Source organism: Triticum urartu, chromosome 2 (genome assembly GCF_003073215.2).
Source record: "Triticum urartu cultivar G1812 chromosome 2, Tu2.1, whole genome shotgun sequence".
NCBI lineage: Eukaryota > Viridiplantae > Streptophyta > Magnoliopsida > Poales > Poaceae > Triticum > Triticum urartu.
In genome coordinates this window covers 732,891,712-732,944,604 of record NC_053023.1, presented here as the reverse complement: position 1 = coordinate 732,944,604, position 52,893 = coordinate 732,891,712, and the positions used below count along the sequence as shown (strand labels likewise).

At 45.8% G+C, this 52,893-nt stretch overlaps 5 protein-coding genes across 13 annotated transcripts; 2 read left to right on the top strand and 3 right to left on the bottom strand.

The window, feature by feature from the left end:
* Nucleotides 1-2,115: 2,115 nt before the first annotated feature.
* Nucleotides 2,116-5,259, bottom strand: LOC125540281 (pentatricopeptide repeat-containing protein At4g01990, mitochondrial-like). Its single transcript, XM_048703882.1, has 2 exons — nt 4,745-5,259; nt 2,116-3,695 (listed from the first exon to the last, which is right to left on the bottom strand). Exons 1-2 carry the CDS (start codon nt 5,156-5,158, stop codon nt 2,454-2,456), a joined length of 1,656 nt encoding a protein of 551 aa, XP_048559839.1. The 5' UTR covers nt 5,159-5,259; the 3' UTR covers nt 2,116-2,453.
* A 3,371-nt stretch (nt 5,260-8,630) lies between these two features.
* On the top strand, nt 8,631-11,424 carry LOC125540280. 4 transcript variants are annotated; one of them, XM_048703879.1, is made up of 3 exons: nt 8,632-9,840; nt 10,295-10,477; nt 10,707-11,424. In XM_048703879.1, exons 1-3 carry the CDS (start codon nt 8,755-8,757, stop codon nt 11,013-11,015), a joined length of 1,578 nt encoding a protein of 525 aa, XP_048559836.1. In that variant the 5' UTR covers nt 8,632-8,754; the 3' UTR covers nt 11,016-11,424. The 4 variants fall into 4 exon arrangements, with proteins under 4 accessions (XP_048559838.1, XP_048559837.1, XP_048559836.1 ...); XM_048703878.1 differs by having other exon boundaries at nt 8,633-9,922; XM_048703881.1 differs by lacking the exon at nt 10,295-10,477 and having other exon boundaries at nt 8,631-9,840.
* Nucleotides 11,425-19,720: 8,296 nt separating this feature from the next.
* Nucleotides 19,721-22,700, top strand: LOC125540276. 2 transcript variants are annotated; one of them, XM_048703871.1, is made up of 3 exons: nt 19,721-20,600; nt 20,671-21,041; nt 22,008-22,700. In XM_048703871.1, the coding sequence occupies exons 1-3, from the start codon at nt 19,724-19,726 to the stop codon at nt 22,224-22,226; spliced, it is 1,467 nt and encodes a 488-aa protein (XP_048559828.1). In that variant the 5' UTR covers nt 19,721-19,723; the 3' UTR covers nt 22,227-22,700. The 2 variants fall into 2 exon arrangements, with proteins under 2 accessions (XP_048559828.1, XP_048559827.1); XM_048703870.1 differs by having other exon boundaries at nt 19,721-21,041.
* A 2,139-nt stretch (nt 22,701-24,839) lies between these two features.
* Nucleotides 24,840-28,134, bottom strand: LOC125540279 (transcription factor MYB106-like). Of its 2 annotated transcripts, XM_048703876.1 has the most exons (5): nt 27,648-27,755; nt 27,120-27,127; nt 26,494-26,692; nt 26,272-26,401; nt 24,840-25,867 (listed from the first exon to the last, which is right to left on the bottom strand). In XM_048703876.1, exons 3-5 carry the CDS (start codon nt 26,624-26,626, stop codon nt 25,072-25,074), a joined length of 1,059 nt encoding a protein of 352 aa, XP_048559833.1. In that variant the 5' UTR covers nt 26,627-26,692; nt 27,120-27,127; nt 27,648-27,755; the 3' UTR covers nt 24,840-25,071. The 2 variants fall into 2 exon arrangements, with proteins under 2 accessions (XP_048559833.1, XP_048559834.1); XM_048703877.1 differs by lacking the exons at nt 27,120-27,127; nt 27,648-27,755 and adding an exon at nt 28,000-28,134 and having other exon boundaries at nt 26,494-26,686.
* LOC125540277 lies at nt 27,626-30,917 on the bottom strand. 4 transcript variants are annotated; one of them, XM_048703874.1, is made up of 3 exons: nt 29,713-30,917; nt 28,882-28,921; nt 27,626-28,307 (listed from the first exon to the last, which is right to left on the bottom strand). In XM_048703874.1, exon 1 carries the CDS (start codon nt 30,893-30,895, stop codon nt 29,714-29,716), a length of 1,182 nt encoding a protein of 393 aa, XP_048559831.1. In that variant the 5' UTR covers nt 30,896-30,917; the 3' UTR covers nt 27,626-28,307; nt 28,882-28,921; nt 29,713. The 4 variants fall into 4 exon arrangements, with proteins under 4 accessions (XP_048559831.1, XP_048559832.1, XP_048559829.1 ...); XM_048703875.1 differs by having other exon boundaries at nt 27,626-28,245; XM_048703872.1 differs by having other exon boundaries at nt 27,626-29,088.
* Between the last annotated feature and the right edge of the window lie 21,976 nt (nt 30,918-52,893).

Below are 52,893 nucleotides of genomic sequence, written 5' to 3'. Positions count from 1 at the left end.
ACTAGCGTCGTCGCCAGTGCCCATAGAATTCTTCTTCGCCTTTCTCCTTCGCTTTCGCTCCGGCTAGTAGTTTAAATTAGTATTTTTTTTAATCCTCGCAGGTGCGATGCTCAGGCGAATGGCCACACTTCTTCTTTGAGTTTTTGTCCTTCAGTCTCCAATCCTCCTCAAATTCGTCCATCTTGGATGTAGTTGACGAAGCTCCGGTGTAGATTCATGCCGTCTCCGTGGGCGGCGAGGATAGGGGCGTCCATTTTGCCTATTTCTATTTGCCATTTGAAGGTAATTAGACAAGTGAAAGAACTGATCTTACAATCTACTCCCTCCGTCCCATAATGTAAGACGTTTTTTTAACATGAGTATAATGTCAAAAAGCGTCTTACATTTTGGGACGGAGAGAGTATCTACGAATGGAATTTCAGTGCCATCATGGAGTTGCGATAGTCACACAACCATATTCTCACCTGATGGTCACTCCACATATAACCTAGCTGCAGACTAATAGTTGCACACCGTAAAAGAGAGTATTCTGCTCCTCCTTAGTAGTGTGCAAGTGCAACATCCAGTGAAAAATGTCAGGCGATCGAAAATCAGCAGTAGCTTGTGTCCATTTAATGGTGTATCCTTGTGCAATGCAGGCACACCCCATGCTGACATCCGGGGAGCGGGGGACACTGCGCCGGTGCCTCGACTTCGAGAAGCTGGACCTCGAGGCATGCAAGGGCCCGTCCGAGCAGCGGTTGCCCGAGCTCCAAACCCCTTATTCGTCGTGAACAAGGATGGCAATGCTGAGGCAGGTCGTGGTGGGGCGAGCAGAAGGAGGCGTTGGGGCTTTACCTGCGGAGGGTGCAGGGCCAGGTAGCTGATGGGGAGACGAAGGACCAGAGTAGGCGTCCAGGATGTGGCAGGCTGGCTACGAACTAGATGGAGACATGGAGTGACTTTATCCTTTTTGTGAAGCTTGCTTGTTTGATTTGTTTTTTTTTTTTTGCGGGATAACGTGGGTTTTATTCCTCAGAAACAGAATTACAGTCTGCTAGTACATCATGAGTAACGATGTCTGGCACACGGCGCAACCAACAAGCGGTGCTACCACCAGATCTTCCTATACTAGCTAAACTATGAGCAACTCTATTTTGATGACGCTCAATTTTCAACGGAATAAACCCACGCGAGTCCAGAGTTATCTTGATCTCCAACATGAGATGACCGTATGCAGAACGGTCCAACGAGTCATCAGTCAATGCAGCAACAACGGTCGCGTTATCGGATTGGATCACAATTGGCAATTCTGACCGCTGTATACTCATTGACAATCCTTCAAGAATAGCGCTAATCTCTGCTTCAAGGGCATCTTTGCAGTTGAACAGGTACTGATAAGCCGAGAAGATAACCTCCCCCTCGGAATCCCTAAGCACCATGCCGGACCCAGCTAGTCCTGTCTCCTTGCCGTGATGGTACGAGCAAGAGTGGCATCTGGGACTGCAAAACTTTCACCATTGTTACTTGGCAACAAGTACCGCACTGTCGATTTTGTTGTGGTCTCGACCTCGCTAGCTGCATTGCGTAGCTGCGAGTCATGACGCCGCGAACGCGACACAATGGTTTGTATAACATCACAATCTGGCGCGTTTATCTGAGTTGTCAGGCTGTAATGGATGGGCTTCTTTCTTTCTGATGAATTATTTGCTCTCTTCAGTTCATACATTGTGCAACTCTCAACCTCAACGTACAGAGGAGAGGGCTGGTCTTGATGTTGGGGAGTAACCGACAACAGTAACATGAACTTCGTCTTCATAAATTGCAAAAGCTCCCAGCCCCTTGCCGCTCCCGCTCCGGCGGCAATCTTGAGCATAATGAGAACATAAGAACTGAATCGGGTTAACTGAAGAACCCAAGTTGGTGTGTTTCTTTCAGATTTCATTGTTAAAGACCTCTCTGCACCCCAATGGAAGTTCAAGTAAAGGAGGGCAATATTATTCCGTTGGTTTTTAGACATGTTTTCACTATGAACATGAACATTGCTAGTACAATCTTGTTATCTGGTTGTTGTTTGTGATTATCACCTGATATTCACAAAGACACAAGCATGGAAACTGATGGCACGCAGAGAAAGAGAATAAGGAACGATCCTGTAGTAGCATCCTTGCTCCAGTACTCATCAAAAGTCTGAAACAGCCAATACATACAGAAGAAAGGCAAAAAAGGAAAAAGGAAAAATGTAGGAGAAAGATCCCCTCAGGCTACAAGTTGTACTAATACAAAAATTATTTGCTTTCTGCTTCTTCTTGCACAAGCACCAAACGCCGATGAGCCAGAACAAGGGCATCAGAAGCACCAAACGTAGGAGAAAGATCCCCTCGGACTATATAATACCTGCTTTCTGCTATTCGTTCACGGAAGGAATCATAAGAAACCAACGGTGTAAACTAGGGGCAGAAACAGGTACCATTTCATCGCCCCTTGTCGCCCAACCTCTTGAGCAGTTTCCCAATGTCATAGCAAATCTCAATCTTGTCGTCTTTGATCTGCTGCCGGACGGAGCGGCTCGTCTCACCGGCCGCCAGATAGGTCCGCAGGAGGGACTCGTATGCTTTGCCGTCGATGCACCCGAGCGCCCTCAGGCAGTTGCAGAACCTCTCGGCGCCTTGCACGTCCTTCTGCTCTTCGAAGTACTTGGAGAACTTCGGGATCTTATCAGGATCCAGCTTCCCTGCTTTCTTGGGGAGCTTCGTCACATTCTCGACCCAGTTCAGCGCTGATTTCATGTCCCCTGTCCCCATGTAGTGATCGAGAAACAGCTCGCATGTTTTAGAGTCAAAACATGCACCCATTTCCTTGGCCTTTTCCCACAGCTGCTCTGCTTCCTTGGCCATGCCATTCTTCAGGTGGGCTCGAGTCATCACGTTAGTCAGCTTCACGTCATAGCACTCATGATTAGACTCCCATTCCTCAAAGACCTGCTTCATGTAATCAGCATCATTGAGCTTAAGAAGAGCCTGCAGCATGCTGAAGTAGCTCGTGTTAGTCACTTTGGGGAAAGTGCCCTTAACCACGCCCCACACCCTCTTGACCTCGCTCAAATTGCCTACGGAAGCATATAGACTCATAAGGAAATCAAAAGGCTGTCTGCCATCACGATCTTGAACAAGGCCCTCAAGTTTCTTCAGAGCAGACTCTGCTTTTTCAACCAAACCAGCACTCTGGTAGATGGAAGCCAGTGTGCTGTATGCAGACCACCCTAGAACCCCACCCTTTTCTTCCATTTCTTTTAGAACTTGTTCAACGTCATCTATCTTGTTCAATGCCGCACAGCTGGTCATCAGAATGCAGCACGTCAGGTTATCCGGCTTAACATTCTTCTCCTTCATCTCCTCAAACAGGCTACAGACCTTCTTATGCTGGCCTAACTTCATGTATAGGGACATGAGATTGTTGATGGGCAGAGTGCTGGATGCAATGCCTAGCTCATCCATCTTGCGATAAAGGTCTGTTGCTTTCTCTTCCTTTTTCGATGAGCAATAACAGTTCAGAAGTGCCCCAAAGGTTCGATGGTTTTTGGCTGGATCAGGAAGGCCTTCAAAATATTTTTCAGCTGCCTCGATGCCACGCACTTTGTAGATGAGATCCAAACGTATTGCATGGTTAGTGTAAGACATGTTCATGCCCTTTGTATGAATCATCCAATCCATCAACTGCCATAAGAAAAGACAAATCCTTGCATAAGTACAGCAGACATGATTAAACACCAATTGCAGAAGTACAAACAGAAGGTATGAAACAAAGATGAGTTGAGAACTCCAGCCATACTACAAGTAAAATTTTTCTGGCATTGAAGACAACTGTGCACATAGTTGTGATAACATACTATTACAGATATTGAAATATGGAACATTAAACATATCAAATCTCCTCCCTACTCTGCTTGAAAACATATTATTTTATACGCACATCAGAAAACTCTGAAACAGAACAAGCATTCTAATTAGGGTCAGCACTCAGCAGACTGGTTTGCCGCTTCTGTGGTGTGATGTGCTGCAGAAATGCTCATAGAATCTAGTTCAGAGGATCTTTAAAAGCTCTATCAAAATATTTCTGTTACCGCTAGCTAAGAAAGAGGCTATCAATGTTGCCCAACCATTTGCTGATATAGCCTGCGAAATTATTTGTGGATTGTACGTATGTAGGCTGTGTTTGGTTGGTGCTCACATTAGCACTGCCAAACCTCTGGCAGCCCATTCATATTTCAATTCTTGCTTGGCTCGTTGTGAAAAATTGGATTTCTATGAGTGCCCACCCATTCCCCTCACAATTTCCTAAAAATAATTGACCAAGTGAGGGCACAGGATTCCTTGGCCGAAAATCTGCACTGGGGCATCAACGAAACATGCCCATAATACAGAGCTCTGCTTTTGAAAGTCAATTTCAGAGGGAACAGTTTAGTTCCATCATGAATCCGGAAAGTCCTTGCACCAAGGGCGCCGAATGAACCGTGCAAAGCTAAGATTTCACAACGATTACTTCTATTCCATTCGCGCAATCTAATAATGGACGGCCAACACCTAAATTAGTTGGAGGAGGCAAAGCCGAATCACTTCATCTACTCATTCAGATCCAAATTAATTGAGCACATTGCAGAATAACGCTGCAAAAAACCATCTTTCCGGTACCAATCCCGTCCTAAGCAGAGCACCGACATTAACCAACAAGCAGAGAACGCGACAGGGGATATAGTCATTCGTACCTCGAGGGCCTGGGAATGGCGCTTGTACCTGCGGAGCTCCTTGACGTAGCGCTCGAGATCCACGGAGCGCGTCTCCCGGCCCTCCCGCAGCCACTTGTTCATCACCGCCGACACGCTCCCCTCCCCGGCGTTCCCCAGGGCCGACAGCCGCCGGTACAGCGGGCGCGAGTCCTTGGTCCCCGCCGCCGCCGCCTTCTTCGCGCCCTCCGCATCCGGCGCCGCCTCTGCTGCGGGATGCGCCGCCTTCTCCGCGTCCTGGGGGGCGACGGCGCGCGCCGCCCGCTTCCCGACGGGGCGCGCCGCTTTCTTCGGGTTCTTCGCGGCGGGGGCCGGCAACTCCCGTGCCACCTCGGCGGCGGTGGAGAGGAGGCGGCGGAGGAAGCGGGCGCCGGCGGAGGGGGCGAGCGCCGCCATGGGTTTAGGGTTTTGGTTTGGGGGTTTCGACTCTGGGTCTGGGAGGGGAGGAGTGGAGCCGGCGACGATGAAACACCGGGCGCCGGTTTGTTAACTGGTCATGCCCGTGCGGTCGCTAACCAAAATGATGTAACTGTATATTGAACTAACCCAAAAGTATAGACCAGTAAGAGCAGTTGGACTTGTCAAATCCGGCCCCCCGTACGTCCGGCGACACATCCGGACACATCCGCAGACGCATCCGGACGGGCAGTCATATTTCACTCCCGGTATCCACATGTCTTAAATTCATACTCTTAAATCCATTCACACCGATCATACAAGCCAATGTCACACGTAAATGACTAAGTTTGGTACCAAACATAAATAGTGTTGCATAAAAATTATTTGAAGTGTACAACTCAAACATCAACTTTTTTGTTTCCATTATGGGTCCAAATATGCTCCACGAGATTATCGAGTAACCGCACGTGCACATGATGATCTCGAAGATTCTGATACATATGTAGAAAGCTCATAAGCTGAGCTGCATCTTGACCTTCTGAGGTTTGAACTTGTTCTCCAAATGCTTCAAAATCATTGGCTTGGGCAACACCATCACCCTCATCCTCCACAATCATATTGTGCAAAATAACACAACATGTCATGAGCTGCCACAGATTCTCTGCAGACCCACGAACAATTCTCCAACGAGCTTGAAGCACTCCGGATGCCCTCTCTGCATCCTTCCTACCTGCTTCCTGCATTGTTGTAAAGTGGCTCTGTTTCCCGCCCTATGGTTCGTATATGGTCTTCACAAACCCCACCCACTAAGGATAGGTACCATCGCAAGATAGTATCCCATGTTGTGGTCTCGCCCGCTGACGAGCAAATGGATCTGGTAGGTCCGGGGGTGGATTTGGTGCAATTTGCGATGGGGTCGGGCTGTCGGCTCTGATGTGGTGGAGGCGCCGGGCGCTTCCATATCCGCCACATATTTGGCCTGGATATGAGGGGTGCCGGTCAGCCTGGTCATTTGGGGCCCGTTTAAGGCGCCAATCTGGGTCGCATTTTTGTGACGGGACAGTGAACGAGCCGTCCGCCCGGGCGTTTGAGACCCGTTTAAGGTGCCCGTCTGGATCGCATTTTTGTGATGGGACAGTGAACGAGCCGCCCGTCCAGGCGTTTGAGGCGGGGTTGGGGCACCCGACTATAGATGCTCTAATGCACTTAGTAAAAAAATCCACAACATGACATGGTTCAAGCGACAGTGTCGGTTCTCTATCGTTAGGGCTTCCTCTTCTCTTGCCGCAACTGTGCCAGCGTTGAGATCTCCAATTCCCTCCTCCCTAGAGCTGTTTGGATTCCACTTGGGCTGACCCAGAGGCACTCTTTGCAGCGCTTTTCCCGTCCTTGGTGGGTTTCCTCGGAGATATGAGAGTCAGTATTTCTCCAAAGCCCATAAACAGTTATCTCTTCTCGGAAGAGGAAGCCATGGCGCTGGAATCTTTGACTTCTACGGTGAAGGAACAATTCGATCTTGAGCCAATGATGGAGTTGGGATTGACGGAGGACGATCACTGGATTATGACATGAAAAAGGAGGATCAAAACCCGACTGAGGCTACTCGTTGGATGGCCATCGCTCGGGTCAACACGGACATGGAGTATAGTAAATTTTGGTTCTATAAGAATATGTGATCTGCCCGAGATCTTGCTCAAGAGGTTAAATCAAATCTTTCGACGAAAATTTGTACACGATGCCATTCTCATGTCTCGGTAACCGGGAGAAAGTTATGGACAACGGCTCGTGGATGTATATATTTTTTTGTCATTCTTGCACCCTACGATGAGTTCACGAAGCTGAGCTCAATTCAACTATTCAATATAGCCATTTGGATTCAGATCTATGATCTCCTAGATGGTTTCATGGGGCTGCTAAAAAATGCTTGCAAGTAAAGTGGGAGAATTCATATACGTTGAACCAGCACCACAAGATTTCTCTGAGAGTTTCTTTCAGGCTTGGGTTAAATTGAATCTAGGGAAACCGCTTAAAAACACACCATCCATTGTGAAAGACAACAAACACCATCTTCTCCGTTGAAGTATGAATGGTTGCCGGAATGGTGTGCAGTTTGCGGTATGTTAGGTCATGTTTACAAAAGAGTGTGGCAACCATATCCACCATCCAAATGCGCTAGTTTTCAAGGATATCAAAACTTCAGGGAGTATATGACCACCATGAGGAAGGGTTTGTGGAACAGGCAGAGGGAGATCTGGCCAAAGTAGCGGTAATCATGATCACATGAACAATGATTATTTTGGAGATGAAGAGGAGTTCTAAGGCCAGGACGATGACTCGTAGGAGGAATTGGAGAGAAGGCTAGATCATATTAGGCAATGGAAAGCTGTGACTGCTAGGAAGAATAGTCAGATCATTATACAACCCAAAGGAGCCAAAACAAGGGTAACAAAGATATGCTTGATGTTGAAGGGAGTTGTTGGCTCTAACTCTCCCGACTCTAATGCTCCTAAAGGCATCTCCCTAATTTATCTAGAGGGATCTTCAGTAATAGGATCAATGAGCCAAAATTCTAGTACTACACCAAAGAGAGACTCAAAAGCAATGAATACCCTATGCTTAAATTGCCGGGGTTGCGAGCGGCCGGAGATAGTTAATGAATAAACTACTTGGTTAACTTGTATCACTTGGGCTTAGTTTTTCTCTCGAACACTAAGTTGTCTACCACGAGAGCTCAAGATTTGCAGTTCAGGTTTGGGTTTTCTATCGATTTTGCTGTTAAGAGTGTTGGACATAGCGGCGGTCTGGTTCTCTTCTGGAACACCAACTTGGTGGTTGGCCTAAACTTGTTTAGCAACTCTCACATTGATGTAGTGATCCAGAATGAAAAGGTAGAAGAGAAGGAGTGGAGGTTCACCAATTTCTATGAAGAGTCGACAAGATATAAAAGGAAAAATAGATGGGAATTGCTGAAGTATTCGAGGAGAGAGTATGATTATCTTTGGCTCTGTGCCGGGGATTTAAATGAGATTCTTGAGGCGACATGAGAGGAAGACAGAGAGAGTCGACGCCACTACATTTGGAATATAGGAGAAGCGATCCGGAGATTCATTCCTGCTCATTCACTCCATTTCCATTTCATTCATCGCAAACACCATCATAGGGAGAGGAATTCCAAGTTATAAGATAAGGGTCCGATTTTTCTTTTATCAAGGACTGATCCTCTGTCAAATCACCACAAAAAATTGCATACACCTAGAAAACTTGTGCATCTTTGGTGCCAAAAAAATTCAATTTCTTTTGATTTGTTTGCTATTTTCTGAAATTTCAATCTTGTGCATCGAAACGCCGTCCTCTATATGCATATTATTTTTTTAGAAAATAAACTTTTTTTGAGAAACTTTATAAAATAAACTTATTCACTTAAGTTTCGGCCCGCGACGAACTAGGAGTATTCTGCAGCCCATGTGTACCGTGTGTGGGCTTACTTCCCCAGCAGCACACACACACCCTCCTGCGAACTCACTCCCACAGAGCAGCACACACACACACAGCCGCCGCCGCCGCCGCTGCCGCTGCCGGACGGCGGCCGGAAGATGGCCTCGCTGGCGATCCCCGACGAGCTACTAGTGGACATCTTCCTCCGCCTCCCCACCCCAGAAGACCTCATCCGCGCCTCCGCCGCCTGCGTCTCCTTCCGCCGCCTCGTCGCCGACCGCTCCTTCCTCCGGCGCTTCCGCAAGATCCCCCCCCCGCCCCTCCTCGGCTTCCTCGACTCAGGTCGGCACCTCTTCCACCCCGCCGTGCCGCCTCACCCCTCCGCGCCGGCGGCCAGCGCCGTCGCCCTCGCCGCCGACTTCTCCTTCGCCTTCCTCCCCTCCCCCGCCCGGGGCTGGTCCGTGCGGGAAGTCCGCGACGGCCGCGTCCTCCTCGACAGACCCCGCCGCCACGACTCCGTCGATGGGTTCGGAGCCCTCTTCAAGGAGATGGTGGTGTGCGACCCCTTGCACCGGCAGTATCTCCTGCTCCCCCCAATCCCCGATGACCTAGCCGCTTCGGTCGTGGACCAACTCCTGGTAGAAGGGCATTGCTTGGCCGAGACCTTCCTCGTCCCTCCCGGCAACGGCGACGAGGAGGAGGAGGGGACATCATTCCGGGTGATCTGGATGGGGCTGTTTGAAGCTAAGCTAGTGGCCGCTGTCTTCTCTTCCGGCACAGGGAAATGGCGAGCCTTTTCAAGCGAGTTGTTGCTGGGCTTCCTGTTATGGTCGTGGATGGATCTCTTCATGTCGCGCCATTATGCACATGGTTGCTTCTACTGGGTTTCAGGTTCAATTGAAAAATTGCTAGTGCTTGACATTCAGAGGATGGAGTTCTCCATGGCTGACCACCCACTCTGTGCCAGACATTTGGGCGATGATGTGGCCATCGTGGAGGCAGGCCAAGGCATGATTCGGATGTTTGTGCCTAAACCCGACACATCTCGCCTTAAATATAACGTTTGGCGAAACAATGCTGGGATTTCTACCCAGTGGCAGATGGAGGAGAGGACGTTCTCGCTGGATTCTGGGTCCTTGCTCACAGGTGCGGTGGGGAGGCACTTGCTCCTATATCAGTGTGGAAGCTCGTCGGTCCAGACAGGTGGTTTCACCCTCGACGTCGACACATCCCAGGTTGAGAGGGTGTGTGCTTCATTTCCTGCACCGTCACACGTATATTGCAACTTTTCACCATCGTTGTTATCGTCACCGACAGTGTCAAGTGGTAAGCTTTCCGTTGAGTGACAGATACCTCCTTCCCTTCATAGTTATCTCCACACAATTGCCCGGGTTGCTGCATGATTGAGCTTAACTGTACTAGTATCCTTAACAAAAAAATTGTTTACAGAACTTCGCTGCATTCTAGATAGTGTTCTCTATTCAAAGTTACCTGCGATTTTCTTAAATATTAATCCCATAGCTAAGATTGTCAATCAACATCCAACCATTCTCATCTCAAAGGTCACTTCATATATAGCCTAACTAGCAGTTGCACACCATAAAAGAGGGTATGTTGAGCCTTGCTAGTGTGCAGCTTTGTGTGAAAATTCTCAGACAACAGAAAATTAGCAATAGATTGAGCCCCTTGTGCATGCAGGCGCACGCCATGCTGACATCCAGGGAGCTGGGGAATCTGTGCCAGTGCCTGAAGTACAGGAAGCTGGCCCTGGGGGCACGCAAGGAACTGTCCTCCCAGTGGTCGTTCAAGCTTCAAACCACTTGTTCGTCGTCGTCAACGATGCCGAGGCGCGTCGTGCTGTGGCGAGGGAAAGGAGGACAGGTCTCACTTCATAAGTTGCCTTCAGTTTTCTTAAATGTCAATCACATTACTAAGCCTTCCAACCATTCTCATATGAAGGTTTTCATATATAACCCAGCGAGAGACTAATAGTTGCGTACCGTAAAAGAGAGCAAGTTCAGCCTCAGTAGTAGTGTGCAACATCAAGTGAAATTGTCAGACAACAACTGAGCTTGTGTCCATGTAATGGTGTATCCTTGTGCATATGCAGGCACACACCATGCTGCTGATGTCCAGGGAGCGGGGAGCGCTGTGCCGGTGCCCCAAGTGGAAGAAGCTGACCCTGGAGGCGTGCAAGGACCTGCCCTTGCAGTGGCCGCTCGAGCTCCAAACCCCTTGCTCGTCGTCGACAGTGATGCTGACGAGGGTCGTGGCGGGCAGAGGAGGCGGCGCGCTGGGGCTGGACCTGTGGGGGGTGCAGGGGCTGGTAGCCGAGCTAGAGAGGGCGCGCGAGGAGACAAGGAGCCAGAGTAGCAGTACCATTGCATCCACGACGACCAAGGGCGTCAGGGTTGGATGAGTGACTCGTTCCTTTTTGTAAGTTTGTTGTGTGTTGGTCGCTGGTTATGAGGTTGATGAGCAAGGTTGGATTGCAAAGCTTTCACCGTTAGCTGCCCTGTTGGTCGGCATGTCATCGTCGATTTTGTTGCGGTCTCGACTCATTAGCTGCATTGCGTGGCTGTGGGCCGTGAGGCAACGCTCGTCCATGGTGTATAAGATTGGTATTCAGCCCCCACTGTTGTGAGTAGACATTCATCTGAGTTAACATCCAGTTTTTGTCTGATGGTAAAATCAAGGTCATTTGCCTGTGGCATCAGTTTTAGTAGACTTTGGAATGAGTTGAGTAGTTGTAGTGGACTTTGGAATGAGTTGAGTAGTTGTAGTGGACTTTGGAATGAGTTGAGTAGAAATTCCCAGTGGGAAACAAATCCAGCTTTGGAATTGGTATGCAGTACTACTTGGCAAGTACGTACTGTATTATTTTGTTGTGATTTGGAGCTCACAGAAGTTTGTGTGGGTATTCATGTCATGCGGATGAAGTTGATGTTACTGCCCGTTTACTCCCTCCGTCCCACAATATACGATGCTTTTGCAAGCTATACTTGTGAACATCTTATATCAAGTTGTTATCAGCACAGCTGTAGATTTTTGAGGGGCAAATATGGTTTGTGTCAGCATGTGGAAAAGACAGGTGAGACCAAACAAAATGTGTAAAAAAACTGACAAGTGTGGGGCGACGAATTTTTATGACTCTTTCTAGCCTGCCTTTTCTAGTTTGACTTATACAACTAGCAGCATAGTACTCCCTCCGTCTCAAAATAAATGTATCAACTTTGTACACTTTTTACTATACAAAGTTGAGACACTTATTTTGGGACGGTGGGAGTATTTGATTATAACATCTGTTACCTTAAAAGGACAATATTTACTCTACTCTGGTGTGCACTGGCTGCAAGCAAACAGCATCAATAGCAGCACTGTTCACCCGAGAAGGATGCAAATGATATTCATTCATCTCTTTTTCTTTTTTGATTGATGATTGAAAAGCAATGATCTATCTGACACGTGTTCATCTGTCACGTTTTAACTCATGATTCGGTACTGAAACTACAAATTTAGTACGCACTGTACTGTACTGCTACGTTTACTGAATAGATAGATGATTTCTTGCATTTTTCTTGGCATTAAAAAAGACGCCACCAGCATTTTCGTCAAGTCAATTAACTGCTTCATTCCTTGCACATTTGCGTAAAAAAATCACTCAGCTACCGACCTTATGTGTCGAAGACCACAATTGGCATGGATGCCGAGGCGAGTCATGACCGATAACAAGAGAAGGAGGCATCAATTGAGTCTAGACCTACGAAGAATGCATGGTTAGATGACATAGCTAAAGAGGATGTGCAAGGTGATGAGGGGCTAGAGTACCAGAGGTGTCCAGACCACTGCAACCAAGGGCAACAAGTCCTTGGACAATGTGATCTTCCCTAGGATGTGCTACCACGTACAATGTGATCTTCAAATGATACATTCGTATCTAGACAAATTTAAGATAAGAATTTTGGGACGGAGGGAGTAATAGCTAGCTAAGAGAGTGACATTTTTGGGGCTGAGACCGCTAAGTAGGGTGCCTCCTCTCTTTTTCTCCATCTTTCTTGATCCTTTTGTAAAGTTGATTACATTCGGTTGACTTTTCATTCGGTTTGTGCATGTGCTGTGTTGATTGTTTGCATTATTGCCACTTGCAGTGAGTGAGCTATATATATGAGCAAGATTGTCCGGATGTGAAGTTTTTCACCAGCGTCTTTGCTACCATTGTGTAGACATAGATTACGCTTGGTGTTTGATGGATTCTCGTAATCTTGTTGTTCCAGTCGTTTTTCCTTATTTTATAGTACTACTTTAGTGTCTTGTTGATCTGCTTTGCCTATTTTTACACCTATTTTTATTACATCAGATCATAAAAAGAAGGACATCACATCATAGTTAAGCAACCGAAAACTAAGTCTTAATCGATGATATGGTACTGTGCTTCTTTTAGGGAAGTGCAGTTTTTTTATCTATCCACATTGGTTAAATAAAATGATCAGTGAAGTACTATAATGCACCTACTTATTCACTTTTCTTATAATAGCTTTTTTTATAACAACTTATTCACTCTCTTTTTTGACAGAGAGAAACTAAACTTATTCACTTTTTTAGACAACTTTGTTTTAGACAAACTCCGAAGCTTTAATCAAACCGTCACAATGTTTACACGGACGAAAGTAAGACCATCCGGCTGCCCAAGCCACACATGCCGGACAGCCGATAGGGATAAAGCATGCTTCGCGAGTTTGTGAGTCTCGACATTCAAACTCCTAGATTCATGACTAAGAATACATGAAATAAAAGTACTCTTATGATCTACTACTTCATGAATGATTGCGCCATAAGAAGTCAGATTCTTGCTACAGATATCATCGATTACCACTTTGCAATCCGACCCCACCTTGATCCTCCGCTCATATAGATCATCTGATAGGGCCAGACCTTCTCTTATTGCCAAACACTCGAGGACAGTTGGGTCTCCATTGTTGGGACAGACTATTGCTGAAGCCCCCAGGAACACGCCCTCGGCATCTCTAGCTATTGCGCGCCCCCACTGCACCATATCTTCCTCCTCTCCCTACGGCTGCATCAACGTTTAGTTTTGCCATACCTGCAGGTGGTGCGATCCAAAGTAGTTGTTGAGTCCATCGTGGGTTAACTTGTTGTACTGACTTCTTCTCGATGGATTTCAGTTCGGATAAATAAGACTGGACAAAGCCATGAATGGAGAAAGGACACTAATAAATTTGCTCGTGAATTGCCTTTCGACGAACTCCCCACAGCGCCCAAAGGGTAACGCAGAGCCGCTGTAGGTATAGAGTGTTGTGCCAATCTCCAAAGAAAGTTTTTCAGCTTTGATGGGACCTTGACCCCCCATAGTTTTGTCCATCCCATGCTGTCCAAATCAGAGTGAGGCGAACCCTCCTCTCCATCTAACCACGCCTCCCTGCTGAGTTTGACTCGCTGGATCATCTTATATGCTGACCTGACAGTAAAGATTCCCCTTCTATCTTCACTCCATGCCCAAAAGTCCTCCACTTGCCTAGTACAGAGAGGAATAGCCAAGATCGCTTCTGCATCTATACGGATGAAAACTGATCGCACTAGTTGCTCGTTCCAAGATGAGGTTCTGCTATTAATCAGCTCAGACACCTTACTTGGAGGCGCGCGCATGAGTGATGTCGGTGGCCGCTTCATATTTTCCCTAGGAATCCAATTCTCAGACCAAATATTAGTTGTTTCTCCATTGGTTATTCTCTTAACAAGACCATGTACCATTATATCTCTGCCATCAAGAATAGACCTCCAAATCTGGGAAGGATGAGGGCCCAAAGTGGCTTTAAATAATGTTTGTTCCGGGAAGTAAATGGACTTTAAAATCCTAACGCTCAAGGATGATGGATTTTGAAGGATCCGCCACGACTGCCTTGCCAGCAATGCTAGGTTAAAGAGTTCCAGGTTGCGGAAGCCAAGCCCACCCAAGTGTTTGGGCTTCGTCATAACATCCCATGCTACCCAACACGATTTTACGTTTGCCTTGCTTGCTGCCCCACCAAAACTGCCTGATCAGAGAAGTCACACTCTCACAAAGCCCTCGAGGGAGTCGGAAACATGACATGGAGAACACCAGTATTGCCTGCACTACAGATTTGATCAATACCTCCTTTCCTGCAGCAGATAAAAGCTTCTCCATCCATCCCCTAGCCTTCTCCCATACACGATCTCATAGGTACTTAAAAGTCCCATTCTTCAAGTGACCCACCTCAGTTGGCATGCCAAGATATCTATCACTGAGAGATTCGTTTTGAACGTTCAAAATATTCTTGACATTATCTCTAGTGGCCCGTGGGCAACCACGACTAAATAATATAGAAGACTTGTCACAGTTTATGTGCTGACCTGATGCCAAGCAATAGCTCTCCAGTAGGTTTGAAACTGCATTAGCCCCTTCAATGTTCGCCTTAAAAAGCAGCAGGTTGTCATCATCAAAGAGTAGGTGGTTGACGGCCGGGGCCGTTGGAGCCACCTTGATACCCCCAACTGAGATGCCGAAGAACTGGATTTCATGAGGCACGAAAAGGCCCTCTGCTGCAATTAAGAAGATATGAGGGGATATCGGATCTCCCTGCCGGATGCCTTTGCTAGGTGTGAATTGATCAAGCCTCTCACCATTAATGAGCACCGAGAACGAAACTGACTGCGCCATGTTCATCAAAATTTGTACCCACGATGGTGTGAAACCCAACTTCAACAACATGGCCTGAAGATAGTCCCACTCAAGGCGATCATATGCCTTCACCATATCGAGCTTAAGTGCACTGTAACTGTTCACCTTTGCTCTGCTGCGTTTCATAAAAGGAAGCATTCATATACGCTAATTATGTTGTCAGTTATCAATCTCCGGGGACAAAAGCAGACTGCTCCTCTGAGATGATGTCAGATAGAATCTGCTTCAGCCTGTTTGCCACAACTTTGGATGGAATCTTGTATAGCACATTACATAAACTTATGGGTCTAAATTGGGACAATAAAGACGAGTTCATTACCTTATTAGGGATCATCACCAAAACCGTGTCGTTAATGCACTCTACACTGTCCTCTCATCTGACAATCCTTAGTACTGCCTTAGTCACCTCGGGGCCACAAAGATCCCAATGGCGCTGGTAGAAGTGAGCCGGAAAGCCATCCAAACCGGGAGACTTGGTAGGAAACATTTGAAAAAGTGCACTCTTTACCTCCTCGGCTGTGTAAGGAGCCACTGACACCTCGTTCATCTCGGCGGAGACCTTGGTTGGTACTATTTCAAGGACTGCCTCCATATTGCTGACCCCCTCGCTAGTGTATAGAGTTTTATAAGAATCGTGTACTAGTCCCTTCAACTGCTCGGGATCATTAGTCATTACCCCTAGGAAATTTTGTAATGCCTTCATCAAAATTTTCTTTCGGCGGATGCCAGCTCTCAGGTGGAAGAATTTAGTATTCTTGTCCCTCGAGGTTAGCCAATCAATCCTGGACCTCTACCTCCATAGTAGCTCCTCTCGATGATACCTCTCCACAAGCTTTTCATTAATCTTTAGTTCAACATGTGATGGTGCTATCCGGCTCGGATCAGACCTTAGCTTCTCCAATTCTTTGTTCAATCTTTTTTAATTCTTTTCGGACATTTCCAAAGGTGTTTGTGTACCACCTTCCAAGATCATGTGAGATCGCCTGCAGTTTTGTTCCGAGCTGGTTCGCCCTGCTGCATAGTTCTCCCCCTGTCCACGGTGTAGTGATGTTGTCTCGCCATGTCTCATGGCCTTCCCACATCACTTCGTACCGAAAATTTCCAGGGTTCTGGCATCTCGGGTGTTCTCTGTTCAGACTCAATAGTATTGGACAATGATCTGATGTGGCCGCTGTCAAATGGGTTAGGTCCACTAGGGGAAATCTTGCTCGCCAATCTGCATTTGCGAGGGCTCGATCAAGATGCACCCTGTTATACGTTCCCCCTGTTACTTTCTTCTCGAAGGTCCAAACCCTGCCAATATATCCGACGTCAAGTAACATACAAACATCGATGGCGTCACAGAAAGCCTGAGGCTAAGCGTTACTCCTCTCTCCTACGCCCTCCTGCTCTTCGGGGCGCAGAACCTCATTGAAATCCCCTAAACACGGGTAAATATCCGGTACTCCCACCCCTAGGGTGCTCCCGGTGCTCCAAACCCGGCAGCACATTTTTAAATGTTCGAAAAATTCTGAAAAAAATCCAGCACATTGACACAACATCAAAGTATGTTGTCAAAAAAAATTAAATCAAAATTTGAAACATTGCTCGAGATACAAAAATGTGCTACTGAGTTTTGGAGCACCGGGAGCATCGTAGGGGTGGGAGTACCAGATATCACCCCCCTAAACACATCCACACGGAAGGTTGCTAGTGGTACTGATGTTCTTCTGGGTGTCCCAAGTTTGATGTCTGAGATCGGTCTGGGCCTCTCTATATACAACAGTGCACCTCCACGGGTCCTAACCCTCTTCCAATACTGAGCAATCGATATGATATTCCAAGTAACCAAGAAAATCAACTTTTGTTTCATTATTCTAGAATACACCAATGTCACCACTTCCGCCTCTAATATCAATTGCAAAACCATTATCATAACCAAAAGTACTTGCTAATGCATCTACCCTTGAGCCTTTTATCTGAGTTTCAACGATGCATAAAAGGGTAGGGGCAAATTATTGGGGAACGTAGTAATTTCAAAAAATTTCCTACGCACACGCAAGATCATGGTGATGCATAGCAACGAGAGGGGAGAGTGTTGTCTACGTACCCTCGTAGACCGAAGCGGAAGCATTGACGCAACATAGAGGAAGTAGTCGTACGTCTTCCCGATCCGACCGATCCAAGCACCGTTACTCCGGCACCTCCGAGTTCTTGGCACACGTTCAGCTCGATGACGATCCCCGGACTCCGATCCAGCAAAGCGTCGGGGAGGAGTTACATCAGCACGACGGCGTGGTGACGATCTTGATGTTCTACCGTCGCAGGGCTTCGCCTAAGCACTGCAACAATATGACCGAGGTGGAATATGGTGGAGGGGGCACCGCACACGGCTAAGGAACGATCATGAAGATCAACTTGTGTGTTCTAGGGTGCCCCCTGCCTCCGTATATAAAGGAGCCAAGGGGAAGGGGGCCGCCGGCCAGGAGGAGGGCGTAGGAGGAGTCCTACTCCTACCGGGAGTAGGACTCCCCCCCCCCAATCCTAGATTCCCCGAGGGGGAAAGAGAGAGAGGGGGGCCGACCATCTCTCCTAGTCCTAATAGGACTAGGGGAGGGGGGAGGCGCGCGGCCACCTTGGGCTGCCCCTTTCTCCTTTCCACTAAAGCCCATTAAGGCCCATATGGCTCCCGGGGGGTTCCAGTAACCTCCCGGTACTCCGGTAAAATCCCGATTTCACCCGGAACACTTCCGGTGTCCAAATATAGGCTTCCAATATATCAATCTTTATGTCTCGACCATTTCGAGACTCCTCGTCATGTCCGTGATCACATCCGGGACTCCGAACTAACTTCGGTACATCAAAATGCATAAACTCATAATAACTGTCATCGTAACGTTAAGCGTGCGGACCCTACGGTTCGAGAATAATGTAGACATGACTGAGACACATCTCCAGTCAATAACCAATAGCGGGACCTGGATGCCCATATTGGCTCCTACATATTCAACGAAGATCTTTATCGGTCAGACCGCATAACAACATACGTTGTTCCCTTTGTCATCGGTATGTTACTTGCCCGAGATTCGATCGTCGGTATCCAATACCTAGTTCAATCTCGTTACCGGCAAGTCTCTTTACTCGTTCTGTAATACATCATCTCGCAACTAACTCATTAGTTGTAATGCTTGCAAGGCTTATGTGATGTGCATTACCGAGAGGGCCCAGAGATACCTCTCCGACAATCGGAGTGATAAATCCTAATCTCGAAATACGCCAACCCAACATGTACCTTTGGAGACACCTGTAATGCTCCTTTATAATCACCCATTTACGTTGTGACGTTTGGTAGCACCCAAAGTGTTCCTCCGGCAAACGGGAGTTGCATAATCTCATAGTCATAGGAACATGTATAAGTCATGAAGAAAGCAATAGCAACATACTAAACGATCGGGTGCTAAGCTAATGGAATGGGTCATGTCAATCAGATCATTCAACTAATGATGTGACCTCGTTAATCAAATAACAACACTTTGTTCATGGTTAGGAAACATAACCATCTTTGATTAACGAGCTAGTCAAGTAGAGGCATACTAGTGACACTCTGTTTGTCTATGTATTCACACATGTATTATGTTTCCGGTTAATACAATTCTAGCATGAATAATAAACATTTATCATGATATAAGGAAATAAATAATAACTTTATTATTGCCTCTAGGGCATATTTCCTTCACAAATTTATTCGCGAACTCACGAATTTCTCGAACTGCCGCGGCAGTTCCAATAGAGTGCACTCAATGGGCTTGGCGGCGCCCCTCTAGGGAGCCCGCCAGATGTGTTTTTGCCACTATAACATTGCCTTCCTTTCTAACTAAACTGGTCCTTGATCTCTTGGGATGTGGTACATCAGGTGATGGAAGCGCAAGCATGCCTTCCTCTGTGTCTCCGCTGAATACAAGCAGAATTGCAACTAAAGAAACACTCCCAACAACAGTTGTGTGCTTGCTGTTAATACCATCCGTCGCAGAGGTTCCAACCCCATCTGAAATTTGCTTCCCTGGATCAACCTTGCGGGGCACCCCCGTTGAGATCGATTCATCCACTGCCATCCTTGAAACCCTAGCCCGAGAAGAAACTTCGGGCTGTGAGAGGACCCTAACCCAACGACCCCTCCGGCGGACCACCAAGGCTGGGGAACAGTGCAAGGACCGTCCCTTGGTCAACCCGAGTGGATTCCACGGCGAGGCACAACAGGAAGGAAGCAAACACTCAACGACGGCCGTCGCCGTTGAGAGGAGGTAAACCCTAGGAAAGATTGAAAGAATCGACCGGGACACTTTTTTTTAGACAACTAAACTTAACTCTTTTTTTTACGAGTACTAAACTTAACTTATTCACTTGAGTTCTCGGCCCGTATTCTGCAGCCCATGTGTACCGTGGGCTTACTTCCCCAACAGCACACGCTGCATCGTGCGAACTCCCACAGACCCACACACACGCCGCCGCCGCCGCCGGACGGCGGCCGGAAGATGGCCTCGCTGGCGATCCCCGACGAGCTACTAGTGGACATCCTCCTCCGCCTCCCCACCCCAGAAGACCTCATCCGCGCCTCCGCCGCCTGCGTCTCCTTCCGCCGCCTCATCACCGACCGCTCCTTCCTCCGGCGCTTCCGCAAGATCCACCCCCCGCCCCTCCTCGGCTTCCTCGACCCAGTTGTTCGCCGCTTCCACCCCGCCGTTCGGCCTCACCCCTCCGCGCCGGCGGCCGGCGCCGTCGCGCTCGCCGCCGACTTCTCCTTCGCCTTCCTCCCCGCCCCCGGCCCCCCCTTCGCCTTCATCCCCGCCCCCGCCCGGGACTGGACCGTGCGGGAAGTCCGCGACGGCCGCGTCCTCCTCGACAGACCCCGCCGCCACGACTCCGGTGATGGGCTCGGACCCCTCTTCAATGAGATGGTGGTGTGCGACCCCCTGCACCGGCAGTATCTCCTGCTCCCCCCAATCCCCGATGACATGGCCGCTTCGGTTGCGGACCACCTCATGATATATGGGCAGAGCTTCGCCGAGACCTTCCTCGTCCCTCCCGGCGTCGACGAGGAGGAAGCTGCTACGGCTACGGAGGAGACGTCATTCAGGGTGATCTGGGTGGTGCTGCTCCAAGCTAAGCAGATGGCCCTTGTCTTCTCTTCCCGCACAGGGCAATGGCGAGCCCTGACTCGGAGCGAGTCGTTACCTCTACCGGATTTCACATGGATGGCTTGCTTCAGGTCACGCCATTACGCCCATGGCTGCTTCTACTGGATTTCAGGTGAAAAATTGCTGGTGCTTGACATTCAGAGGATGGAGTTCTCCATGGCTGACCACCCACCCTGTGCCAGAGCTCCGAGCGATGATGTGGCCATTGCGGAGGCAGGCCAAGGCACGATTCGGATGTTTGTGCCTACACCCAACACAGCTCGCCGTAGTTTTACGGTTTGGCGAAACAATGGTGGGATTTCCACCCAGTGGCAGTGGCAGATGGAGAATGAAACAATCTTGCTGCCTTCTGGGTCCTTGCTCACGGGTGCAGTGGGGAGGCACTTGCTCCTATATCATGTGGGAAGCTCGTCAATCAGGCGAGGTTGTTACACGCGCGGCGTCGACACATTCCAGTTTGAGAGGGTGTGTGGTTCTGCTTCATTGCCCAAGCCGTCTCATGTATATTGCAACTTTCCACCGTCGTTATTATCGTCACCGACAGTGTCAAGTGGTAAGCTTTCTGTTGAATGCCAGAAACCTCCTTCCCTTCATATTACTATCACAAAGCTTACAGTTCAAATGGTCACAATATTTATCTCCCCTAAACAAAATATTTGTCATGCAAAGTAATACCTCCTTTCCTTAGAAATGCCAATTGTTTTCAATTCACACATATATCTTGAGTTGTAGCTCCGCATGTTGGGGCACTTTATTTTATCTATAGTAAGTTACTAAGATTCCACACAAAAAACAAATTCACCCGTACATCAGTACTTTCTATCAAAAACCCAACTTTGTTTGCCTGCACGCAGATGTAAACCTTTTTACACCTTCCCCTGTTGGCAGTGCACTTTTGTGATTCGTGCTGCCATTAGTCTTTCGAATCTATCCTCTTTGGTATTGAACTCTGATAATTTTACAACCAAGATATTGCCTTTGTTTAGCCTACTGTTGCAATTGAACCTGGGAACCTTCTACCAGATTGCCATTGATGCTTTCTATGTGCAAATGTTAATTTTTTTTCTCTCCTTTAATCATCGTCCTCTCCTTTTTGTATGTGCTTCCTCCTTTAATTTCTTTCTCATGCACACCCTTCCTTTGAAGCATGGAAACACACAAATTGAAGGGTACTACACAATTGCCCTTGTTTGCTTCATGATTGAGCTTAACTGCTCTAGTACCATTAAGAAAAAATGTTTACAAAACTTGGTTTTATTTTGGGAGTATAGAATTGCTGGATTTTGATACCGGGTTCTCTATTCATAGCTTACCTGCAATTTCATTAAACCTTGATCACTTCATTTACTACTGTTTCTTAGTCAATATACAACCATTCAAATCTAAAGACTAATAGTTGTACGCCATAAAATAGAGTGATTTCAGCCTTGGTAGTGTGCATCTTTAAGTGAAACTGTCAGACAAGTGGAAATTAGCACTAGCTTGTGTCAATGTAATGGTATGACCTTGTGCAATGCAGCCACACCCCACGCTGACGTCCGAGGAGAGGGGGGAGCTGTGCAGGTGCCTGAACCACAAGAAGTCGACGCTGGAGGCATGGAAGGGTCCGTCCTCTCAGTGGCTGCCGAAGCTCCAAGCCCCAATGACGAAGCAGAGGCGGGGTGTGGTGGGCGAGGAGGAGGCGCTGGGGCTGGTGCAGGGGCTGAACCTCCGGAGGGTGCAGGGGCGGGTGGCGTAGCTTGAGAGGGCGTGCAAGGAGGCGAGGGGCCTGCCGGTACCAGGGTGTCGAGGAGGATGATTGTGGCCAAGGGCAACAAGTTCTTCAGCTGGAAGGGCTGCTTGCCTTGTTGGATGTGATACCTAGTCTCATATCCTTTTGTAAGTTCATTTGCCTGATGTGTTGCGCTGGTCTTTTGGTTTTTGCTGCGTGTTGGTCACTCACTGGTTATTAGTCAGGTAGGTAAATGAGCAAGAGTGGCAGCTGAGCTGGGACTTCGAGCTTTCACCATTGTCCCCTGTTTGCTCTTGTCGTCCTGTGCAACTGTTGCGAGATGACACAAAAGCATTGAGCTCCAGTTTGCAAAAACATCTTATATTGTGGGAGGGAGAGAGTACTTCGCATGTTAGTTTTGTCTGTACAGTTTGACCAAATTTATATTGAAGATTTTCAACATCTGCTATACCAGATAAATATTAACACTATGAAAAAGAATACCGTTCCATGATGGATCTAATGATGTTGATTTGGTATTCTGAACACTACGAAAAGAATTACCAGATAAATATAACACTGTGAAAAAGAGTACATAGAAACTCCAAAGCGGGATTCATTTTTATTTGTGACAAAAGTACAACTCATGCCACAGGAAATTCAGAACTGAGAATGATTTGCAGGCGGGATCATTCTCAGCCTCGTGTTACCAGCGCTCTGGGTCTGCCATCACAGCATATAGTAGAGCGAGCAAGCAGACCTGTAAATTCTTGGGGGCAAACGCGGTTTGTATCAGTATGTGGAAGTGTGGGACATGGCACAGGTACAAGATGAGACCAAAACATGTGTAAGAACCGAAGAGGGCGTGATGCCGACCGACTTCTATGATTATTTTTCTAGCCTGGCTATTTCAGTTTGATTTTATACAGCTGGTATATTTGATTACAGCATATGCTTCCTTAATGTTTTAGTGACATTTATACTACTCCGGTGCGCACTAGCTGCAAACAGCATGAATAGCACTGTTCATCCGAAAAGGCTGGAGTCATATTCATCTCTAGCCTTTTCCTTTCGAAAGCTAGGCTGCATTGAGCTGACGCATGTTCATCTATTAGGTTTTATAAAGTATAGATCAGTACCTTTACTGAACAGTCCTAGATCTCGGTGTTGAATTACTGTGAAAATTCCCTCAGTTATTCCAAGACAAAGGTCCACAGCAGCCAGGTCTCTGGGGACCGAAGCTTTGATCCGAGCAGTACCGGTCAATCACTGGTTAAAGAGTCAGGTAAGGTAAATGGGCAAGATTGGCAGCCGGGATTGCGGAGCTTTCACCGGTTTCCCCTCTTTGCTCTTGCCGTCCTGTGAAACTGTTGCTTCATGACTGGTCGACAGTGCAGTGTTATAACTGATGATGCAAAAGCTGTCAGCTATATTTTCAGGCGCAGAGGAAGGAATTAGTACTCTGATCTTTTTACTTCGCATGTTCGTTTTGTCTTTACAGTATGGTGACCAAATTTGTAATGTTGAAAAATATCAACATCTACTATACCAGATAAATACAGTATGAAAAAACAATTCTATCCCATGATGGACCTAATTACCTAATGATACATTGATGTGGTTTTGTGAACATTGACATCTTTTTTCTGTAAGCTTTGTCAAACTTGAGAATATGCGAAGTAAAACGAAACGGATGGGGGTTACAAGCAGACGGAAACGTGGACCGGAAACACTAGAGTGGTGTAGGGATGGATGGTATAAGATGGTATGCAGTCGTCTGAGTTACCAGGCTATATATAATGGATGTTCTTGGTTCCCAGTTACTTTCTTCATAAACTGTGAAATCTCCAATGTACAGAAAAGGGCAGGACTGAACTTGATGTTGGGAAGTAACCGACGGCAGTAACATGAAGTTCATCCAATGTATGAAGGAGTACATAGCAACTCCAAAACCGGATCTATTTCTATTTGTAACATCAAGTGCAACTCATGCCACAGGAAATTCAGAACAGAGAATGAGTTGCAGGCAGGATCACTGGGATGCTAGAAAGTTCAAAAAGAAATTAACTGTATATAATAGATACCGCATATAACCGAGCAAGAGCAAGCACACCTGTAAATTTTGGGGGCAAATATGGTTTGTACCAGTAGCATGTGGAGTATGTGTAAAAACTGAAGCGGGTGCAGTTCCAAAAACTATTACAGGTTTTAGCTAATGGTCTGTTACTGGAGCTGTAAATTACCCCTATTATCTTGTATTGATGGCTTCAGTGCGAATTGCTTCATTTCCAGCACATTTGTATCCAAATGGAGTAAAGGCGTTTGTTTACCTTCACCGAACAGTCCTAGATCTCAGAGTTGAATTACTGTGAAAATTCCCTCATTTATGCCAAAACAAAGGTCCACAGCAGGCAGCCAGGGGTTTCTGGGGACCGAAGCTTCGATCTGAGCATGAGCAGTACCGGTCAATCATTCTGGTTTTTGATCTGGATGAAGGCAAGGGAAGCACGGCAGCTCGAGCATTCAACCAACCAACTGTAAAGTCCGTGCGCCATTAACTATGGTGTCGTCGGTCCTGCATGACTCACCTAACATGCACTCGTCTTGGTTATTTCTAATTCTACACTGATGAGTCAACACTAGAAAGCAATATGCATTTATTTACTGCATCCTCAGGGTCACAATACATTAGTACGTAGTGGCTAATTACACATGAGGATGAGCCAAAAACAGCGACCTATTGCCAGTAGTAGTTGTAGAATCGCAGTGCCGTGCTCTTCCTCTTGCTATTTTCTTCCGATTTCGGAGGATTCGGTCGATTTCGGCGCAAGCCCTGGCCGGAAAGAAGAAGAATGTAGAGACGGCCGTCGTCCTAGAGAAATGCTGGTGGGTGGGGGTGGGATGGTGGCAGCTCCGAGGTGACCACCATGCCGAGGATGCCGCTCCAGTAGCTGCTGCTGCCGCTCTCTCCGTCCCCGGAGACCTGCCCGCTGAGCTCGGCTTGGCCATTGCTGGACTCGCCCCAGCAATCCAATGTATCGTGCAGCATGTCTGTGAAGCCAGCTCCGACGCCTACCGTCCCTTGGAACCACGGCTCCTCGCAGCCAATGATGTGCTCTCCCCTCTCCGCGCCTTCCAGTCCTTGCATCTGCTGCTCGCGGAGGAACTTGCGCACGCTGTTCTCTTCGCACTCCAGATCATCGCTTCTCAACTTCCACATCGCGGAGTTGCTTTCAGACGCCCCTAGGCTGACACTGTTATTATTACCAATGAACGTCAGTGTGGAGGTGGGTGACTCCAGGTCTAGCTTCGCGCCCTGCCATGGCTGCAACATGCCGAGGCACGGGGGAGTGGTAGGCTCTGGCAAGTTTATTGGATGCAGAGGGATTGAGGTTGGTGTGGAGGCTGCTGTGCGCATCATAGATTCTCGAGCCAGCCGCCCCTCGGCCTCGAGCCGGGCGCTCTCCCATTGGGCCATGTGGTTGAGACTGGCTGCGGCCTTGGCTGATCTGACGTCGGCTGCGGTGCCTGCAGGAGCTCCGTTGGTGGCCTTGTGGGTGACGGGGTCGATTCCCATCTTGGCTAGCCTCTTCTTGAGGTGGGTGTTCCAGTAGTTCTTGATCTCGTTGTCGGTGCGCCTCGACAGGTGCGTCGCGATGGCAGACCACCTGCACAGTCCCAGGAAGCAACACTTAATAAGAGATGATCATATATGTATTCATGCATTATCATTGCTGAACAGAATACACAGAATGCCAGCCAAAATTCTTTATTCTGGAAGTGCAAAAAATCAGGAGGATTCTGAATACACAGAATGAAAACGCTGATATTTGGTGCATTCAACACTACAAATTATCCGAAACACCCGTCGAGAGACTCTGAAAAAGAATATTCATACAGCAGTCTGACAAGGTCAGAGACTCTGCACTTGATCTTAGACCCGAAAAAGAATGCAGGTAAGACATTGATGACGCGGCAACAGAAGGATCTGTACTACTCTGAAAGGGAGCTTAAGTTGGTAACTGTGCTGTGATAACCTGAGTAAAAAACCTACATAAAAAACACTACACACCTGTTGCCAAGAAGAGCATGAAGCTGGATGATGGTCTGTTCTTCCTGCAAGCTGAACTTGCCCCTCTTGATGTCCGGCCGCAGGTAGTTGGTCCATCTCAGTCTGCAACTCTTGCCGCACCTCTGCAAACCTGCAAGATGTTGGTCGAACCCTCATCAACTCCGTAGAAAGACGCCTCTGTTCCTCAGCAACCGGATGAAAATCAAGCTTTTGTAGACTCACCGGCCTTGGAAGGCAATGCACGCCAGCTCCCATGACCATGCTCCTCGATGTGGGCAAGAAGCTTCTCATCCTCCTCCGATGTCCATGGACCTTTCTTTAGGCCAACCTTGTCACAGCATGGTGATCTCCCCATTGGAGTAGAGTACTATGCTACCTTTAGGAAGCCAAGAGCTGACAGCTGAGTGCAGAGGAGCTAAATAGAGCAGCAGGAGAAGGCAGGTTAGAGCTATACGTCATTAGCACGATATGAAGGTATGAAAACTGAACTTTCCACGCCTTATCATGATGACATAAATGCCCTTTTGACGGTTTGGTTTTGGTGCAGGTTACTGGGTGCAAGAAGACGTACAGCTCCTCACCGATCGACTGAATGTAAGAGTAACAAGCAAGTGACTTTCAGTTGAGTATGAGTTTAGCATTCAGGTCCACGGCTATGGCCCTCGAAATAAAAGCTGCTATAACTCCAAGCGGTGACCGGACCCCTCCACTGTGACACCAAGTCCAGGTTGGTGAGACCGTAAGGTAATTTTCTTTTTGCCTGAAAGTTATTGAGGGTCAATGTTCGTTACGTATGTTGCTTCATTTTGGGATGAGTCCTCTTAGAGGAGCAATCCATTTGGTACAGCCATTCTGGCAGTCCAGTACAAAACATAGGCTTATTAACATGCAATGTCTACCAATGCTTGGAATTAAGGATTTAATTATAATCTCTCTCAGAGTGAACTGTTTGGTGTACAATACAGCTGTAGATGAAGTGCAAGTTTCTCTAGCAAATGCCATTTATACTGGTGAAGTAATTCATGGATTAGAAGGTGCTTTCAGTAATGTCACCAATGCCTTACTGATCATGGATTCCATTTTTGTTTAATTCTAAACTGGAAGCGCAGATAATTGAACTTATTTCATGCAAAAAAAAACTGAAACTGAAGTGTGAACAGCTTATATGAACTAAAAAAAATCAATGTTTTTTGTGAGATGTAGGAAGATACTGGAAGCATTGCAGATGAAAAAGTACAAAGACGACACCTGGATAAACATGTATTGGTATGATATGGGACCACTACGGCAGTGAATAGTCAACATCAAACTACATGAGTAACTTTACTTGCAGTTCTGTGTAAGGAAACACTTACTGAATAGTGGGGGAAATGGGAAGAACACAAAATGTTCAATAAACGTAATACTGCACACATGTAACACATGGATATAAGAGCTGCACTGTCCACTGTGGAGAAGTAGACAGGATAACATGTAGTCTCAACCTAAAAATACATGCCCAGTGTATGAGTAAGATATGGGGATACTTCAACTGAAGTACAGCAAAGAGAGGGGAAAGAAGGATGCCAAAACTATTTCATGACAAGAATCATTATTCAGCCTAAGAAAAATAAGCATTATGACATCTTAAAGACATAATTTGTGTTTATAACAGCACATTTGCACTGTGTTAGAATAGAGAACATGTGAACAAACTAACTGGAGACAGGTCAGGGATGAAACACTTACCTCATTGCGAAGGAAGTAAGGACATCCATGACCCCATTGAAATAACTATGTAACATTACATTATTCAAGATTGTGGTACAGGTTCTTCCATCTGCACATGGCTTTTCAGACTAGATCAACCCCTTGTGCCAGTGGAAGATTGTACCATCTTGTTTATCACCTTGGTTGCCTCCTGCAAAGGAAATCTTGGATGATCTGCTGGGAAGCTGTTGTTTACCGCTGTCTAACATGTTGGCCTGAACCAAACTTGTCGATGGAACAATGAATAAGTTCACAAATGTTTGAGTGGCATATAGCTAGAGATTTAACTGCAATTTCAAATAAAGGCCAATTAACAACTGCTATCACGATGAAATTGCTAAATAACACAAATTATGAAATCAGACACTGCTAGTCTACTTCTTTGAAGCTATGGCGATTTGATAGGTGGCATTAATTTGCAATCAGGTTAAAGATTGCAGGCATAGGTGGAAATTATTTTCATTAAATTTAGAGGGTCCTAGACTGTTGAAATTTCCAGCACAGGATGACATACCAACAATAACTACAACTAGTAAATTTGCAACCATACAGATAAAGTGATTTTTTTCAAAATATGGTAATCCTATGGGTTTGGAAAAGTACATGTGATTCCAATGCAAATATCTCTTCTCAAATACATCTATTATAAAGACATGCACTGCAGGATAGAAGTACTGATGGCAAATAAAGCACTTAAATATCTACTCTCGGACAGACTGCCATGATATTATGCATAACCTTGATATGACTGCATAAAGGCCCTTATAAAACAGTCACTTTTTCAGCACAGACATCTAATTTGCAGAATATCATTGTCCATAACCTCTTTATATGTAAGTTGTGAAAAAGGGATATGCATACCTGGAGGAAGAATTGATTAGTGAGAACTGACGCTGGTGTCCTGCCATGTTAGTAAATAGGGCAGCTGTTATGACTATTGTAATCTAGACTAGAGAAGCCGATGGACCAATACCAACTTGTGTGCGTCATACTGAACCAACAACCAGTATTAGATGGTAGTAGCAACAACAGACAAGAACTCGTGGAAATTTGTGCGTACTTTAACCCCTGCCACTTGTGCATGATACAGCGTTAGCATGATATGCACAAGTTGATTTTATTGTAAGCTGGAAGGTTCCGGACAACATAAAAGCCACCAGCTATGCATTCAGTGTAAAAGAATTAGCAAAAACTAAGTAGAAGAAGATAAACAAGAGCACAACAAATGGTAAATGACAGGAACAGACTCCACACTTTCACGCTGCTACATGCATACTATAATTCTAGATCCACCTGTGATTATGAAGATGCTCTCTAGCAAATATGGTGGTAAAACCTTTTCAAACAACTGACAGTAGAACTTTATTAGGCAGAATATACAATCAGTGCCCAGACAGGTTCCATCCGGTCTCGGTAACAGTTCAGACCCAAGCATACCATTACTATTTTGCCAAACACCATTGCTTGTCTGACATGCTCTGACGGATCATGGATGTGGGGGATAGCAATGTTAGGAAATTGAGAGTAGTGTAAATACATTGGTGTTACAAAGCACCGAAGCAGGTTGAATCAAGACGCTAAGTAAAACCAACATCAAATTTTATCATGATCACTTGATCAGCATTGTCAAATGAGCCATGCAGAAGTTCCGCATCAACATACATTCCCTGAAACATAGACAACACAGCTCACCTTACATGAGAAGAGCATCACACCTGTTGAACCTCGGAAGACCCTGACCCTCTGAATATGCCATCCCAATAGCAGCCTCACCATCCGTCCCTACACCCATGTAATAGAGTCTCCAATCATACGGCCCATCCATTTGCACCAGGCACGGGGCGCCAACCCCAGCGACGTCCCACTCATCATCATCCTCCGACGGGCGCAGCGCTGGTGATTCACTGCACCGCCTCCACCCTCTCAGCCCGTCCTCCGACACGGCCAACCCAATGCTCACCCCACCACTGCCATCCAAACCCTCGTACGCCATCATGTACCGACCGGCGGCGCGGTCACGGACGACATGCCCCTGCCGCACCCCGCCTTCGTCGAACGATCCAGGCCCGCCTCCCTCGAGCGCCTTCCCCACCCTCTCCCACCGGATGCCGTCCCTGGACCTGGCCACCCCAATCGCGTGCCTCTGCGACATTTCGTCGAACGAGTGGTAGTACATCCGGAGGTCCCCGTCGGCGTGCATCACCACCTTGGGGGCCGCCGCGCAGCGCTTCTCCCAGCCCTGAGGGTGGTCCTCCCCGACCCCGAGGAGCGCGCCGGTGTGGTGGCCCCCCTCGATGCGCGCCCAGTGGCGGCCGTCCTGGCTGATGGCGAGGCCGGGCAGCGCGGCGACGTCCGCGGCGGGGAACGGGGACGACGCGAGGCGCGCGTCGTTGGAGCCGGTGTAGTAGAGCCAGTATACGGCGGAGGAGGAGGGCGGGAGGCGGCGGGACGACGGCGCGTCGGGGCCGGAGATGATGAGCACGTCGCCGGGGCGGACGGCGGCGGTGTCGAAGACCCACCAGTCGGTGGAGGGCAGCAGCGGGTCGGGCGCGACGGGTGGGCTCCAGCGCAGGCCGTCGGGGGAGGTGGCGAGGGAGACGCGCGCCCCGGAGTGGTACCAGAGGAGCCAGTCGCCGGCGGGCAGGCGCTTGACGACGGGGGAGCCGGCGCCGCGGAGGAGGAGGCCGCGGGAGACGGCGGGCTGGTGGTGGTGGGTCGGGGCCTGGCAGCGGAGAGGGGAGGCCAGTGGGCAGCGCGCCGGCGGGAGGAGATTGGCGAGGAGCATGGCGCCGCCGGGTGAGAGCGTGACGGTGGCGGAGCCGGGGATTTGGATGTGCGGCGAAAAATCCAACGGCCGGATGACAGAAAGAAACATCACGAAATTCAAGCGTTTGTTTCTAATAGTGGGAAGGAGTATCATATACTCCCTCCCTTTCACAATATAGTGTGTCCGTATTTTCCGAGATCTAAATTTAATTATAAATTTAATAAACAAGACTAACTGTGATGGAAGCAATAATTTAATGATATAATTTTTGCCTCCGCTGTAGTCGGTCTTGTTGGTTAAATTTATGATCAAATTTAAATCTCGAGAAACATAAACGCACTACATTGTGAAATGGAGGAAGTATTAAGGCGTGTTTGGTTACCTGTATCGTTTTTTGCCCGTTTGCACTCGTTTATGCTGTGGTTAGAAGGCTCGGTTTCTTCGTTGTTCGACATGTTTCTATGATTAAACCGTCTAGAAAGTTTTCAAAACCGAAGAAAACCGGTTCAGGAACCCCTGGAAGGTTCCCAAAACCAGGATGGCAGAAGTGGTGGGCGGGCCGGCCCAAGTCATCCCTCGCTGCAAACCTCTGTGCGAAAGCCCGACAACTTGACGCAACGTGCGTCAAGTAAGATTTTTCGCATCAAGGTGTCGACCTTTCGGATAAAGACCTGGCGATCAAGCGATCACCTGGCCAGGCCCATTAAAGTGTGGCAGCAATTTTCAGTTTTGGGAACTTTCTAGAGTTTCCCAGCCGGTTTTTCTGGTTTTGGGCACCTTCTAGAAGGTTCTGTGAACCGATTTCCTGCTTCTCTTTTTTTGTTTTTTTGTTTACTTTTCTTCTTTCTTTTTACTTTACTTTTCCTTTTTTGTATCTTTTTTATTTTTAAATTCTATTGTTAGTTCATGTTTTGAAAATTCTTCGGAAACTTTTAAAAAATGTTCGTGCTTTTAGAAAACGTTCAATATTCTTAAAAATGGCCGGGTTTTCCAAAATTGATCATAACAAATGGTCGAGCGATCACCTGGCCGGGCCCATTAAAAAATTCAGGAAGTTCAAAAAATGTTTTTGTTTTCAAAACTTGTTCGGAATTTTTTTGTTCAATTTTATCAAAACAATTCAAATTATGACAGCAATTTCACAAAATATCCCTGTTTTGAAAACTTGTTCACAAATTCAAAAAATGTTCTTGTTTTCAAATTTTCATTCATGTATCCAAAATTGTTCGTGTTTGAAATTTATTTGGTATTTTCAGAATTGTTCTCCATTTCGGAATTAGTTCTAAAAATTCAACAAATGTTCATGATTCTAATTGTTTTTTCACAAATTCGAAAAATGTTCATGTTTACAAATAATTTCGAAAATTCACCTTTTTAAATTTTGTGCACAGAACAAAAAATATTTTATTCCAAAAAAAAGTTCCCATTTCCAAAATTCGCTCACATCATTTTTTTCACAAATTGGAAAATGTTTGGGAATTTTGAAAATATTCCTGTTTACAAATTTTTCTCACTAATTCAAAAAATATTTTCGTTTTCGAATTTTTTTCACATATTCGAAAATATCATGTTTCAAAATTTGCTTACAAATTCAAACAATGTTCGCATGTTTAGTTTTTGTTCACAAATTCAAAAATGTCTGTGGATTTAAAAAAATGTTCTTGTTTTCCAAATTTTCTCATATATTCAAAAAATGCTACAGTTTTCACAAATTCTAAAAATGTTCATGTTTTCAAAATTAATTGGCTAATGTAAAACATGCTCGAGCTTTGTAAAAAATAGTTTGTAATTTTTAAAAATGTATAGTTTTCCAATTTTGTTATTTTTTTCAAAAAATATTTTGCGTTTACAAGTAGTTCATAATTTCAAAAAAATGTTCTCGTATTTAATTTTTGTTCCTATTTGCTTTTTTTATTTTTTCCCAAATAATGTTTGCATTTAATAAGTTTTTCCTTTTTAAAAATCTTGTTTGAATTTTTTTGAAGTTTTAGTCTGCTGCCTATTATAGTTCATATGCTCCTGGCTGCCCTTTTATACACATAACTTCAGTTAGTATAGTAGTTATGGACGTGGTTCCTTGGTGGGAGGTCTTGTGTTCGATCCTTCGCTAACATGTTTTATGGAATTTCGCGCGTGTCAAATATACCACTACTAACACATCTCACTTTTGATCTTGCGTGTCAAAATATTAAGCTCGGATTTTAACTCTTTCGGTTTTCTGACATGTGTTAAGTGGGAGAGTTGTAGTTTAGCAGCTATGAACAAAAAAGTGCCACTAAACGGCATAAAGATGAATTCAAATTTTAAGCATGTTGCTTTAAGGTCTCTAAGTAAAATGATAAACTACAACACTGCATGATAATGTATGATGTAAGAAAATTAGCAGGTAAGATCTCTTTTGATAAAATAGAATCATTATATTGGCAATCAAGAGGCAAATTTAAGCTCATACATTGTTGGAACAAGCTAATACAAATTTAATTGTGTTTTCTTCACATGAAGCGGAATATTCTGATAGTTACTTTTTGCACTGTTTTTTACTAGCTTCGCTTGGCCCTCTCTATACCCAAATCCTGGCTCCGCCCCTGCAGATGGAGCTAAGATGATGAAGATTCTCAATACTCGACAAGGAACAATGGAGACTGGTTCTCAGGAGCTTATGTCCTTTTGGAGATCCAGGAAACATCATAAAGCTAGCATCTTGTCAATTATCAATGAAATATAAGAGCTGGTAGAAGGATTTAGTGGTTTTGATATCTATAATACATAAATAGTTGATCCCCACTAAGTCTAATTCTCTCAACATGCAGCCCCCCACATCATCATCCACTAGAACTATTTTGTAGCACATGCATACCTCAATTTAATTGTTCTATCTCCAATAGTCCAACGTACATGCATACTCTTTGTTCACATATAATTACTTTTGAAAATAATAGCTTTCGATTTAGATCATTTCATTCATATAGAAAGTATCCAAAATTAATCTTTAAAATCCCGCGGCAACACGCGGGGAAATCACCTAGTTTATCATGTTAAGAGGGAGGCAAATATAGCAGCTCACAAAGTTGCCAAATTTGCTTCAGAATCAAATCCGGAGTGTGCCTGGATACACCAGGTGCCAGATAACATCCTTTTGTGTACTAGACAAGACTGTAATCATGTTATTAGTTAGTGATGAAGCTCTTGTTTGAGTCACAAAAAAGAGGTTCTGGAGAAATCAAGAAGATATTCCCACCTCTCACACCCCAGGATAGCAAAAATTGGCATACACGTGGAGAAATCCTACACTACGGAGGAGATGATCCAACGACCTATAACGTCCGGATTTGCCACTTCTCAACCATTGGATGCAGCAGACCGAACAACTAGTATTCACTCTTATTCACACACTATATAATGGTATAGAGGTATAGATGTTTTTATTGCAAAAAGAGAAGAGCTTCTAAAGTGTTCCAAGCAAGAAGGTGTTAGCTAGAAGAAATAGAATAAAAGCTAGCTGATTGTTTTGTCTAGACAAAGAAAAGTTTTGTGTTGATTATCTTGGCTTATCTAAGCTTGAATAATAACCATGCCACCGCTACAACTATACTAAGTTTTCAGGTGAAGGAAGCACATGGCTATCTAGGCATACCGATCGTAAGTGAACCAAAGCCTTTTCATTATTTTGGTTTAAACAACTGAGTTTCTTGCGGGTGATTTTGTTTCTTGCTCAAGGACGGTCAAGGTTTAAGGTAGGGTAGGTTGATGAGTGGTACTTTTGCACTCATTTCACCATTTTTCAAACTAGATAATCTCATAATATCTAAGAGAAGCACTTAAATATTGCCACTGATGACTAATGAATGTAAGAAATTCTGAAATCCAATATTTAATGTGTTTCCGTGGGAAATAGACCCAAAGGTGGAAGAAAATCATCATATACAATGAAATATGTACCAAGTGTGGGAACCAAACCAAGCCAAATGGAGTCGCCAGCAAGGAAAAAACAAAAGACGACGTTGGTACGACCACGCCCGCTCATACTAGCTACCAGGAGCTCCGCAATGTCCAAAAGAACACACTTAATAAAGGGGGCCTAGCCTAATTCACAAAGAGGCACCGAGAAACACCGCAGAGAGCCAGAACACCACCAGAAGCCATTGACAAACCCTAGCCACCACCATTTCCCATCTCATCTCCATAGCCATCACCTGCATCACCATCGTAGGCAATCCCCTAAGTTATGCACACTTGTAATTGGTGCATCGCAATCAACAACATTGTAAGACTATTCATCGATTAATCATTCATCTTTATGTCGTCTTCGATGATTTCTTCTTGCAATACGATCATGATGTGTGAGTAATTAAGTAAGGAAATGGGTTGAGTCAAGGCCTTGCAACCCTATGTATTTGTGCATGCTATTGTTGGATGACTTTGCCTTATTGACGTGATTTGTATGTGTGATTCACAATTGGAGTTATCTTTTATCTTCTTCTCGTTCTAAGGCTCCGCAGGTACTTGGGATCCTGTAGATTGATCAAGAAGGAGATAAAAAGCGAGGATGCCTGGAACACTATCAAGAAAATCAATGACATTAGAGATTAGTAAGGTAGCGCAAAGAAATTCCTTGGGGATATATGAGGTGTAGTTTTTAAACACCCAGTGCTCTTGTCTGGAGAAATCCTTAGTAACCGAGGTAACCCGCGCGACGGTAAGGGCCATGAGTTGGACAACTGACTCTCGATGCAGGTCGTGAATGGTTGTTAAAAATTACAAACTTTGGACACATCCCCCACTTCATCGCGTTTGAGCACATTAACCATGTTGTTGATCAAGACGAGATCCCACATTGAACTACAAGGTTGTGACTGTAAGTCCTCATACCCAGGCCCACTTCCCTAACATTATTTACACCTAAAGGTTGTTTAAAGGCTCCGAAAAATTGGAACAATTGTCAAGAATAATAACTTGCTTGAATATTTTTCATGGAGGACATCTTCCCAGTGGGTTAGATACCCAGAGTCACTCCATGGTTAATAAGTAGGGACTTTCTGTAGACCAAAACTGGATCATAAAGGCTCATCACATATCTCGTTGTTTTATACCTTACGAGTTATATTTTTGTACCTTTAATCATTCTCAAAATTGAGTAAAGGTACTCATTGTTCTCAAACGAAATAACAAGATGGTACATCACATGGTTAGGAGATGGATCAGCAAGGCGTCAAAGGAAATGCAGCTACTTTTTGTTTCTAAGAGCAAGATAGCAACCGAATACGAGGACGATTGTTCTTTAAGGCAACAACCAATAGCTGAAATTCATTAACTGTGTGTCATGTCTGTTGGCCAAATATCACACATAAATGATGAGAGAATGCACGTGTGATGATGCATCAGCAAGGATGAGACATGTGAACATAGACCCATAAGCCAACATGCTAGATAAGATATGCTGTAATCACTCGGCTCGCACAAGAAACATTCAAGCAGGATTATGTGAAATCTTATACCTAGATCTTCATTGTTCATCTTGCCCCCACTAAATCAACAAATCATGCATATTGCTACGAAACCCCACAACACTTGTAATGATACCCAAAGATTAGTTGTTAGTGCCTTGAACCTAGGGACTGCGTGTAACCTATCCTATTATTAATAGAGTTCACTCGCCGAAGAAAAAACATGTCGCTAATCACCTTGTTTGGCTAGTTGCTCTTCAGGAAGGCTCACTCGTGGAGATGCTTCTACTATTTTCGATACTCCATGTCTCGTTGTTTTATACCTTACGTTTTATTTTTGTACCTTTAAACATTCTAAAAATTTGAGTAAGGGGACTCATTATTCTCAAACAAAATAATAAGAGGATACATCACATGGTTAGGAGATGGATCAGCATGGCGTGAAAGGAAATACAACTACTTTTTCTCAAAGCAAGATAGCAACCGAATACGATTGTTCATGACGGCAACAAGCAACAGCTAAAATTCATAAACTGTGTGTCATGTCTGCTGGCAAAATATCACACGTAACTGACGAGACAGCGCATGTGTGATGATACCTCGACAATGATGAGCCATGTGAACATAAACTCAGAAGCCAACAAGCTAGATCCGATAAGTTGTAATCACTAGCTCACATAAGAGAGAAACATTCAAGCAGGAGTATGTCAAATCCCATACCTAGATCTTCAATGTGCATCTCTCAAAACAGGCTTTCGCCCCGCTTTATATATAAAGCAACACACCAAGATACACGACCGGATGATACATTGTGATAGGGAAACCCTCACAAAAGCAGATCAAACGTACAACATGAAGCCTATAGCTACTAGCCTAACACCTCGTCGAGGCCCGAACGACGATGCCTGGGCTCCACGACAACGCCCTCGGGAGGGTGACGGCGCGAACCGTCGCCGCTATCGAGTCCGAGCAAGAAGACAAGAGTTTTCACCCGGAGCCATGGTACAGGATCGAGATCCATGACGATGCCTTCAAGAAGAGAACGACACCCACGGGCTGGCGCCAAGCGCGAAGCTTTCTCTTGCACCAACAGAGGCATCCCGAACACCTCCGCAACGAGGGCCAGCGTAGCTACACCAGATTTGGGCATTGTCGAAGCAAGCCAGAGCCTCCCGCCACTACATCCCTTGCCGCCCATATAACCGAGAGGTGCAGCGCTACCACGGAACCTGCCGAAGAAGCCAACTGTGTAACCCATCATGCGGGGCCGTCGCCCCGGCATCCTCAGACGAACTCGACACCGATGCCATAACATGCGACCGCCACCAAACCGAGCCACAAGACACCGCCTCAACATGGACACACGCGTGGAGCAACGAACCTCCGATAGGAGGGCCAAGTCCAATCCATGCATCACCAGAGGTCAGCACACGACGTCGACCATCTACCAGTAAGCGCTACCGGGAGGGAGGGGCATCGCTCCATGAGATCTGGCAACTCCAGATCCAGACAGGGAGCCCCATGCAGCCGACACCTCTGGCCACCCAGTGGTAGCCGGTACCTTCGACCGTCAAGCATCCACCTCCGTCGGCTCCCCACGACCCGTTTAGACACCGCCGCCGCAAAGTCGAGGACCTCCACGCTACCCTGCAAAGCCCCGTTGCCATGCGACCGTGGAGAAGAACATCAACACCAACCCGGCGCCACCAGGCCAGCACCATCGCCACCACGCAACTGCCTCCCCCGACCGAGCCATGGAGGAAGCTGCCGGTCGTAGCTTGTGCCGTCTCGCAGCCCGTGCCATCCATGGGCAAGGAAAGGATCCGCCGATCCGGACACACACCAACCCCGCCACCGCCATGCCGCCCACTCTACCAGCCTAAGGAAGCCATGTCGGAGCCAGCCACCCACAACACCTGCTGCCCGTAGCCCATGCCACAAGACGACCCACCGTAGCGAGATCCGGCCAGATCTAGTCAGGCCGTCCCGCACGACACCACCTAAGAAAGGAGAAGCCTCCGCACCACACCAGGTCTCCAAGACATCACTGCGCCGCCACCAGCTAGGCGAATCCGCCGCCGTCCCGCGGGCCTGCCATTGCGCCGCCGGGCCCCGTGGTAGCCCGGCGTCCCCACCCGCATGGCCATCCCGTACCAACCATCCAAGGGAGAGGGGAGGGAGCAGGGCCCCGCCGCCACCTACGCCAGCCATGCTTTGCCTGGCGGCGGCAGGGAAGGAGCCGATAGGGGAGGGGGAAGAGGCGGTGGCGCGAGGGTTTCCCTCGGTCGCTCGCGGGAGCGAGGCGGGGGAAGGTGCTCGAAGAGTTCGTCTCCTCCAAGGACACGAGCCTTCACTCTTCAGTGTGCATCTTGCCTCCACCAAATCACCAAATCATACATATTGCTGTGAAATCCTCACAACACTTGTTATGATACCCGAAGATTAGTTGTTAGTGCCTTGACCTTAGGGACCGCGTTGGGTTGCTGCACATGACTGTTTGCTCTTCAGGGATGCGGACTCGTGCAGATGTTTCTACTAGCTTCGATACTCATGTCTCGTTGTTTTATACCTTACAAATTTTATTTTTGTACCTCTAAACATTCTCAAAATCGAATAAAGGGACTCATTATTCTCAAAGAAAACTATAAGATGACACATCACATGGTTAGGAGACGGATCAACACGGCGTGAAAGGAAATACAACTACTTTTTTCTCCTAAAAGCAAGATAGCAACGGAATGCGATTGTTCTTTAAGGCAACAACCAATAGCTGAAGTTCATTAACTGTGTGTCATGTCTGTTGGCCAAATATTTTACCTTCTATTTTGGCATTTTCGACAGTAATTATGCCATTTAGCTTGATTTCATCCGTTTAACCCTATTTAGCAAAACTGTTCCCACCATTTACCCTGCTTAAAATTTTGTGAGCGTTATGACCGATGGGTCCCAATTTTAAGGTCTAGCTAGTATGTCACATCGGCGGTTTTTCCTGATGGTTTTTCTGCACGGTGAACTGCATCGCCCTAGTTTCTCCTGACCGTCCAGGCTCGATATGATCGCACCAGAGCAACTCAAGAAACATACACTAGCTCTCTACCGGTCAACATATGTGCTACCACGGGAAAGGAAACTTCTAGAACATCATTTACCTAGTTCATGCTTGACTAGGTATTCGGATATGTATGTGCACCAGAGTTATTGAAGTGGTATACTTACACCACTTTTAATCTGATACACAGAATCATGCATACTTAAAGTCGTATATGATAATACTGAAGAAAAACATACATGATTTCAGATTATATCAGTAACAGTTTTTCCTATAATTTATTCAACAGGAACATGCCACACTGATCAAGTACAATCATTTCATAACAACACTTTGTCGAACTAAAAACGACTAGCCTAAACCTTTCTAATATACATCCCAGACTGAGAGAAAATCTAGCCACAAAAAACCTAAGCACCATGGGTGAGAAATAGAGGATGCGACCATGCATGGGAGGGGAGAAGATTGCCGTACTGGCTACCGCCCGCTCCGACAGTCGCCAGCGGCCACGCCTTGAAGTCTTGCCTGCCGCTCGTCGCCTATGTCGTCCTACCCCCTCCTAACAAATGAAGTAGTGGTTTTGGGCTTGACTAGGGGCATGATCGTGCGTGTGATTGGAATGCGAGGACGTGTGCCGTGAATAATGGAGGCTAGTTTGGTGCGGCCGACCTGGGCGACTTGGCTATCCGCCCGGCTGCTCCGATCCGTCATATCAATCCTGGCCGGTCAGGAGAAGCTAGGCGATGCTGTTCGGCGTGCAGAAAAACCATCAGGAAAAAACCCTGCCGATGTGGCATGCCAGCTGGACCTTACAATGACCCATCGGTCGAAACACTCTCAAAAATTTAGACAGGGTAAATTATGGTAATACCTTTGCTAAATGGGATAAAACGGATGAAATCCCGCTAAATTGAGTAATTAATGTTAAAAATGTCAAAATAGAGGGCAAAAACGGAAATTCACTCTTCTCAAAGAAAACTATAAGATGATACATCACATGGTTAGGAGATGGATCAGCACGGCGTTAAAGGAAATGCAACTATTTCTTTATCCCAAAAGCAAGATAGCAACCGAAATACGATTGTTCTTTAAGGCAGCAACCAATAGCTGAAGTTTATTAACTGTGTGTCATGTCTGTTGGCTAAATATCACACATAAATGATGAGACAACGCGCGCGTAATGATGCCTTGGCAATGCTGAGACAGCGCGCGAGCGATCTGATCCGTGATAAAGTAAAAATGCCACACCCACGACATATTGGTACGGACTGTTTTTAAAGCGAGACGTGGCTTTCTCCTAACCACAAAACTCTCGTCCTGAATTTCAACGTACCTCAAGCCCTAATCTTTTTTACATACAGATCGTGTCATGTCCTGGTACGCAGAATATATAGCTCGAGCTCGAGCTCGGATAAACATTCAATCCAAAAAAAAGTCAAGAAATAAAGTAAAAAATTCTGAGTTTTTTTGTGGCAAACGTTGATAAATGTTTCGAGTGCTTGCAAAGTCTGACATGGAATAACATTTGTGAAAGTCACGACAAAACAAAATACTGGTCAAAATGTGCTATTTTTGAAAGCAGTTTGAGCATCAATTTTGGTTTTTTAACACAACTTTCACGAATGTCACCATAATGAAACTTTGGAAGCACTAAAAACTTTCACCAACGTTTGCCACAATTTTTTTATTTTTTTTTTCGAATTTACTGTTTATAGTAGGTGCATGGGTGTGGCATCGCTGGAGTTTACGGGTATCTTTGCATGCATATAACCAACTCATGTGATCACCTCGATATGAACCGGCTAAGTGTGATCCGTGCCAGTAATTTTCAACTACGTGGTCGAACAATTGCTCCTAATCACGAAGCAATGTGTGGTTGAACTATTTTTCATGACATGTAGTGACTGAAGTTTATTTTAAACCTTGTATTTGTAGTTGTGATCTGGCCAGATCAATGTACCACTCCAGGGAGTCCGGATGTCTGGAAGGGACACCGGATGATTCTGGGAAGGTAAAGTGCAGTGGGGAGCCTGACTCATCCGAAAGGACAATCGGACTACCCGGGCATAATCCGAAAGCCCGTCCGGTTGATCCAGCTCTAGGGAGGAGGCTTTTGTTGGTTCCTTGACACCTAGCCGGATTATTCGGGACGTGGTTTGGATGATCTGGGACCCGGTCTGGTTGATCCAGCTCCAGAGGATGAGTTTCTGTTGGTTTCTGATGCTCTTGCCGGATGATATCAGACAATGTTTGGATGATCTGGGCAACGTCCGGACGACCTAGGACTAGGTCCGGATGATCCGGTAGAGAACGCAGAGTGAAGTAATTTTTGGCAATAGGTTTTGGCTAAGGAGTTTTTGAAGGTGTGGGGTATTTCCAAAACCTAGTTTGTGCCAATGTACGTGTAGGAAGATGGTGACAATAAGTTGAACTTGAGAAAATCTTGAACATACCACATGGACCCCTCTTAATAGTGTGGGATCCCTATAACTGAAGTTATATATAAAGAATAATCTACGCCTGTTCGCTTGTTGTCCTCTTCTTGACTCATAACTCGTTTGATGTGTCCATGATCCCCACACAACCATGCCAGGGAGAATAATAACCTTTGTATTCACTTAGCAAACATAATTAGTCATATATATATATATATATATATATATATATTCTCATCAACATCAAAATACGATCAAGGGCATGATTGCACTTCGAGTCTCCCACTTTTTGGTTGTTGATGACAAAACACATATAGCTCTCAATGACAGATATATGTTATACTAGGAGAGCGGTATATTGAGAATAGGAGAGCCCCCTATCTACATGTGCATAAAAGATCTGGACGTAAAGCAAGATGCATTTGTAGAGAGAACTCCCCATACTCTTTCAACCATTATTATCGTTTGATCAAAGTGACTCAAATGCACTAAAGTGTGAAGGTTGAACAATTAGTCATGAGCAAGGAGAAGAAGCAATGTAACTGTTATGCACTAAACCAACATAAGCAACATCAACCTTGCAGACATAGAAAATAATAATAGGGTTCCTCACACTTAGTTCATTACAAGGAAACAAGTTCAACACGATACACAAAGTTCAACACAAATGATAAATAGTGTTCATGCCACCAAATACCAAATGAAGAGAAAAACAAGGGCCATGAGACACTCGAAACATGACACAAACTCTCCTAAGATAAGCCTTCTCCCCCTTGTCATCAAAGGACCAAAAAGGGGGTGAAGAACCAACTCCAAGAATCATCACTCAACATCATCAGCAATATCCTCGTCACTGTAGGCAACATCAGTGTCGCCCATGAGGAACTCAGGGAAGTCATGCACAAATGGGAAATCGACATCCGAAAGAGGAAGACGACCAGTAACGGGCTCATCAACCTCAACAGGGCTCCCAGCGTGAGCATGAAGATGAGCCCTGGGAGCATTCGCCTCGATGATACAACGAACCTCTTGAGTGGCGACATGAATGGCGGTGTAGCAGCAAGTATCAAATATCACTTCGTTGGACTTACCCAAAAAAGAGAGCAATGCGATCAAAGGGCTTCATGAGGGACTTGGTCAGGCGAGAGGATGACTCAATGATAGTGGCCTTGCCCTTGGAAGTAGTGTTGTCCACATCACGATCACGAGGAGTCCACATGGTGTTAGTTCACGTCTTCATGATAGTGCATGGGTAGTCGGAGTCAATTAGCCTCTGGATGAATGGCGCATGAGGAAAAGTCCAAAGTTTTTGAAAGCTAGCCATGCGAATCTCATTCCAGATAAAGTCAGCCATATCAATGGAACGATGGGGGGCTTCTAATAATAATAATCAGGTCAATGCTATAGGCCCATACCATCCCACTGTCACCTTTCTTGGGAGCAATGGAGTTGAGGATGCACTAAAAAAGCAACTTGTACTTGGTGCGAAAAATGGAGGTGTCATTGGGGTCCTTAGCAGCCTGCACCTTAGTCACCGTGGATGTCAAATTGCATAGGTGGCCACAGTAGACAACTGGGATGGCCTCAAAGTTGGGATTAGCATTATGAATGCAGTTTTGCCTCTGTACCAGGCATGCCAAGAGCAGTAGCAAACTCCTCATAGGTAAGGGTAATCTGGGAGTGTTGGGTCATCCGGTTGATGGAGCAATCCTCATGGAAGAAGTAGGTAGCATAGAACCGTGGTACGGTAGCCTCGCTCCAGTCACACTTCAGAGCATAGTAGGCCATATTGACATGATGTTCAGGAGGGAAACCCGTATGAGCAATCACTATCTGATAGATGTCCTACAGCGCCAAGGTGTGAAAGCGATCATCGTGAGCATTGGAGGATTCAACAAACTGGTTTATATTGTAATGGAAAGAGCAAGACCCAGTGGAACAGGGTTGGCATGTGAGATAGAGGCAGCAGTGGACTTCTCCTTCCTTGTGTTTGGCTTGGTACGACTAGCCACCAACTCCTCCTTTTGAATCTCCACCTCATAGTCCCCATAATCTTTCTCGGCGCGATGAGACGTCCATTTGGAAGGATGCACACGCTCCTCAAAGTGCTAAGAACCCCGAAGACTAACGAGTCCAATTTACGTGATGTTTTTCCTTATATTTTGTGCCTACAAGGTGGGCTTTGTGGAATTTTATCGCGTTCGTGCACTTATTTTTGTTGATGATCCTTCAGGTGACATCTTTTGGAGCAATATTCATTTAATGAGTAAACACTCAAAAATAGCACGGGAATCATGTATTAAAGGTGATACATACATTCCATAGAAGACCAAGAAAGAAGGCCAAAGAAACAGTCGTCGTTGTGCTTCTAGAGCGAACAACGACGTTCCATGTGACCGTGCGCGCTCGCATGAGCGGTCGTTTGGCGCGCCGCCGCCTCCACGGGATCAGCTATGTTTACCCCATGGAAACGGATCATGTAGAGGGCAAAGAGAGACTCTAGAAACTCATCCAGAAGGCAGAACCCTAGCCTCCGGAACCCATCCGGAGGGAGGATTGACCCAGAGAAGAGGGAGATTCCTCTCACCACGCGAGGAACGACATTGTCATCAACACCTACATCATCATCACCTTCACCTTCATCATCATCCACATCCTTATAATCTGCAACATCAAGAACCCTAGTGGATCCTTTGGTGTATCGGTTGAATCATCCCCCCATGTATTCCATTACCATCTCCATGATGATTGTTGTTCTCATGTGTGAGTAGACCCCTAGATCTCGGGGATATGGATGAACCTTGGTATGTGTAGAATCTGAAACGTTTATTGCGGATATGAGATCACCTGTTGAATGCTAGTTTAATAACTTCGTGAATGTTTTGAAGGGGCCCCACTCAGCATTTGTGCCTTTATTGGCCATGAAGTATATCACTATCTTTGCATAGGTTTAGGATGTGGAGGTAATTCGAGGTGTCAGTAAAAGCCTATCGCTCCTAACCTTTACAAGTGACCGGGGATTGATCTCTACTACACACTTATTCTTATAGATTCGTGTTGGGCCTCCAAGTGCAGAGTCTTGTAGGACAACAACAAATTTCCCTCAAGTGGATGACCTAAGGTTTATCAATCCGTGGGAGGCATAGGATGAATATGGTCTCTCTCAAACAACCCTACAATCAAATACAAGAAATCTCTTGTGTCCCCAACACACTCAATACAATAGTAAATTGTATAGGTGCACTAGTTCAGTGAAGAGATGGTGATACAAGTGTAGTATGGATAGTAGATATAGGTTTTTGTAATCTAAAAATATAAAAATAGCAAGGTAGCGAGTGATAAAATGAAGCACACACGGTATTCAATGCTTAGAAACAAGGCCTAGGGTTCATATACTTTCACTAGTGAAATCTCTCAACAGTGCTAACATAACCGAATCATATAACAATCCCTCAACGTGCGACAAAGAATCACTCCAAAGTTCTTATCTAGTGGAGAACATAAGATGAAACTGTTGTAGGGTATGAAACCACCTCAAAGTTATGTTTTTCGATCAATCTATTGAGCCATCCCTATAAGTGTCGCAAATAGCCCTATAGTTCATACTAAAATAACACCATATGATACACATCAACCAACTCTAATGTCACCTAGATACTCCAATGTCACCACAAGTATCCGTGAGCTGATTATTCGATATGCGTCAAACAATCTTAGATTCATAATATTCAATCCGACACAAAGGACTCCAAAGAGTTCCCCAAAGTTTCTACCAGAGAAAGTAGGACAAAAACATGTATCAACCCCTATGCATAGATTACCCCAATGTCACGATAATCCGCAAGTTGAATACCAAAACATATATCAAGTGAATCAATAGAACACACCATTGTCACCACGGGTATCCACATGCAAGACATACATCAAGTGTTCTCAAATCCAAAAATTATTCAATTCGATAATAGTGAAATCTCAAAGTTAAAAACTCAATTCATCACAACAAGATAGAGAGGGAGAAACACCATATGATCCAACTATATTAACAAAGCTTGTAATACATCAAGATCGTGCCGGATTAAGAACATGAGAGAGAGAGAGAGATCAAACACATAGCTACTGGTACATACCCTCAGCTCCGAGGGTGAACTACTCCCTCCTTGTCACGGAGACCGCCGGGATGATGAAGATGGCCTCCGGTGATGATTTCCCCCTTCGGCAGGATGCCGGAATAGGGCTCCAGATGAGACCGCTTCGGTACATAGGCTTGCGGCGGCGGAGCGGAAGTTCTTGGTTTCTTTTTGGGGGTTTTGGTATTTATAGGAATTATTGGCGTTGGTTCCATATCAAGAGGGCCCACGAGGGAGCGATAAGCTTGGTGGGCGCGCCCCCAAGCTTGTCGCTTTCTCGTGAGTCTTCTGGTCCTTCCTCGAAGCTTCGGGGGTCTCTTTTAGTCCATAAAAAATCATCATAAATTTTCAACCCATTTCGAGAACTTTTATTTCAGCACAAAAAACAACACCACGGTAGTTCTACTGAAAACAACGTCAGTCCGGATTAGTTCCATTCAAATCATACCAAAACCATATAAAATTGTTATAAATATGGCATGAATACTTCATAAACTATAGATACGTTAGACACGTCTCAGCATCCCCAAGCTTAATTTCTACTCGTCCTCGAGTAGGTAACTGATAAAAGAAATAATTTATGAAGTGTGAATGCTAGGATAGTGCATAAGTTTGATCAATGATAGTTCCAAACACCTTTTCTAGCATCAATATGTATCGTAAATAGTAGCTCATTTCATAAAACTTCTCATGATCAAGTAGCAAGCTATTCATGTGTTATGGTTCAAACAATGCATTCTCTTAAAACTTAACAACCTATGTTCTTAGTCACCAAACAATTTTAGTTCAACTTATTTTCAGCAAAGTCTAAGTAAGAGCTAAACATACTCAATTATCATATAGTCATCTATGATTGCTGGTACTCAAAGCATATTTTTAAAACAAATAGCATCCATCAAACACAGAGAAATATAGGGGCTTAATGTTTTTCCTCCCAACATTCATTTATCATAGAAATAATTGTCAACAATAAAAATTCATAATCAAATATATTTGAATGGCCATATATGCCTGGATCTTTCCCCATGACATGGTGCTTGCCAACTAAAGAATAGGTTGGAATAAGAAATTGACTCATCAAAAATAAAAATGACAAAAAAGTAAAAGATAAACCCTTCGCAGAGGGAAACATTGATTCACAGAGGTGCCAAAGCTCATTGCGTAAAACAGATAAGAATACATTTTGAGTGGTGTGCCTTTCCTATCAACGTCACGACTAAGGTATTCAATATCTTCCATGCTAAACACATTACTGACGGTTCCCATGCGGAAATGAGAAGTTACTCCCCCTTAACCATACATACACAAGCCATGGCTAGCCGAATTCACGGGTGCCCTCGAAACTTCAAACTTTCGGGGGGGGGGGGTTATTTTATTTTATATTTTTTCTTTTTGATTGACGGGATTGGGTATCCCTTATACCAGCCTCTCTCGTGCAAGGACAAGTGAATAAACACCCTCATGAGAATAACCTACTTAATGGAAGATGCTGACCGCCCCGTCGCTCCATGCCTGAGTGGTACGGTCACACAAAACAGATGTTTATTTGAAGGTTTTAGAGATAGCACATGCAAATTAACTTGGAATGGTAGGGTAATACCTTATATAGGTAGGTATGATGGACACTCATGGAAGAAATTTGGCTCAAGGATTTTGGATGCACAAGCAGTATTCCCGCTTAGTACAAAATTTTTGGCTAGCAAAAGATGCTAAACAAGCACCACATGTTGGAGGATCCATAACAATATAACTTTGATACGAATGTACCCAAACATAACTCATCATGTTGTTTTCCTTGTCCAACTTCAACTAATTTGCTCAAATTTGAAAATAATCAATTTGTATTTACAATTGATACGTCCATTTTGCATCATGTTTTCGTACTGTTATTTATGATGTTTTTATGCATAATAATGCTTTTTGGAGTAATTCTAATACCTTTCTCTCATAATTTGCAAGGTACACACAAAGAGGGAGAATTCCGGTAGCTGGAAATCTAGACATGGAAAAGCTACATCAGGCTACCTATTCTGCACAACTCCAAACAAGCTGAAACTTTACGGAGAATTTTTATGGAATATATGAGGAATATTGGAGCCAATAAGTACCAGAGGGGGCCCAACAGGTGGGCACAACCCACCTCGCCCACCTGGGCGCGCCAGGGAGCCCAGGCGCACCCTGGTGGGTTGTTCTCCCCTCGGCCCACCTCTAGTGCCCATCTTTTGGTATATAAGTCATTTTGACCTAGAAAAAATAAGGAGAGGACTTTCGGGATGGAGCGCCGCCGTCTCGAGGTGGAACTTGGGCAGAAGCACTTTTTCCCTCCGGCGAAGCGATTCCGCCCGGGAAACTTCCCTCCCGGACGGGGAAATCATCGTCGTCATCATCACCAACAACTCTCCCATCTTGGGGAGGGCAATATCCATCAACATCTTCAACATCACCATCTCATCTCAAACCCTAGTTCATCTCTTGTGTTCAATCTTTGTACCGGAACTATAGATTGGTGCTTGTGGGTGACTAGTAGTGTTGATTACATCTTCTAGTTGATTACTATATGGTTTGTGGAAGATTATATGTTCAGATCCAATATGCTATTTAATACTCCTCTGATCTTGAGCATGATTATCACTTGTGAGTAGTTACTTTTGTTCTTGAGGTCACGGGAGAAATCATGTTGCAAGTAATCATGTGAACTTGATATGTGTTCGATATTTTGATAGTATGTATGTTGTGATTCCGTTAGTGGTGTCATGCGAACGTCAACTACATGACACTTCACCATATTTGGGCCTAAGGGAATGCATTGTGGAGTAGTTATTAGATGATGGGTTGCGAGAGTGGCAGAAGCTTAAACCCTAGTTTATGCGCTATTCTGTAAGGGACCGATTGGATCCAAAAGTTTAATGTTATGGTTACAATTTATTCTTAATACTTTTCTCGTAGTTGCGGATGCTTGCGAGGGGGTTAAGAAATGCCTATGAATTATTCACTTGCTGTTGAACCATTTGATGTTTGGGGATTTGATTACATGGTACCTTTTCCTTCCTCTAATGGGTATACACATATCGGTGAGCGTCAAGAAATGCCTATGAATTATTCACTTGCTGTTGAACCATTTGATGTTTGGGGATTTGATTACATGGGATCTTTTCCTTCCTCTACTGGGTATACACATATTTTGGTTGTTGTTGATTATGTTACTAAATGGGTACAAGCTATTTCAACCTGTAGTGCTGATCACAAAACCTCTATTAAAATGCTTAAGGAAGTTATTTTCCCAAGGTTTGGAGTCCCTAGATATTTAATGACTGATGGTGGTTCACACTGTATTCATGGTGCTTCCCATAAAATGCTTGCCAAGTATGATGTTAACCATAGAATTGCATCACCCTATCATCCTCAGTCTAGTGGTCAAGTTGAACTTAGTAATAAAGAAATAAAATTAATTTTGCAAAAGACTGTTAATAGGTCCCGGAAAAATTGGTCTAAGAAATTAGATGATGTACTTTGTGAAGGAAATATGCCCTAGAGGCAATAATAAAGTTATTATTTATTTCCTTATATCATGATAAATGTTTATTGTTCATGCTAGAGTTGTATTAACCGGAAACATGATACATGTGTAAATACATAGACAAACAGAGTGTCACTAGTATGCCTCTACTTGACTAGCTCGTTGATCAAAGATGGTATGTTTCCTAGCCATAGACATGAGTTGTCATTTGATTAACGGGATCACATCATTAGGAGAATGATGTGATTGACTTGACCCATTCCGTTAGCTTAGCACTTCATCATTTATTATGTTACTATTGCTTTCTTCATGACTTATACATGTTCCTATGACTATGAGATTATGCAACTCCTGTTTACTAGAGGAACACTTTGTGTGCTACCAAACGTCACAACGTAACTGGGTGATTATAAAGGTGCTCTACAGGTGTCTCCAAAGGTACTTGTTGAGTTGGCGTATTTCGAGATTAGGATTTGTCACTCCGATTGTCGGAGAGGTATCTCTGGGCCCACTCGGTAATGCACATCACTATAAGCCTTGCAAGCATTGTAACTAATGAGTTAGTTGCGGGATGATGTATTACGGAACGAGTAAAGAGACTTGCCGGTAACGAGATTGAACTAGGTATTGAGATATCGACGATCAAATCTCGGGCAAGTAACATACCGATGACAAAGGGAACAACGTATAGTGTTATGCGGTTTGACCGATAAAGATCTTCGTAGAATATGTGGGAGCCAATATGAACATCCAGGTTCCGCTATTGGTTATTGACCGGAGACATGTCTCGGTCATGTTGTAAGGGCATATTTATCCCTAAGTGTTTTGGTGATTGATGACAACGCATTTGCGGACTAATCGTGTGCCTTGAGTACTCCAGACACTTCATTGCTAGGCACAAGACGGTTGGGTGCCCCTCGAAGACTGATGAAGACGTCGTCTTTTCTACGTTTCTTTTTGGTGGATTTGAGTCGTAGGAAAGCCGTACTATTAAGAGGGGGTCCGCGTTGGAAAGGTTTGGGTGGAATCATCACGTACACGTCTCCTTCTTGTCCCCTCCTTTTCCCTTGGAGCTTCCTCCGTTTTCTTGCCTCCCTTGTCTGGCTGCTGTGGTTGGTCGCGGTAGTACTGCTCCCAGGAAAATGGTAGTACCGTAGGCATCCGCGGTAGTACCGCGCGGTGGCGCGGTAGTACCGCAGGTGCCCACGGTAGTACCGCTCCCCTGGAGCCGCACTACCGCTGCCCACCAGGCTAGTGCCGCCCCTTTGCGGTAGTAGGGGCGGATGTAATTTTTTACATCCGCACCTACCGCGGTAGTACCGTTTTTGCCGAGCGGTAGTACCGCGCTATGCAGTCAGGCAGTAGTACCGCCCCTCGGCGGTACTACTGTGTCGGGTTTTTGCTACTTCCGTTTCTTTGCGGAAGTAGGCACGGAAGTTCCCTTCCCCCTGGCTGGGGGTTTTTGCCTTGCGGTAGTACCGCATGGGGGGCACGGTAGTACCGCGCGTGCGGAAGTTCCGCCCCCATCTTCTGCGTGTTTGTTTATCTTTACTGTCGCTGGGGTTGCGGCAGTACCGTGGGTCGGTACGGTAGTACCGCACAGCCATGCGGTAGTACCGCTTGGTTGCAAGCAGTAGTACCGCGCGGCCTTGCGGTAGTACCGCTGGCTAGGCGCGGTAGTACCGCTGGCCGCGGGCTGGTTGGTGGGTAACGGTTGGATCCTTGTCCCACTCTATATAAGGGGTCCCCTTCTTCCCCGTTGACTTACCTCTTCCACCCCTAAGCTCCATTATTGCTCTAAGCTCCATTTTCACCCGATCTCACTCCCTAGCCGACCAAACTTGTTGATTTGCTCGGGAGTGGTTGAGAAGGCCTCGATCTACACTTCCACCAAGAGATATTTGATTCCCCCCACTAATCCCTTGCGGATCTTGTTACTCTTGGGTGTTTGAGCATCCTAGACGGTTGAGGTCACCGCCAAGCCATAGTCCATTGTGGTGAAGCTTCGTGGTGTCGTTGGGAGCCTCCAATTGAGTTGTGGAGATTGCCCCAACCTAGTTTGTAAAGGTTCGGTCGCCGCCTCCAAGGGCACCAATAGTGGAATCACGACATCTGGCATTGTGTGAGGGCGTGAGGAGAATACGGTGGCCCTAGTGGCTTCTTGGGGAGCATTGTGCCTCCACACCGCTCCAACGGAGACGTACTTCCTATCAAAGGGAAGGAACTTCGGCAACACATCCTCGTCTCCACCGTCTCCACTCTTGGTTATCTCGTGCCTTTACTTGTGCAAGCTTATTTGTTTCATATATCTTGCTTGCTTGTGTTCCTATCCTTGTTGCATCATATAGGTTGCTCACCTAGTTGCATATCTAGACAACCTACTTTGATGCAAAGTTTAAATTGTTAAAGAAAAGCTAAAAATTGTTAGTTGCCTATTCACCCCCCCTCTAGTCAACCATATCGATCCTTTCACATGTCTACATAGTTCTCGAACCCGTAGGGTCCGCACGCTTAAAGTTCAGTGACGATCGGTATTATGAGTTTTTGTGTTTTGATGTACCGAAGGTAGTTCGGAGTTCCGGATATGATCACGGACATGACGAGGAGTCTCGAAATGGTCGAGACGTAAAGATCGATATATTGGACGACTATATTCGGACCCCGAAAGTGTTTCGGGTGATTTCGGAGAAAACCGGAGTGCTGGAGGGTTACCGGAACCCCCCCGGAGAAATAATGGGCCTTATGGGCGTTAGTGGGGAGAGAGAGAGAGGGATGGCCTAGGGTAGGCCGCGCGCCCCTCCCCCTCTAGTCCTAATTGGACTAGGAGAGGGGGGGCGGCGCCCCCGTTTCCTTCTCCCTCTCCCCCCTTCCTTTCCCCCTCCTAGTAGGAGTAGGAAAGAGGGGAGTCCTACTCCTACTAGGAGGAGGACTCCTCCTCCTGGCGCGCCATAGAGGGCCGGCCGGCCTCCCCCTTGCTCCTTTATATACGGGGGCAGGGGGGCACCTCTAGACACACAAGTTGATCAGTTGATCTATTCCAGCCGTGTGCGGTGCCCCCCTCCACCATATTCCACCTCGGTTATATCATAGCGGTGCTTAGGCGAAGCCCTGCGTTGGTAGCATCATCATCATCCTCACCACGCCGTCGTGCTGATGAAACTCTCCTGTGAAGCTTTGCTGGATCGGAGCTTGCAGGACGTCATCGAGTTGAATGTGTGTAGAACTTGGAGGTGTCGTGCGTTCGGTACTTGGATCGGTCAGACCGTGAAGACGTACAACTACATCAACCGTGTTGTGCTAACTCTTCCGCATTCGGTCTATGAGGGTACGTGGACATACTCTCCCCTCTCGTTGCTATGCATCACCATGATCCTGTATGTGCATAGGATTTTTTTGAAATTACTACGTTCCCCAACACTTTGGGCTTATAGAACAGCATATAAAAATCCTATGGGTATGTCTCCTTATAAAATGGTTTATGGAAAGACTTGTCATTTACCTCTTGAGTTAGAACATAAAGCATATTGGGCAATC

What these genes read in the sequence shown, in the direction of transcription:
- LOC125540277 (XM_048703872.1), bottom strand. Translation starts at nt 30,895, where the DNA reads ATGTTTCTTTCTGTCATCCGGCCGTTGGATTTTTCGCCGCACATCCAA.
- LOC125540281 (XM_048703882.1), bottom strand. Translation starts at nt 5,158, where the DNA reads ATGGCGGCGCTCGCCCCCTCCGCCGGCGCCCGCTTCCTCCGCCGCCTC. An exon ending in GCCATTCCCAGGCCCTCGAG is followed by an intron (nt 3,696 to 4,744) that starts GTACGAATGACT and finishes TTCTTATGGCAG; the next exon opens with TTGATGGATTGGATGATTCA.
- LOC125540279 (XM_048703877.1), bottom strand. Translation starts at nt 26,626, where the DNA reads ATGGGGAGATCACCATGCTGTGACAAGGTTGGCCTAAAGAAAGGTCCA. An exon ending in TGCATTGCCTTCCAAGGCCG is followed by an intron (nt 26,402 to 26,493) that starts GTGAGTCTACAA and finishes AACATCTTGCAG; the next exon opens with GTTTGCAGAGGTGCGGCAAG. An exon ending in CATGCTCTTCTTGGCAACAG is followed by an intron (nt 25,868 to 26,271) that starts GTGTGTAGTGTT and finishes GGGACTGTGCAG; the next exon opens with GTGGTCTGCCATCGCGACGC.
- LOC125540280 (XM_048703878.1), top strand. Translation starts at nt 8,755, where the DNA reads ATGGCCTCGCTGGCGATCCCCGACGAGCTACTAGTGGACATCTTCCTC. An exon ending in GTCACCGACAGTGTCAAGTG is followed by an intron (nt 9,923 to 10,294) that starts GTAAGCTTTCCG and finishes TTGTGCATGCAG; the next exon opens with GCGCACGCCATGCTGACATC. An exon ending in GGCGAGGGAAAGGAGGACAG is followed by an intron (nt 10,478 to 10,706) that starts GTCTCACTTCAT and finishes GTGCATATGCAG; the next exon opens with GCACACACCATGCTGCTGAT.
- LOC125540276 (XM_048703870.1), top strand. Translation starts at nt 19,724, where the DNA reads ATGTGTACCGTGGGCTTACTTCCCCAACAGCACACGCTGCATCGTGCG. An exon ending in GTCACCGACAGTGTCAAGTG is followed by an intron (nt 21,042 to 22,007) that starts GTAAGCTTTCTG and finishes TGTGCAATGCAG; the next exon opens with CCACACCCCACGCTGACGTC.